Below are 60,015 nucleotides of genomic sequence, written 5' to 3' on the forward strand. Positions count from 1 at the left end.
AGCAAGATTTTGTGAGTGTGGGGTATGTGGCTGCAGCATTTGCTGTTGTTGGATGCATTTCCAGCCTCTCTTCTTCCATTCATTCTTCGCTTGCCCTCACTACCACACTATTTGAGGACTAGCCTTATAATTTATAGGCTCCAACTTCGTTATTCAAATGTATTTTACTTGATGAATTTCATGTCACTATCGGATGTCAACCAAAGCAACATCATACTCTTCGTCCCATAATAGATGTCACACTTTCATTTTTAGTTTGTCCCACAAAAGATGTCACATTTCCTTTTTTAGAAAAAGTTCTTTCCCATATTAATATAAATATACTATTTTCCCTCTCTACCTAATCCACAAAACAACATCTCCTAAAATCTCGTGCTATTCTCCAACTATGTCATCTATTATGGGATGAAGGGAGTACTATTTAAGGCCGCGAAATATTATCGTATTATACTATTTCATATAATGATTAACATTAACACATAAATTTTGATTGATTGTAAAATCAGAATAAATCAACGGTTTGATGAATCATAGGCATCAAAGATGGTATGCAAAATCTGAATTTATAGGAAATACACCACTTAATTTATCTACTCAACTCTCAAATGGCCTTCGGTGGTTCTTAACTTCCTAAGTTTATTCTTTGAATCCTGCTGTGTCTGTGTCTCAGTGTCTGCAGAGTCTCAGTCAACCAAGTCCAGTCATCTTATGATAGTATGGTTTGTTGTTAGTACTACTAATTTATAACGAGTTATTACCCACATATATCGTAGTGATAAAATACAAACTCTAAATATTGTACAAACTTCAAATTATGATTTGGATCGTTAGGATGTCAACAGATAACAAAATAACAGCAACAGAAAATGTCAACACAGCATCAATTGTTGACATTTTGTTGACATTTTATGTTAATATAATTATCATCTTATTTAGCATAATTATCGCGCCTTAATTCATATACTATGCCAAAATATTGTGCCAATTCTTTAAGAAACTGTTGTATACTTATTATTTCATTGAATCAATATTCGATCATATAATAAACTGAATGTCATTTTTGAATGATTTGTAAAATTGTAAACAACTACAGAACCTTTCATTTTCTATAGTAATTAACATTCAAATTCTTGTAGTTAATTTGAGCCATTGATAAAAATACAATCAAAATTGAGATTCGATGAAGTTTAAATCATAAAATTTATTAATATAGGAGTAATAATTTGTTAGAAATTGTTCTTGTATATAAACTCATATAAATGCCATGCAGTACATATTCTGTAATTAGATTTGTGCAGACCGAGTCAACTTGATTCAGACCGAGTCAGCTTGAACCGTGTTCAATAATTATTGGACATGTAAAATATATGCATAATTAATGTGATGATATTGCCATTTAATAGCTAGATATATGTACTATTTTTTCCATGAAAATTTGTTATGTTTTTTTTTCTATTTACTTAATGTATTTTATGAGATTAATCACTTTTTTCACTAACAAGATTTCAACTGATTATTTCCCTAATTTTATTTTATTTTATCAATTTTATATTGAAACTAGTATTATCCACTATTTAGACTAACTGCTTTATGAACAGATATAGTATAATTTAATGAGCATTTTATGAAAATTTTATTTTATTCAGTATTATTATTATTATTATTATTATTATTATTATTATTATTATTATTATTATTATTATTATATAGCGTTTCTTTTCTTGCTTCAAAATTTTCTTTCAATTATATCAAGGGGTTATTTTGCGCTTTCCTTTATCTAACTACAGCTACTAAATTTAATTAATCTATAGTTAACTCCGTTGACCACCATTACATTAAATTTGATGTCAAGGAAAATGTTGTTGCAACGGAACAGAATGTTCGAAACGATAAAATCGATACACTTTTTCTGTTTGGAAATTGGAAATATGTGTTGTCACGTTACAATATATCGAGGTATGCAATATATTATTGCATACGGTATATACGATACGAGTGATTGGTTTAAATTGTAGTGGAATAGTAACCATTTTGTCACATGCAATGAGGTGTACAATTAATTGTATGGCTCCTTGTGAAAATCAGTCTCTTGTCCTATATGATGTATTCGACCAAAAAGTTGCTTAATTCCGCAAAATAAAAACCATTGGACTGATCTATTTAAACAATTTCTTCATCATTTTTTATTTTATTCGAACTAATTGAATGATTCATTCAGTACGTTGATTAGAGAGGTTGAGACGTTGGAAAATGATAAGCAATTTTTTTTTTATTTTTAAATTTACCCACTAAAACAACATACCATTGAGCTACCTAGTCATTCGCACCGTTAAAATTTAGACATGACATGAATATATTATGTCATTCATTTAAGACATGTAGGCTATATAATCTTTTTTTCATGAGATAATTGCAGAAATATAAGTCATTATTAGAAGAAAATTTTGAAACTTGTAGGACCGGCTAAAAGTTCATGGTTTTTTTAGTGATTTATTTTAATATACAAATCAATATTGTTTAAGTGGCCGAATGTTCTGTCGAAGTTATTTTTTGGCTACGACATCAGACATGATTTTCTCCAAATTCGAGTTCAAAATTATGAAATTAACTAAAATTTAAGCATATCTCATTATTTTTCTGACAATTTGCTCAATATTCCCCTCTAACTTTAAACACGTGAATAAACAAGTGTAGTATATATAAATCAAAACATTTATATCTTTGTATAGTATACGATTAAACCGTCTAAACAAATCAAAATACAGCTCCATGAGGGGCTCGTATTGGATTTCATTTGTGTTTATTGTGCGTAATGATATTCATAAGAAATGAATCACAATTTATAAATTAACTTTTACATCGTTTGAGATTTTACTGAAGAAAATGGTATGACTAACTTAATTCACTAATTTATTGTTTTTTCTACAGATGCGTCTAGCGTTTGCCAGATGGTGATGCATTTACATCGCACTAATCGTCAACGGCAAACAGGCCGTCTCATCAAATTCCTTTTCTTTCAAATATTTTTCTCAATTTCATACGATATATGTACAATTGATAAAATTTATGGCCACACCCCCAAATCGAGTCAAAAATATTTAAACATATCTCATGCATGTGGACTCGATCCACTACCAATAATCGTGATTTTTTTTTATTATTTTGGCCCATTTTATTTATAAAAAAAATTCTTCTATTTTTTGATAAATTTATTTATTTATTTAATGAGATTGATCTTAGTATTTATTTATAATAGTCGAATCACTTTTTTTTAATACATTTAATAAAATTTTACAATGTTACTATCAAGATTATTGGCAGTTGGTGGAGAGTATATATTAATAACAAAAGAAATGGTGTTTATTCCTTTTCCCTCCAATCATCTTGCCAAAAATGACAATTTGTCATATCGATGGATGTCTAAGTGAATTATTTTTTGTGAAATGTGTGGGGCACCGCTACTTATTAACGCGTCTAGTAGTCTAGCTTAGAGAATTCGTATCCACTGTGGAGTGTGGAGCATTGTATATTTTCAACTATTTAATTATAGAAGAAGATGATGATGATGATACAAAACCCTAGCTAGTTGCAATAATATTTTGTCGTGTAGTGAATCAGTCACACATATAAAGAGTGTTTCCATAATCCTTTCTATATATAATCCGCGCACATAGCTGTTGAAGTGAATCAGCAAAGAAAATTGTAGTTGAGATATAATTAATGTCTTACCCTCAACCTCAAGACTATAATAATGGTGAGTCTGAAGAAAAGGGTTCAAGGTTTGCAATTACGACGTTGAGTGCAAGAATTGGTGCCATGATTTCTTTCATAGTAGCAATTGCAGTTTTTCAGACCAATGATGCCAAGATTGACACTGGCTATGTCTACACATACAAGGATTTTCGCTCTTATAAGTCTCTCTCTCTCTCTCTCACACACACACATCATTTTTTTTATATTTTGCGTAGAGTAAATCTTCATTATTTGTTAGAACGGCTTTGATTTAAATTTAAAAAATGGATTGAAATATTATTCAGGTACGGTTTCTGGGTAGCGTTGATTGGATTTGGGTACACGGTGCTTCAAGTTCCATTCTCAATTCACTATATGATGAGGAAGAAGCATCTCATAAATAGCTACGCCTTCCTTAAGTTTGATTTGTATGCGGACAAGGTACAACATTAATTACTAGTAGTAGTAGTAGTTTTTTTAGAGGGATAACTATGTTGAATGAGTAATTTTGATTGGCGCGCGCGCGCGTGAATATAGGTTGTGGCGTTGGTGGTGACAACGGCGGCCGGGGCGGTGTTCGGAGCGACGATGGATATGAAGAAATATGCGTGGAGGGATGAAGTGGAGAGTTTCTTGTCGGTGTCATATATTGCGGCGGCATTTCTCCTAGCTGGAAGCATTGCATGCTGGATTTCATCTCTTCATTCATCCCTCGCTCTATCTAACAAACTAAGATCACACTTTTAACCATCACTCTATATTGTGTATCACACACTACTACTCCTATTATTCAAGCATATCTATATATTCATCATTTCTCGAATGCAAAACGTATACTTGCAAACACTTTTTTAATTTGTTATCAGAACCACTGGGGTTCAATATCTGACTAAGACCTGTTTTACAAGTAGAGGTGATCAGTCTCACGGTCGATAGATCAATTACAAACACCAAGTCAGGGTAATGATAAAATGCAAACTCTAAATATTGTATAAACTCCAAACTATGATCTGGACCGTTAGAAAATGTCAAGACAGTGTCTACACAAAATCAACCGTTGATACTGTGTTGACATTTTTTGTTGCTATTATTTGGTCATATGTTGACATTTTCTAACTGTCCAAATCATAGTTTGGAGTTTGTACAATATTTAGAGTTTGCATTTGATTACATCCTCACCAAGCAATATACAATAATAGGAAAGATCGTCAACAAAAAGGTCAAATTTGATGCAACTCAAGGATCGTAAATTACAATGCATGTTGGACCGCTGATCACTAGAAGTCAAGCCAAGAAGTTCAAGGATAAATTGAATGGATTAGATCAAGAGATGTTGACTTAAGAAGAATGCAAGAGGCTCACTTAAGACGGAGATTAAGCAATCCAAGAAACATTAATTTAATTACATGCAAGTGGACCAAAGACTGATCTATGATAAAAAGAGCCTAAGGGAATTAAGGTTATTTGATTTGGAGGCTAAGCAAGTTAGTTTTGAATTTTGATAGTTACTACTTGTCTTCTCTATATTATTCTTTGTCTTACTTTACATTCTCTTCATTTTAACTATTTTATATGTATCATATTTCCAAAACAAGTGCAAAAAGGAAGCGCATCGCTTATGATGGGAAGAAGGGTGTATTTGTAACTACTGTAAATTTGGGCAAAAAAATCACCATGTCAAAAGTTATGCTATTTTTAATCTGCTAACTAGGGTTAACTATTTCTTAATCGATACATAATTTGTTTAGGCTTTATTTCACTTTAGTTTTATTTTAGTTAACATTTTTTAATTAGGATTTATATTTTACATTAGTAGAAGTTATTATCATTTTTATTTTTCAACTAAAAAGTAACTCTGGTGATAAATGAATAAAATGATATAGTATTAAATTTCCATTTAATGACACTTTTATTATTTATTGCAACAATAAAAATTTCTGAGATGGTAGAATACAAATAAATTTACAAAAATAATTAATGATACTTGCATGTAATTTAAATAGTTTCTCACCTATCAATATGGAGTAATTATCATCATAAATGCTTCCTTCAAGGGAAAAAAAATCCGCACTTGGTCTCCACTTTCCAACTATTACAAAGTTGTTAGTTAATAAAACAATTGTGCGTTAGTTGTAATATAAGCCACGATTATAAGTCCAAATTTGTCGTTTATCTTGGTAGTTACTGGTTCGGAAACTTGTACTCGTAGTTAATGATGCATACAGAATGTGTTGTTTTCATCCATGAATAATAAATTACCGAGTAACTTAATCTGGACGAATACTTCAACGTAATACCTTTTCAAATAGCAGGTTTGATTATACTCGCACGTTATTGGGAAATACCTTTTCAAATACCTTCAAATTGCTTAAACATTAGATGTATCCAAAGGAAATGAAGAATTTCATGCATGCTAGCTAGGAAATTAGCTGTATCAAAAGGTCAATGTACATCACAAAACAATCGATGTGTCATCATCATTTTCTGAACATCTCTTTCAATAATGATAACATCATAAAACAAATTATCAAATACCACACTAAAATTATCATTTAAAAGGTCATATTTTTAACCTATCATATCAAATACCACACTAAAATTATCTTGTTTTTCAGTAAATCCAAGGACTAGAAATATTTCCAGCTAAGTGATGAATTCGTAGTAAATTTTCTTGATTTCAAAATTATCAATATAGTAGTATTTTCCATCCATTCCAAAGAGTAGGCCACTTTTGCTATATTGATTCGTTCCCAAAAATAAGTCTGTTCTTTTTATTTGTAAAGTTTTCTTGTATGGAAGTAAGTTCAATTTTCATTAATAAGACAAACACTTTTTTTTTTCTTTTTACCTCTTTTATATTTAACTAATTTAAGTTTTTACCTCTTTTATATTTAACTAATTTTGCGTTAAAACTCATGTTTCGTTTCCAAATTTTCAATTTTAATACACATGTCATTTCCAAATTCTCTATTTTATGGAATAGGGTATAATTTAAAATCACTTACATGTTACATATAAAAGGTGTGATTGACACCATATACATATTAATATGTTAAGATAAACTAGCAATTGGCAAGTATGGCTCGTACAAGTCTGTCAACAGAAGCCAATGAGGCCCCTCAAACACCGCCACCACAGACGCCCGCTCCTCCTCCTCCTCCACCTCCACCGCCACTGCTATCAATGGCGCGAATAGCCATAATTATGAGGATGATCACCTTAGTATTTCTGGTATTGTCAGTGAGCCTCTTAGCTTCAAATTCCACCACAATCAGAGTTGGCGACTCCACCACCACCGTTCACTTCAACGATTTTTACGCCTACCGGTCAGTTCTTTCTTTATTAGTACTACATACTTATAGATTTGTAAAGCTAGAATCAAATACTAATATGGTTGTTAATTTGCAGGTATGCACTTGCTACTGGTGTGATAGGATTGTCCTACACCTTCATGCACCTGATTTCTTCCTTGCAGCAAGTGAGATCAGGAATGCTCCTTAATGATCCCAAAATTCTTGTCTATGAGTTTATTGGAGATAAGGTTATATACACATAAATAAATTATGAACAATTTTGTTGTGTTTATCAATTAAATATCAAATAATATGTAGGTGATATTAGCACTAGTGGCAACAGGGGTGGGTGCTGCATTTGGTGCAACAGTAGAGCTGAAGGCAAAGATGGATGATTTAGAGAATGCATATGAATTGTATCTTGGAATCACAGTGTTTGCCCCAATCGTCTCCAAATTCGACGACTTCTTCAATAGGGCTTATATCCCCACAATATTCCTTCTCTTGGCATTTCTTTCCACTGGACTTTCCTCCATTCTCTCATCTTTGGCTCTTACCAACAAGACCACATAGCTGTCCACCTATCTACTTCATCATATCATAATTCATGTATGTTTATTTTCGTCGTATCCTTAAATAATTGAACAAAATTTTATCTGCTGCACATGTCCTCACAACTGCAAACCCTAATTGTGTTTAAGTTTTTGCTCAGCAATAACTCTCTATGTTCAATTTGACTTTGTGGAAGACGTACCACTCCATCTATTTAATCAATACATATAAGCAACATTAAGATATTTTTATCTGGCCAAAAAAAATTACGTATCTTTGCAAGTGCAACCAATATATGAATATATGTTACGAAAAACCTGAACAAATCGAAATTTAAACAATTTTTTTTTTCATTGCAAATTTGAAAAAAAAAAGAAACAGGCATAAATTAATACTATCAAAATACTAGTATTAAACAAAATTTAAATTGCACTTTTTTACTGTATACTTGACTTTTTGAATATATAGTCTTCAAACTATTTTCTTGTAATTCTTTTTTTTACTTGCATATCAACCGACTGTAAGTCTCTAATTTATTTATCAATTTTGATTTGAACTCCACCTGAATATTTACATCTTAACTATCGATCCAGCGCAAAATTTTGAATAGGTCTAAATACTAGTATGTACAAATTACAATTAACATTTGGTTTTATTGTTAAAGTTTTAAAAGTTGGGCCTAACTCGTAAATAAAGATAAGGTTAACTTCAAATCGATAAAGACGCGTAACGCGTACCTGTCCATTTTGTCGTTTTATCTTGGTAACTACTGATATGGAAACTTTTATTCGTAATTAATGATGCGTTCAAAAACTGTTGTTTTCAATTAATTAATTCCTAGTGTAAATAACTTAATTTGGACATATCTATAAGTGGCGCGGCAGAAAATAACACCTATGCTCTCTTTTTTTTATTGGTTTGATTACATGTGTATCCGACATGTCTTTAACGAAATCCGACTAATCTTGCTCGACCAAGTTTGCGAGTTACAGGTGGCGGGATTTGAATCCATGACTTCAAGGTCACCACAACTCCGTGCTGCCAATTGCGCTACGACCCGTTGGTTAGACTCTTTTTTTTTATTTATGAACAAATGAATTGACTCGAATATAATTTTTACATAATATGTATTTTTTTTAAAGGAAGTGCATATTTAGAATCAGTGGTATAATTTTTTTTTTGCTACGCCTATTTAATTCGTTACGGTATTTGCGAATATTAAATCGAATATATGAATTTTTTTAAAACATGTAATCTAACAGATACAATTGAATATTTGATTGGAAATTGCCTATTTATTTGTTTGTAAGGGTAAATGGGTGGTAATTAAGCTTTACAGGGCCCATATATGCAATTATTCTCATATTAAAATCTTCAAAATAAATGTTGACAATTCCTTTTCTTTTCCCTGCGTTCTTTTACCATCAATTTAATGTATGTTTTCTTACAAATATATTTTTATATTTTTAAACAAGAATAAAGATAAATATACGTATATTGTATACGTACGTAAAACTCCTAAATTTTAAATTTAATTGAATTATATTTCAAATTAGTTTTACTATTAGTTATATTACTCCCCCGTCTTATAAAAATAAGGACACTTTTCTTTTTTATCCGTCCCACAAAATTATCTCATTTCCATTTATGGAATGCTCCCCCTAATTTATTATTCATACACATCAATTTATTTACAACTTACACGACTAGTACCCACCATTAAACACTAACAACAATATGGGTCCCACTATTCACTAACACAATTTTAACTATTCTTCTCCTCGTCTTTCTTACTTTACCAATTATGCATTAATTCTCGTATCATCCCAAATGTTTTATTTTTTTTTTGGGTCGAAGGGAGTATTAGTATAACAATACAAAATGTGATATAAAAAATTCCAAGAGTGAACTAAAAAAAATGATAGGTAGAAAATGTCACTCTCATGTTGATGAGGTTACAATGTTATGAAAAATTTAGAGGTTATATTTTAATTTTATAAGTGTAATGATTTTTTTAAACAAAATTAAACAATTACTAGTATTTATCTTATTTTAATTTCTATATGCAAAATACTCCTTCTAAGGATGTCATGTGAGTACCTCATGTTAATGAGCTTAATATGTTAGTAAGATATTTGTTATTGAACTTTAATTGATGGTATTTTATATTGAACTTTTGTCGTGTACTTTGACATTTATACCCTTTCAGGCCTTAAGGACATGATGGTAAAAAGCGTGTTTGAATTTGTGATTTTTGGGCCTTATTGACCAAAAATGTGATTTTTGAAATGTTGAGTAAACAACCAATGCCTGATTCATCGAAATTCGACAAATAACTGCTTTATGTCATGATTTATAAGGCTATTCGACGGATAATCACTTTACATCATGATTTATAAGCTATTTACTTTTCTTTTTTTTACTGTTATGTGAATATTTGTAAATTTATAAAAAGAAAATAAGTTGAAGCCATTTTGGTATCATCATATCATATGGCTACTAGTAGATCATTATCTGTACCTCGAATGATCACATTTGATTTTTGAATGTCACACTTCTGGCATCATCTCACCAGGAGGTTGGAATATCACAATATAATTTGTGATCATTAATTATCTCATCAAGGGCTTGTAAGGTCGGATTTAATTTTTGAGCATTATTTTACCTGAAGTTTGAAAAACCACATCATATTGTTTATAGTTTTAATTTTTTAAATGCATTTTAAACAAAAAAAATTAAAAAAATTTATAGAGTTCATGGGCTAAATTAGTTTGACAGTCCATCTCAAATAATATTGTCTGGATCTCTAAAGGTGGATACAATATCATCAAATACGGTTGGCCTAAGAATCCTCAAAAGAAAGTATTCTTCTAACTGTTACAAGAAGATTGATATTTCCAAACTCCCAAAATCCAATAATCATAGATTCACATGTCCAAATCAACTCTATATTATATGAGGTGTAACTAGCAATCACATATATATGATCAGTGATCAGTGTAATTTAACAATGATTAACAATGCTTATTTTCCGAATATATTCCTCCTCATTGCTCTCTTTACCATTGGAATTTCATCACTTCTCTCATCCTTGGCTCTTATGAACAAGACCACTTAGCTTTTAAGTTTTAACAATGTACTTCCTAATTATTGACGACCATTTTCTGTCAATTTGCACGTTCAAGTACATGTATTCGGTCATTACAGACTAAATAGAGATTTATTATTGATGACTTTTTACAAGAAAAAAAAAGAAGTCATATAAAAAAATAAACAATTACTTCTAATTTATAAATTAAAAAAAAAACAATCTAGAAATTGATTGTTGTAGTACGTGATCAAATCATTCAAGATTTGGTCATTCGAATATAAGTGACATTAATAGGTATATCAATTGTCATCTTCATCTCCTTTTTCTTTTTCTTTTTTCGATTTCTCATTTTGAGATTATCTTCTTTGTTTTTCCAGTAACAACAAGGTATGCATACACTCGACATAATTATAAATTTATTAGTACAGGGGTCTAAGTGTGTGAGCAAATACTAACTAAGTTACAGTAATAACTAATATCAATTTTGTATGTTAAAAATATCAACACAAAGACATAAATTTATCAATTTTCCAGTGTTGATAAACTTATGTCTTTGTGTTGATATTTAAATTTACATGTTTTATTGATATAATTATGTTTTTGTGTTGATAATTTTAATACACAGAATTGAAAGTTATTAGTTATTACTGTAAATTAGTTAACACACTAACGCAACCTATAGAGTCTGTTAGTAATTTAGTATATATCTTTTTCACTCTATATTTAACTGATGTATTCTCAATAGGGTCCATTCTCTTAACTTGTACTCGACTTATTTTAACACAAGTGATACCCGCAAGTGTACGAGGCTAGTATAGCAATTAGCAAGCAAGAGTATCGTATCCCACAGAGACAAATTTGTATCAACTTAACTACCACGAACAAACATTAACTACTATCTAGACAATCGGAAAAAGTTTGGTTTGTTCTAACACTACTGAAAGTATATAAAAAGCAAGTAACAAGTGAAAACAAGTAAGCACGAAGTGGGAAGATAATATGGAGAAAATTGTAGAACTCAAGTATTCGATGCACAATTCCAAGCTCTTATCCAATCAAATTGCATTACCTTTTGGTATCCCTAGAGTTATTAAGTCGACCACAATTATAGATTAAACCCCCTCCCGATGTGAGAAACCTGTAGATTAGGTGCTAGGATTGAAGTCTCCTTCTAATCCTAAACCCCTAACTCCCAAAAGCTCGAAAAGGCCAAAGACCTCACTCAAAACCTCAACTCTCCCGAGTTCAATTGTATTAAGGTGTGAATTATTCTTATTTCCAGATTAATTATTTCATCCCTCGATTAATCTAATTAATCCTACACAATCAAGTGGTGATCAAGCAATTGAAAGAAATAAACCCAAGGATAATCAAATAACTACAAGAGCAAGGTAAGAACAAAATCAATTGGATACAAACTATGAAATTAGTGCATCATCACCAAGAATTCTACAATAAATGTTTAGCTACTCATGTTCTTCATAAAAACCATGTTTGAAACAAAAGATTCTATGAAATCCATAAAGAAAAGATTAAGATACTTCTATGAGAATGAATCTATGGAATGACAACTTCAATCTTCCGATTGGAAGTGTTCAATCTTCAATTCCCTCTCCCAAAGGTGTTCTTGGGAGTGTGTGTTAGTGTTGGAGGCGGTAGGTGTAGAATAATCCTTAACCCTAGCCTTTTCTTCCTTTTCTTTTCTCAAAAATCGTGTTTTCTGCAAAGTAATTCACCAAAACAGTGCACTCGGCCGCGTGAATTAATACACTGTAAATTCACCCGGCCGCGTGAAGATTTTCAACCCCTTTCTGACTCTTTCAGCGCAGAATTACCGTACCCGGCCGGGTGAATTTACAGGGTAATAATTCACCCGGCCGCGTGAAAGTTTTTGGACAGCGCAACGTTCTTATAACGACGATAACTTCTTCTACCGAACTCCGATTGAGGCGTACGAGATACCCACGCGAAGCTCTTTCAAAGACAAAGAGATTGATATGCATTAGGGGCTGATTGGACTTCAAAATCTCCAGTAAAAATTGTCTTAAACCAAGATTGTTGCACGTCCACATATTTTGTACTTTTTTCTACTCATTCTTAACAAAATGGTCAACATACCAACATAATGGAGAAGTAGATATGACCACGCCCAATAATAGATAAAATATGATCAAATTCATACAAAACCACTATCTAAAACTATGTAAAATCCAAGTATGTCACCAGCCCAAAGGCCCCATAAACTTTGTGAAGAGAGCCCATTTAAAAACATTGATAGACTACAACGGAATAAGGAATTCCATCTTTTTTTACGGAATCGCCTTTTTTGCTGCAATGAAATACTCAATCCGTTTTTAAAAATAGAAACTATTTTCATTTTGGGTCGTTCTTTAAAATAGAAACTTTAGAATCTTTCTATTTTAGGACATGGACCACATCCACTAACTCTACTTTCACTACTTTTTCTCTTCCTCTGTCTTAGTACTTTACTTATTTTTCCTTTCCCCTCTCATACTTTACCAATTCTTCTCATTTACTTTACCAATTGTGCATTAAAACACGTACCGTTTCAAATGTTTCTATTTTTTTTAATATGTATGGAGTAGAAATAGTTCAAAATTTATAATTTATTTTATTTTATTTGTGTGGTAAATTTTAAATCCGAATTTACAATTATTATAGACATAACATATATTTATATATGGATATTGGTCCCCAAAACCATGAACTTTGCTCAGAATTTGGTATTTCCCACGAACTTTAAAATTAGTCTAGAATATCAAAAACATTGCACTTTGTTTGTTATTTCCCACGGCATGTCTATTACCATATTTGACTAACTTACGAGGCTTTTTTTTATCATATTTGATTCAATTAAATCAATGTGTTTTTTACGTGACATTTTATCATATTGTTATGAACTTAAAAAGTGATTTAAAATATCATAAAACGTATCACAGTTGCCCACGTAAAATAGGATTTTGATGAAAATATCTTATTTGGGTCAGTTTGGGAAATATCAAACAAATTGCAAAGTTTGTGATATTCTACACCAATTTTAAAGTTCGTGGAAAATACCAAATTTTAACCAAAGTTTGTGGTTTTAGGGACCAATATCTCATTTATATAGTATGTTTTCCATAAGGGTTGAAGTTAAAATTTATGGCCAACAAAAGTTGACATGTTTTATTGGAAGTTCATTTGTTAACATTGTCTTTTTTTACTACAGCACCGCATTCACATTCAATAAAGAGTGAACTATAAAAATGGTCTCTGGATTATGAGTTTATCTCGCTTATAGTCCCTGGACTTTAAAAATATCGCCAGACATCTCTAGACTAAGGATTTATCTCAAATTTAGTCCTTTTGCCATTTTTTGATACGAAAAGGGATAGTCCCTGGACTTTAAAATATCGTCAGACATCTCTAGACTAAGGATTTATCTCAAATTTGGTCCTTTTGCCATTTTTTATACGAAAATACCCTTTTGAGCATTTGAGCAATTTGGTCTTTTTACACTTTTAACATTTTAAATATGATATTATTTCAGTAATGTACTAAATCTGATATTATTTTAAAATTATCATTTTTCTTCCCTTTTGCCATCCTTCACTTTGTTTCTTTATTTCAATATTAGATTTGACTTTATAAAATCAAATTTTAAATTTAAATTTTTAAATATCAATAAATATTTTTAATTAAAACTATTAATTCATAGAAACTATAAATATTGATTAAAACTATTAACTTTTGTTATTTAATATATTATTCAACTGAATTGAAGAAGTACTGAAAAATAATATTAATCATGATGGAAAAATAAGAGCTATTCTATCTAGCCTTCGTTCGGTTGTTATAATTGCTTGTGATTATATATTATGAAGTTGACTAAAAATTTGATACTACTAAAAATTTTATATAGTAGTATTTTTGTTGAAATTTTCTAGTTAGTTTGGATTGTTTTCAAATAAATAAACGAAAATTGTATTAGTCTTACATTATATGCATATTTATTTCAGAATAAATCGTGTTATATGATCTATTTATGATTAAAACTGTTAAATATTAATTAAAACTAAGTTGGAGTCGGCATACCTTATTGATTAAATATTAGACACAATCAAATATTGATTAAATGTAACGACCCGCTAAGCCGATATTATTATAATCAATATTAATAGCTCAATTATCTAAATAAGTAACTTTTGTGCGATTAAATCCGAGCCACGATAGATTGTCGTCGTTGTTTGTTTTGACGATAGGCAAGTAAATAGAACATGTAAATATATTACACCTATATGATTATAATAAATTTAAATAAATAAATAAGATCCAAAAATTTAAAATCTTGTTGTCCGATACATCCAACAAAAGTCCAACAAAATTTAATTTATACATCGTATGGAAGTGGGTACTTCAACACGAATAGCCACGAACAGGAACCGAGTATACCTACACCAAATTAAATAAACCAGTAAATAATTAAATAATCAAATATTTACAAAAAAATAAATAAATAAAAATAAATAATAAAAAAATAAAATAATTTTCTCAAAAGGGGAGGGCAGATTCAGAGGTTTTAACACAGCATTTAATGCTGCATTAAAAGATTTGCAGTAAAAATCATCATATTGAATAATGTAAGGAAAGCCACTTGCAACTTATTCTTGCAAGATAAGTTACTTGCCATCTTTTATGTATAAGAACATTTACGCAAATCACTTTCTTTCACCATACACACACACACCAGATATCCTAATTTCCCTTCACAAACCCCACATAAACTTTTACTCCACATCAATCTCACAACAAAGCTGAGCAAGAGGAGGAAGCAAATCTAGCTGCTTTTTTTTTCACAATCACACGGAAGCGCAAATTCAACATTTCTCTTTCACAATCAAACAAAAGTAAGTACCACAACTCACTTATCCACATATTAAAACCGTTCCTGTAGGCAAACTTAGTCTTGAAGAACTAGCTAATCAAGAACATAGCCACAGTTTTTTTTTCAATGTTGCAAGTAGACCAATCAAGAACATAGTTGCTATGACACATATAAGCATAAAATGGCATATTCTCAAATAATTATAGGAGCTTATCTTGAAGAAATATGTAAATCTGCCGGAGAATTTCCGGCAGCAAGCTCGGCCCTCCGTCGCTGACGCGCTCCAAAAATTCGTCACTATTTTCGTTCTTTAGAATCTGAAATTTTGAATTTACAAAGTTACACCATCAAAAATATAATCTTTATAAACCACAAATGAAAAGAAAGAAGTGGATGAACAAAAAAACAACCACCCTACCTCTCGGAAATCGGCGTCGGCGGCTGGAGGGGGGGGAGATCCTCGGCGATGGCGGCTGGGGCGGACCCGCGACGGCGGCTGGGGCGGATCCGCAGCGGTGACGGCGGCGAATCCAGAGAGAGAAGACGGCAGCAGCGTGAGGCTGAGGGAAGAGGGAGAAGAGGGAGAGAAAGGAGAGAAGGGAGAGAAGAGAGAGAGGCATGAGGGGGAGGCGTGGGGTTGCTCTTCCCAAATTGGGGATCTCGAATTAAATTAATGAAGGAGAAAGGAAGAAGAAATTTGGGGAAACATTCTGGAGAAGTACCGATGGGAGTGGAAGTGGTATTTGACTCATTGACTTTAGGATTGGGCCACTTTGGATTAAAAGAAAAAGAGAGTCCAATGGAAGAATAAAGAAATTGGGCTTGTCCCTTTTAAATGAAGGAATTTGGATTTAAGGATTTTGGGCCTAATAATTAATTTACTTTGGGCCGAGAGATTTTGGTGGATTTGGGGCTACCTAATTAAACTAGTAGACTTGGAAATTTAATATTTTTGGAGTAAAATTAAATAAGGAATTGAGTTGGAGCTCATTTAAATAATTCCCGAAAAAAAGTATTAAATTTTCAAAGATGGAAGATGTTAAAGTTGGAATTGCTAAGGGCCGACCGGCATCGCCCCGCGACGCCTCGGGCGGCCGCTAAGGAAATGGAAAGAAAGAGGGAGACGACGTTCTCAAATCACATAAATAATTAAGTTTAATAAAGAAGTGCTATTAATTAAATTTCCCAATTTAATTAATATGCAAGTTTCTAAAATTCTTCTGACGGTGAACAAATGATAAAAGAAATAAAGTAGGAGCATGCATTCCTATAAGTATGTGAATTTCTCGAGTCTTATTAGTACGTTATTTGTTTTCAAAAGGTTATCTCCGTGAGTTAAGGGTGGAGTCAGGAAAATTCAAGTTAAGGGGTTTTAAGCAGTCGAGGTGAGCTTTCTTATACTAAAAATACAAATTGTATTTTATGAAAACTTGAACACATGTTCGTGATTTTTAAAGATGTTGTCTTGCCATAAATGTTTTTGTGTATGATGCCTATCTGTTGGCTACGGCCAAGTGAATTATGAATGATGATATAAGTCGAATTCGGGTCCCAGTGAGGGTGGTGTCCCCACTCGGACTAGTGTACACAAGCTCCCTCTGCATGTTGGGCAGAGCAGGTGACCGAGGAAGGTGGCCACCTTCCCGGCACAAGGATACCTCTGACATGTTGGGCAGAGAAGGTGACCGAGGAAGGTGGCCACCTTCCCGGCACATGTATGTAAGGTGACCGTGTGAGAACACCATCTCAACGGCACAATGTGATCAGATATGGCTAAGTACAGGAAAAAGGGACTGCAGTCCAATGTGATATTTTTAGTAAGCTCGGGTCTTTTCAACAACACCCCGAGTGTTACTGTGATGATGGCTTGACAATATTTTCAAATGTATATGTGAAATTTTCGGCAATGTGTTCACTGAGTACTTTTTTGTACTCAGCCCTGCATATATTTCTAAATGTGCAGGTTGAGCAGCGAAGTGGTGGAGGAAGTGCTATTGAGACAAGACATTTAATTCAGTCAGATTTTGACTCTCGGAGGTTCATGTCTTCATACATGGAACCGCGTTCATTTGCTTCCGTTGTGCATTTTAAAAGACTCAAGTCTATTTTGTTCAAAACTCTGATATTTTGAAATTTTTACAAACAATTACTCGAGTCTTCATGATCGAGTATCTTTCTTCTATGTATCAACATTTAATTAGTCATGTCTCGCAACCAATGCTTGATTTTATTTTTCCCCTTATTTCTTTCCCCGCTTCTTTAATCCTCCCCTAGTCGCGATCAACCGTGTTTTCTATAGCTATGGTCGATTTGTGTTTTCCCCTTTCTTCCCCGCTTCTTTAATCCTCCCCTAGTCGCGATCAATCGTGTTTTCTATCCTTAGAAAATGCGGTCGTGACAGAGTGGTATCAGAGCATTCTTTCTCGCTCTGAACCCGAGAGTCTTCTTTGAAAATCTTTGGTCTAGCCTTGTTCCACTAAACTGTCTAATCGATGAAAATGCTCTTAGCACTCCCACCAATCGCACTCAACGAGGAAAAAGGTAACTTGCTCTTTTTGAAAAAGAAAGTCGAGATGTTTAAAAGTTTGAAATTGAGAAATAACTCATGCATTTAATTTGAGTGAATAGATGAAAATACCAAGTTTAAAGAAAGAGTTGATATTTCTTGATTTGGTAGCGTGCTTAAAGAAAGAGTTAGTATGTCTTTTCTTGGCTAAAGACTGTGAATGTATGAATAAATTAAGTAACTTTCCTAAATGAAAAAAAAAATAATAATACTGAAATATGAAAGTATAAAGTATACGAGTATGGTACCAATTGTTGAAATGATGTCTCTTTTTGAGTTTGTGAAATGATACCTCTTTTTGAGTAGTCATTGAATCATGTTGCTAGTATGGGGATATCGAAATTTCCAAGAACTTAGAATACTTAGTTATGCGTTCCTTCTAGAAAACAATATGAATTCGAACTTAGAAGTACAGTATGAACATTTCTCGCTTTCCCGAGCGACGAAAAGAAAAGGGCGCGATAAGAATTAAACTTCGAGAAAAGCAATCCAACATAGAACAAAAACGATGTTTCTAGAAAGATGGTAGGGGTTAGATGCCATTCTCTACGTCCCAATGACATGAATAATCTGGGTTAACCATTGTCTTTCCTGACAATCCAATCACTCCAAAGGATCATGCTTTTGATCCAACTAAGCAATGCACACATACATAGCAAGAGAATATGATTACGATGTGAACAAAGAACATAGCTCTACAATATAAGTAAACAGAAACGGCGTGTTACGAGGATGACAGTTCTGACGAACCGAGAGTACCAAGGAGTCATAATCTCCACATATGGTCATCTGACGTGATCGTAAGGTGAAAGTAGCTTGTGACGAAAGTTTCCCATAACTCATTTACCATCCTCTATAAGGAATTAAACAAGGGAGTATCACCATTGTAGTTAACCAAGAAGATTCATCAGCAACGCTTACTTGGATTCCCATGAATTTCATTTTCTCGCACCCCCTTGATCAGAATACTTTTTGTTGAATTAAGATATTAAATGTCTTCTTTTGCAAGGTAATGTGCCATTATTTTCCCTCTTCTATGTCAAGGTTGTGAATCACTTTCAGTTTTGAGCTTGCTCCCTCATGTTTTCTGATAACCACCAGTGACTACGGTCCTTCTTTACTCGTTCTGTATAAAAGCAATACGTTGACTCTCTGAATTCTTGCCACCAAACTCTTATACTAGGAGCTGCTTTATTTATAGCCTTCAGAATGAACATGTTTCTCTAAACTATTGTCTCTTCAATGAGAATATATTCTTCAAAGATCATTAGTAGACCTTTAGTGTTTTCAAATGTGCTTGCTGACACTCATTAATTTATACAGAATAGTCACCTCTTCTTAATCCCACTATAATTATTCCATCATGCTTTGAGCTCTTTAGCAACTCCAAGTCTAAAGTAATTTGCTCTCTTCCCAAACTAGTTTGCTCTGGTTGTCTTCTTTACTAGTTAATTTCCGTGATTTGGTTATAAACTTTGTGAATTCATTAACGTGATATAGTATCACGATGTTGTTGACTCAAAAGGGTAGTTCCTTGTTATTCTTCTTTCTCAAATCCGCTTGAGACCAATCATTTTCAGTCTTACTATATAGGAACAACCATCTGTTGAGACCTTAAACCTTTTAATTTGACCCTTTGTGTTTTCAGACATACTTATTGACAAGCTCTTTGTTTTACATGAGTACTCTCATCTTCTGAATTCAAATATGACTGTTGTCTCTTGATTTGAGCTTTTCTGCAAGCTCCATGTTAAAGCCAGCATATTGCTTCTCCCTTGGCTAATTTCCTCTTGTTGCCCTCTTTATTAGTTAGTTTCCCTGAATTGCTTACAAACTCTAAAATTTCCTTGATATGATCTTCTATCACAGTGTTGTCGAGCAAATTACGATTGTTTGTTTTTCCTATTATTTTCAAATCCATTTGTAACCCACCATCTCAGGTCTTCATGTTATCATCTGGAGATACTGGAAACTTTTCTACTTCACTGTTCATTTTGATTAATTTATTGGCAACTTATTATTGACATCTGCATTCTATTCATCATACCCCACTTTTGCAATTTATTCCATCTAGCAAGCTCTTCCAACAATAAAATTCCCAAGCTCTATGGGTATAGCTCAAGCCCTTTGAAATTGTATCTTTTCCTTTCTGGAAGTGAGCATAATGAGCCAAATTGAGCCTAGTCTTTGCACTTCATGAAAACCTTTGTTGCAAGCTACTGGAGAAAGTTTGTGGTGACCCAAACACTCATGTAATTGAAATAATTATAATCGTGTTATTTTCATGGTTACCTTGGAGCCTACACAAAGCAAGAACGATTCGAATATTTCTCTTGGAATCCCAAATTCAGTTCCTATCAAAGTTAAAACGGTTAGATCAACTCTATATTTCCTCGCGTGAGACCCTCAAGAAAGCGCGAGACCGGCAAAAATCCTATGCAGATGAACGTCGAACCGAATTGAAATCTAACATCGGAGAGAAGGTCTTTTTGAAAGTATCCCCTTTCAAAGGAATAACTAGATTTCGACTCAAGGGAAAGCTGAAACCACGATTTATTGGACCCTATGAAATTCTGGAAGAAGTGGGCCCAATAGCATATCGCTTGGCATTACCACTCAACTTTGGGAACGTACACAACGTATCCCACGTCTCCCAACTTTGAAGGTACGTGTTCGACCCAAAATATGTGATTCGCCACGAGGAAATCGCCCTAGAGCCTAACCTGAGTTACGAAGAAAAGCCGGTAGAAATACTAGACCGAAAGGTGCAGCACTTCAGAACAAGTCGATTACTACACTGAAGGTTTTGTGGAAAAACCACGGACAAGAAGAAGCAACATGGGAGCTAGAAGAGAAAATGAACGAGAAATATCCCAAGCTTTTTGTCTAAATACATCCTAAATTTCGGGACGAAATTTCTTTTAAGAGGGGTAGAATGTAACGACCCGCTAAGCCGATATTATTATAATCAATATTAATAGCTCAATTATCTAAATAAGTAACTTTTGTGCGATTAAATCCGAGCCACGATAGATTGTCGTCGTTGTTTGTTTTGACGATAGGCAAGTAAATAGAACATGTAAATATATTACACCTATATGATTATAATAAATTTAAATAAATAAATAAGATCCAAAAATTTAAAATCTTGTTGTCCGATACAACCAACAAAAGTCCAACAAAATTTAATTTATACATCGTATGGAAGTGGGTACTTCAACACGAATAGCCACGAACAGGAACCGAGTATACCTACACCAAATTAAATAAACCAGTAAATAATTAAATAATCAAATATTTACAAAAAAATAAATAAATAAAAATAAATAATAAAAAAATAAAATAATTTTCTCAAAAGGGGAGGGCAGATTCAGAGGTTTTAACACAGCATTTAATGCTGCATTAAAAGATTTGCAGTAAAAATCATCATATTGAATAATGTAAGGAAAGCCACTTGCAACTTATTCTTGCAAGATAAGTTACTTGCCATCTTTTATGTATAAGAACATTTACGCAAATCACTTTCTTTCACCATACACACACACACCAGATATCCTAATTTCCCTTCACAAACCCCACATAAACTTTTACTCCACATCAATCTCACAACAAAGCTGAGCAAGAGGAGGAAGCAAATCTAGCTGCTTTTTTTTTCACAATCACACGGAAGCGCAAATTCAACATTTCTCTTTCACAATCAAACAAAAGTAAGTACCACAACTCACTTATCCACATATTAAAACCGTTCCTGTAGGCAAACTTAGTCTTGAAGAACTAGCTAATCAAGAACATAGCCACAGTTTTTTTTTCAATGTTGCAAGTAGACCAATCAAGAACATAGTTGCTATGACACATATAAGCATAAAATGGCATATTCTCAAATAATTATAGGAGCTTATCTTGAAGAAATATGTAAATCTGCCGGAGAATTTCCGGCAGCAAGCTCGGCCCTCCGTCGCTGACGCGCTCCAAAAATTCGTCACTATTTTCGTTCTTTAGAATCTGAAATTTTGAATTTACAAAGTTACACCATCAAAAATATAATCTTTATAAACCACAAATGAAAAGAAAGAAGTGGATGAACAAAAAAACAACCACCCTACCTCTCGGAAATCGGCGTCGGCGGCTGGAGGGGGGGGAGATCCTCGGCGATGGCGGCTGGGGCGGACCCGCGACGGCGGCTGGGGCGGATCCGCAGCGGTGACGGCGGCGAATCCAGAGAGAGAAGACGGCAGCAGCGTGAGGCTGAGGGAAGAGGGAGAAGAGGGAGAGAAAGGAGAGAAGGGAGAGAAGAGAGAGAGGCATGAGGGGGAGGCGTGGGGTTGCTCTTCCCAAATTGGGGATCTCGAATTAAATTAATGAAGGAGAAAGGAAGAAGAAATTTGGGGAAACATTCTGGAGAAGTACCGATGGGAGTGGAAGTGGTATTTGACTCATTGACTTTAGGATTGGGCCACTTTGGATTAAAAGAAAAAGAGAGTCCAATGGAAGAATAAAGAAATTGGGCTTGTCCCTTTTAAATGAAGGAATTTGGATTTAAGGATTTTGGGCCTAATAATTAATTTACTTTGGGCCGAGAGATTTTGGTGGATTTGGGGCTACCTAATTAAACTAGTAGACTTGGAAATTTAATATTTTTGGAGTAAAATTAAATAAGGAATTGAGTTGGAGCTCATTTAAATAATTCCCGAAAAAAAGTATTAAATTTTCAAAGATGGAAGATGTTAAAGTTGGAATTGCTAAGGGCCGACCGGCATCGCCCCGCGACGCCTCGGGCGGCCGCTAAGGAAATGGAAAGAAAGAGGGAGACGACGTTCTCAAATCACATAAATAATTAAGTTTAATAAAGAAGTGCTATTAATTAAATTTCCCAATTTAATTAATATGCAAGTTTCTAAAATTCTTCTGACGGTGAACAAATGATAAAAGAAATAAAGTAGGAGCATGCATTCCTATAAGTATGTGAATTTCTCGAGTCTTATTAGTACGTTATTTGTTTTCAAAAGGTTATCTCCGTGAGTTAAGGGTGGAGTCAGGAAAATTCAAGTTAAGGGGTTTTAAGCAGTCGAGGTGAGCTTTCTTATACTAAAAATACAAATTGTATTTTATGAAAACTTGAACACATGTTCGTGATTTTTAAAGATGTTGTCTTGCCATAAATGTTTTTGTGTATGATGCCTATCTGTTGGCTACGGCCAAGTGAATTATGAATGATGATATAAGTCGAATTCGGGTCCCAGTGAGGGTGGTGTCCCCACTCGGACTAGTGTACACAAGCTCCCTCTGCATGTTGGGCAGAGCAGGTGACCGAGGAAGGTGGCCACCTTCCCGGCACAAGGATACCTCTGACATGTTGGGCAGAGAAGGTGACCGAGGAAGGTGGCCACCTTCCCGGCACATGTATGTAAGGTGACCGTGTGAGAACACCATCTCAACGGCACAATGTGATCAGATATGGCTAAGTACAGGAAAAAGGGACTGCAGTCCAATGTGATATTTTTAGTAAGCTCGGGTCTTTTCAACAACACCCCGAGTGTTACTGTGATGATGGCTTGACAATATTTTCAAATGTATATGTGAAATTTTCGGCAATGTGTTCACTGAGTACTTTTTTGTACTCAGCCCTGCATATATTTCTAAATGTGCAGGTTGAGCAGCGAAGTGGTGGAGGAAGTGCTATTGAGACAAGACATTTAATTCAGTCAGATTTTGACTCTCGGAGGTTCATGTCTTCATACATGGAACCGCGTTCATTTGCTTCCGTTGTGCATTTTAAAAGACTCAAGTCTATTTTGTTCAAAACTCTGATATTTTGAAATTTTTACAAACAATTACTCGAGTCTTCATGATCGAGTATCTTTCTTCTATGTATCAACATTTAATTAGTCATGTCTCGCAACCAATGCTTGATTTTATTTTTCCCCTTATTTCTTTCCCCGCTTCTTTAATCCTCCCCTAGTCGCGATCAACCGTGTTTTCTATAGCTATGGTCGATTTGTGTTTTCCCCTTTCTTCCCCGCTTCTTTAATCCTCCCCTAGTCGCGATCAATCGTGTTTTCTATCCTTAGAAAATGCGGTCGTGACATTAAAACTATTAGTTTTTGTTATTTAATAATTTTAATAATTAATAAAAATTTATTAATATTTAAAAATCAAAATTTAAAATTTAATTTTATAAAATTAAATCTAATATTGAAATAAAGAAACAAGGTGGAGGATGACAAAAAGAAAGAAGATTGATAATTTTAAAATAATATCAGATTTAGTACATCAATGAAATAATATTATTTTTAAAATGTTAAAAGTGTAAAAAGATCAAATTGCCCAAATGCTCAAAATGGTATTTTTGTATCAAAAAATGGCAAAAAGACCACATTTGAGATAAACCCTTAGTCCAGGGATATTTGACGATATTTTTAAAATCTAGAGACTATGGACGAGATAAACTCATAGTCCAGGACCATTTTTGTAGTTCACTCCTCACTAAATTAGTATTTGGCGTCATTCATCGGCTTTAGTTAGCTGAAAATTTTCAAATCAAATTATATAGTCCAGGACCATTTTTGTAATTCACTCCTCACTAAATTAGTATTTGGCGTCATTCATCGGCTTTAGTTAGCTGAAAATTTTCAAATCAAATTATAAAGTGAACATTGAATACAAGTAGAAGTTATATTTATAATAGGAATATTCATTAAAACAACCTTGACTTAAGTATACCCACTGGTAAATTTTTTTGTCTGAATTTATAATATGACAAAAATAAATTGGAGTACTTATCTTCATTATTCATTTTATAGCTCGAGTTAAAATTCCGTCCCACTCACACAAAATACTTTTGCCTTTATAATTTTTAATTATCAATATCGATTTGTGATGTATTAAGTATTATTGTAACTTACTGTCAATTCAGCTTTTCTATGGGAATATAGTAGTGTCCGTTGATCGCATTTTAGTTAAAGCTATAAAACGAAGAACATAGATAAATATAGATTGTATTTGTAATTAAGTGTACATTCAAGATAACTATAGATCGTATTTTTTTATAAGTAAACATTCAAACTAAATAATATATAACCATGGATCAAAGTTAGAGATAACACAAAAAAGTATTATTGAGAAATATTTATCTTCTTTCATCTAAATGAGGTATTTAGATTGACAAAAAAAATTATTATTAAAAGATAATAAAATTAAAATTAAAAGGAAATCTTAATTGCTAAGAGGAAAGAATATCATAATCAATTATAGATTTTTTTTATCTATTTATTCTTCTAATTAGGAAAACAAATTATTACCAACACAACTTGAAAGCTTTCAACAAGTCTTTTTTATTTTTATTTTTTTGTGATGCCCTAATTTCTTTGGGTTTTGATTTTCACCAAACATCATTAAATTGCGATCCACTTGCATATAATTAAATTATTACTACAACTTTGGGCTACTCAAATCATCATATCCAATGATCCTCTTAAAGAATGCTTGAGCCCAACCTCGTGAACAAATGATGTTATACATCTTTGAACTTTTTGGCTCCATCTCTTGTGATCGATCTAACATGCATTTCATTAAGTCTTGAATTGTTGATCTTTGTTATCTTCTTGTATTAGCGTAGGTTATTCACAAACGTATTTTTTAAATCATTCATGGATCTCATAATATTTTTGTACCATATTCTTTATTTGAAAACAACACTTACAATTCGTCATTCATTTTCTTAACTATTAATGCAGTGGTCTATTTATTATTTCTGTATATTGGATATAATTACTTCTTTCTCATATAATATGGACTGAAGAATAATGGGTTTTCATTAAATGTGACAAAATTATTCTCCCATATCTCTATATAAGATTATACTCCATTATATCCTTACGTGGAATATTCAATTTTGAAAACGGATAAAAAATTATTTATAGCACAGCTGTACTAATCGAGATTAATTAGCATATTTTTAATTCATAGTAATGTTTTTTTAATATTAAATGCCCGAAACCTATTTGATGAAAACTCAATTTTGAGGGCCTCTCTGTCTCTCTCTGGTTTCTATCTTCTCTCTCATCTCACCGAATTCTCTCTCCTCTCTCCGGAAGGGAAAAAAGTTGTTTACCCACAAGTAAGTTCTCTCTCTCTCTCTCCCTCTCCCTCTCCCTCTCCCTCTCCCCCGTCTCTCTCCCTCCCTCTCTCTCTCTATATCTTTCAAAATATATTATCTGGGCCTTTTCTCTCTCCGCCTTCCTCTATATCTATTGGAATATTAATGTGCTTTTAAACTTTTAATTTGGAAAATCTATATGCGATCCTTGTCTGATCTGCGTTGATACATTAATTGTTATTGTAGATCTGTTATTGTGCGACTTTGTGTTCAGATCTGTGCAAAATGTCAAAGATTGAATCTTTTTTATTAGGGCTCCCGATTTTTCACGGGCTGTGTTTTCTTTATGGTTTCTTTTATGGTAATTGTTGATTTGGCGGATCTATTTGAATTCACATTTTTAGAATTTTAAATTAATGTTGTTCAATTAGACGAAGAATAGTTGTTTTGCCCTTTGCTTGTATGTTCAAATGCTTCTGCCTTTCTTGTTCGATCGCCCAAAAAAAATGGTATAGTTTTAGGTGGAAAACAGTTGAAAGGTTCACAATTTGAGTTTTGGATTGATTAGTTCAATTCTGCATTTGGATGTTGTTTTGCTCTTGTTGTATGACATGTTCAGGCATTTTAAAGTTTGCTGCTTTTATATTGATCACATTTGCTCAGCCGATTTCTTGATCTTTTTGGTTGCCATATTAGAAAATGCATCTATGGTGATGAAATGGAATATTTGGGACTTAAATTAATGTGTATTGTTACTTGCGTAGATCTGTAGATTATATGGACGACGACAGTCTAAGGAATTGGGGTTATTATGAACCTCCCCTTAAAGGGCTCGGTCTCCAGCTCATGTCGTCTTTGACAGAGCGAGACACGAAGCCTTTCCTAACAGGGCGCGACAATCCTGTAATGGTTTCAGCGAGTGGCTCCTTTCATCCCCGGGATTGTGTTGTTGCTGAACCACCGGTCACACACATGGACTATGTTAGGGATAGCTGGATAAACCACAGGGAGAAGTTCTTGCATATGTTCCCGGGGAACCCTTACAGTTCGGTTCTTCCCGAGTCTTCCGTTAACCACCATCAGATGCAGATGGTGCAGCAGCCACCTCCCCAGCAGCAAACAGAAACAGCCAAAGAGACGAGGACAAGCATTGAAGAGCCAGTTGCGAAGGAGGGCAGCTCAGCTAAAAAGAGGGCGGCTGCTGCAACCACCAAAACCCCAAAAGCAAAGAAGACTAGGAAAAACCCTGCCCCCAAGGAAAATGGTAATGGTAATGGTAATCCTTCTGCTCAACGTGCCAAAACAGCTAAGAAGAATGTTGAAGTTGTTATCAATGGAATGGATATGGATATTACTGGGATACCGATTCCTGTTTGCTCTTGCACCGGTAGTCCACAGCAGTGTTATAGATGGGGATGTGGGGGCTGGCAGTCGGCATGCTGCACCACAACTATATCAATGTATCCATTGCCAATGAGCCAGAAAAGGCGCGGAGCCAGGATTGCTGGACGCAAGATGAGTCAGGGCGCGTTCAAGAAGGTTTTGGAAAAACTTGCTACCGATGGCTATAACTTTGCTAACCCCATTGACCTGAGGACTTACTGGGCAAAACATGGCACCAACAAGTTTGTGATAATCAGATAGAGCAAATTATCGGCATGGCCTCAACCGCATCTGGTCCGCTTTTCATGTATATATTCTGTGGCCTCTTGCTGTTATTTCGTTGGTATTTTGTAGGCCTTGAAATTTCATATTCATGATACATGTTTGAAATCCTTGACTGTGCAAACATGTTTCCTCACAAGTTAATTAATTCCTCCTTTGTTTACTTGAAAGGCTAGCGACATTTTATGGCCTTCCCAGGATAGGATAATGGATTATTTCTTTTGTTCCTACTGAATGATTTTCAGATTAATATCTCTACTTTCCCTCTACTATTATTGGCTTTCTCATTTGTCTTATTTGCTACCTATGTTTACTCAATTTTACATTATAGACCATCGAACATTCTTGTAGAATGTCTGTTTGATTCTTTATGATTTTTGACAGTAAAACTTGGCCTTCTCTATTTCTCAAAATGATGGCTTTTCCTTTTCCATAGAAAAAGTGATACTCCTATATAAGTAAAAAAATGTAATGAAACTTATTGATAATGGATTTTGTAGATTTTCGAAAATTAGAAATGAAAAAAGAGAAATGCATTCTCTATCCTATGCCTATTAGTCTAGTAGTGAGGTTTCATGCTGTGATGTACGATTATGACTTATCGCTGTGGCCTAGAATAAGAGGAGCCCACCATTATTATTTCCTGGGTTTATGATAAAGTGTGACTGACCTGAATTTCATTCCAATAAGTTAGATGTCGCTTTCAATATCAATAGTCTCTTTTTTGTAAGAAATACTCCCTATTTCCCTATTTCGCATTAAAAATGAAACTTATTCCTTTTATGATTATCTCGTTAAAAATTAAACATTTTCTAAAATAGAAACAACTCCTCTCTTACCTTACTCTCTCTTCACTATCTCACAAAACAACACTACCTAAAATCTCGTGCCGATTCACAAATGTTTCATTATAAGTGGGACGGAGGGAATATATAAATGGTTTGAGTCGCATGCACAAACCGAAACGAACCTGCGGTTCATAACCCGGGACCGGAAGTGGCGGTTCAAACCGGGGGACGGTTCGGTTCAGGTTCAAAAATTTGAGAAACCGGAACCGGCGGTTTGCCGGTTCAAACCGGCAGTTCAACGGTTCAAGTTGGTTTTTGGCTAGGTCCTAGGCTTTTCAGACTTTTCAGGTGTAGTGTTGCAGAAAAGTGGTCAGAAATCGCCGGTTTTGGTCAGAAACCGTGGACTGAACCGCCGGTTCTGGAGGATAAACCGACTGAAATTTTTTTAAAAATTAATTTTTAAAATCTATTTTTTTTCCAATTTTTCTCCTATAAATACTCCATTCCCCATCATTTCTACTCACCCCATTCTTGTGTTGACAATGATTTCTCTTCTCAATCTCTATTTTCTACTCTCATTCTCATACTTCAATTTCAATGTCTTCTTCTTGAAATTTACAAGTATATTTAAATTTATTGTTTAAGACTTCAAGTCTTTTGTAGATTGTAATTGTTGTAACTTGTAGTCTCATTTAAATTTCTATCAATAAAATTGCAATTTTCATCGTTATTGTTTGAATTTTATTTACACACAAATATATATATATATATTTAAACCGCCGAACTGGCCCTGAACTGCTGGTTTTGGCCAAAAACCGGCCGTTCTGAACCGTCGCCGGAACCGGTGATTTTTTGAACCGGAACCTTCAAAACCCTTGGCGGGCCGATTCAGGTTCATAAATTTTTTGAACCGTGAACCGGCGGTTTTTGAACCGTCTGCATCATAGTTCGAGATAAGTAGGAAAATTATTTTCGGAAATTGTTCTCAATTCACTTAAAGCCAGAGTACGTTTTATTTTCTTTTTTATTCAAACTACAAATTAGGAGTACATAATTTATAAATTTTAATATATAAATTTCATTATTAAAATTTATTGATGTGTTTAAACTTCTACAATCTTGTTAAAGGTGTATGACCAATTTTCCACAAAATCAAATTTCTCCCAAATTGAATCCAAGGTGCATATCAGAATGTCCAAATCGATGTTGTCGTAGTCTGGAGTAGCATGTCAGAATATCTAACTAGGTCAAAACGATATTGTTTTAGTCACAAAATTTATAAAAACGATACCAATTTGATGCGTTAACTTCTCATTTCACACTAATCTTGTTCAAGTCATCTCCACATCACTTACAATAGACACTAGACATGCCAGTAGTAGTCTCTACTAAGTTGTGTCGTATTTCTTTTTGGAATTTTTCAACTAAATTGAGTCATTTCCTTTTTTGACTAAAAACAAAACATCCAATCACTCTTATTTTATTCAATCACCTATTTTATTCTCTCTTTTTCTTTCCTAATTTATTCATTTCTTCTACTTTTCAATACAATTTCGTAATCTTTGTGCTCAAAAGTTTTGACTCAACTTAGTTGGAATTGAGGGAGTGAGGTTTAATTTTGTTAGCATACTTGATTGTGTGAATTGACTCCATAGTAAAAATTAATAGTAGCGGTATATATTTTCACCACATTCAAAGTTGGTGGTAAAGATATGGAGATGTATTGAACCCTCTTTTTTCAATGTCGATAAATTGGTGATTCTCACTCCTCTATAAATGTTTGGATAGCCTCCCTACTCCACGACAAAAGTCTTTTAAAAAGTGAGTGACTCATTTATAACATGGTATAAATTGGGCCCAAGTTGGTACGAGTTTCTTTGTTGCAAGTGTAAAAGTCTAATGATGATCGTAGCCTATACATTGTGGGGGCGCATTGAACTCCTTTCTTCCCCATATCGACAAATTGGTGGTCCTGACTCCTTTATAAATGATTGGATAATATTTCCCCTTACAAGACCTTTTAAGGGGGAGTGGTCCATTCTAACAGAATGCACCTCCTCTCCCTTTATGGTAACGGGCATAGCCGAACCAGACCTTCGAAAACACACTGTGGTCCCATAAGGGCGTCTGAGGTTCGCTTCCATAGCCTCATTTTCCACTGCAGTGATGATGGCTCGGCTTGCCTGATTTTTTGTTTTAATCTTATCTCCAGGTCGGGAGTTAGTGTCATTTTGCATCTTTGATTGTTCGTGTTTGGTTAATTTGTCTTTTTTGTTAGATTGTAGCTGTAAACGGAGATGGAGAGGTGGACGACTTCTGCAGTTGGGGAGCATGCACATACGCTCTACCAATTGTACCATATATTTGGTTTGTCCATAAAAATGGTTTTATTTTTCTGTTTTGATCAATGCATTAAAATTAGTTAGTTTCTAAGTACTTTTTTAGTTATTTTCTCTAATGATGTGAGAGTTATTTTTCACTAAATTTACTTCAACTATTTTTATTCTCTATCTATGCTATTTTACCAATTTTACACTAAAACTTTTATCATTCACTGCCAAGATTATTTTTTATAGATGGAGATAGTATTTTTTTTTTATCTTAATTAGAAAATTATGGTAGAAAATTACCGTTCAATTTCAAAGCAATTAAGCGGTAAGGCCCAAGTATTTATTTGGTCATAAGTCCTTAAAGTGTGATCCACCTTTAAATTATTTATATGTAACAAAAATATTATACCCCAACAGTCCACACATTTGAAACAAAACATATTAATGGACAAGACTTTCCGTGAGGTGATGATGTTGCTTGTTGGAAAGAAGCTGAGACTTTTTAATGATATTTGAAACATTATCATGTACACGAGGTGCATGCCATGTTTGTTGAAAAAACTATCGACACAATTAAATTAAATTAATTGGCAAGTCTAAATATACAAGAGTAATATAGTATTCCTCGTTGCATGCATTCCTTTGTCCCATCTCATTTAGAATCCACAATAAATAGGACTAAAATCAATATCATTTCGATTAAGGTAAACAACATAAATCGAGCGCAACATTTATTCCAGATGTGTATTCTTGTATACAAGTTGTGATAATTGAAGGAATAATTCATATTTTTTGACATTGTACATTCCTCAAGAAGAAAACACTATAATCTCTATCATTCTACAAGTGATATACAAAGGGCTATAGCCATCCCCATTAGCAACGACACTAATTGTATCGCTGTGTTCCTCAAAGCTGACGTGCCGTTGTTCATCTCAGCCAAAACACCAGCGAGGGCAATATATATAAAACCACCAGCAGTAAAACCCTGCAAATTTCACAGCACAACATTCACAATCACACGAGATTTGAGCATCGAATATGCAGTGTGTAGTTGTTGGCCTAGAAACTATTACCTCAATCAAAGATGACTGCCCAGGATCTTTTCCCCAGATCAAAGCCTGTAAAACAGCCACCCTCAAATTAGTAGAATACCTTCTTAGGTTTTGTTATGAAGAGAGGTATACGAGACTACAAACCAGAGCGGTTCCTGCCAGTGCCACCAGTGCAGACAGAAAGTTAAAGAAGAGGGCTTTGGAGACGGTAAAACCAGATCTCACCAAAATTCCAAAATCACCTATCTGCAAAACCCAGAAACACAAAGTATACATAGATATGAGATCACCACAGAGATGCCCACTTGTCTTCCTCGGGCTATGATATTGCACCAAAACCCAAATACAAGACATGTCACCTATAAAATGGTGCTATACTCATTGAACTTATGAAAAAGAAAGGAAACTGTAACACAGCAATTCAGAAAATCAAACCTCTTGAGGAAGCTCATGGGCAAGCAGAAACAGAGTTCTCGACCAGCCACCAACTGATCCATAGAGGAGGAAAGCACTTCCCAAAGCCATCCCATCGGTAAAATTATGCTGAGAAAGTTAAAGTGTCATGTGAAAATACATACACATTTTTGTCCTAGTCAGATACGTCTAGAAATAAACTATAAATAAAATGCCATGAATTCAGTTGCTGCACAGTAACAGGCAACCAAGAAGACCTAGTTTTGAAATGACTTACCACTCCATCTGAAAAGAGGTTCAGGTAGCCAAACACCAAACTTGATTGTGACTTGATGGGTGCTTTTTTCTCAGCGGAGTCAAGATTACCGTTGGGGACTTTTTCAGCAAGTGTGTCTTCGGTAGCATTAGTACCAGTAGTTCTCTAGAAGGGACAGAATAATGTAGAAAATTTCAGCACAAAGAAGCATCTCTCAGTTATTCTTTACTTCACATACTTGACAGACTATCCACAATTCTCTGAAAAGCCCATCTCTATTCACTAATCTATTTTATTGGAGATATTGAGATTTAATATATTGTTTTAAGTTGCGATAAGGAAATTAGCATATTGCATCAAGTAAAAAGGGAACCAGCAAGTTGTATTTTCTTTTCAAGATATAAGGAAATGGGCAAATATACTTTCTGCAAATCATTGTCTCAAGGCGGCATTAAGGAGGACCCTAACTGATTATCCGAGTTAATTATCATGGATAAACTTCTTACCGTACCTTTCGCAGAGAATCTTTTTCACTAGTTTTACCACTGCGAGCTTTTTTAGCAGGCTTATCCAGTTCTTTTCCTTCAGATGATTTCTCATCATGTGACTGTGCCTGATGATTTTCATCTACATGATCATCATCTTTCAATTTGTCAGAGTGTTTATGGTGGTGGTGGTGGTGGTGATGACCAGTATTCCAATCATTTTCTCCGCCGGAATATTCTTCAACGTACCTCACAACTTTCTCAACAATAAGAAACACCACAATTCCAGCTGTACCAAAAGAGTATGATTATAATGTACTGAATCAGATGAGCATCATATGTGATTCGTAGTGACGAAATTATATTTAACTTCTTGACACACATAACAAGCATTGAGAAAAAACCAGTTCTCAATAGAGCAAGGCTGTTAAGTGACAAAACTATCTTCAGTAAATGGATACATAAAATCACCTAATAGAACCATCCATGCAATAGTCTGTCTATTCTCTTTAAAGAAACTTGCATTTTATACTATTAGGAGATACAACTATATTAAAGCTCGAGGAACATGTTAGTTTACCATTGCAACAGAAGTATCAGATTAGTACGTAGTTTCACATTTATAACCGTCAAGTTAAATCCACATATAATTAGACAAGCTGGGACAAATTTATTAATAGCGACACGAATTTGATGATTCATCGGACAATGACTAATTTAACAGAAACCCCACAATTTAGTCAAATAAGAATTTCTAGAACCAACATAATTGATTGGTGAAAACTAAGAAAAATAATGGAATTGTTAAAAGTCATCATGACATACATATTTATTGAAAAAATATTAGCCCTCCCCTAAATTTAACATTACAGGTTAGATGTAAATAAGTTCCCTTTCACAAGGAAATCAATGTAAAATTACATTACAAATACACTACAAAATATTAAAAAGAGAAATGAAGAGAAAAACTTAACAATCCCTGTGATTATCAGAATTTCAAAATTTAAGCATGCTTGCGCAGCAAAGCAAAAAACTTGCAGTAAATGTAAAAGCATGTTACCCACCCAAAATTGACAAACCAACAGAAAGATCCTTCAATGAATGAGAATGAGAATGAGAATGTGACTGTCCAGAATGCTCATGATGATGGTTATCGTGGTGATCATGCGAATGGGCCTGCTCGCCTCCTGAAAACATAAAATTAAATGCAAAAAAGTGAGAACAAAAGGTAGTACTTAACAACAGCATCACAAATAATGAGTACTGGTCTCAAGTTGGCTAAGGTTAATTGTTAAATAAGCAAAGGCAGCAAAAAAAAGGAAAAAGAAAGGACATTCGCATAACTAATACCCCCTCCATCCACGAAAAATGGTCACAATTTCCTATTGCTCCGTCAAAAAAATTGCCTCTTTCCATCTATAGTGGCAGGATCCACACAACTCACAACACCCACCGCACATTTACGGTGGGACCTTTACTCCACTCACACACCAGAAACTATTTGATTAAAATTCGTGCCATCTACAATATGACAATTTTTTTGTGGCCGGAGGAAGTAGTTTGCTACTTTACCTAGTACATTTAAAACTTTGCACTAGATAATTAAAACATGGAGATGAAATCTAATCATAACATCACAAATGGACCCAGACAAGCAAAACTTTAAACTAATTTTTGAAAAAACAGCAGGTGATGAATGTGAGGATACCAACTTTTCTCCAAAGGTTATCTCTCTTGTAATGCCCACATGGAAGAACAAGTTTGGTTTCTTACTAAGACATGGACAAGAATCTTTGACCAGTGTTTCCAAGAGCTATGATTAATGGAAATACGGCAACTGAAGCTGACAGATGCACAAATTTTGGTGACGGAACACATGTTGGCAATGCCCCAAAACATAATGTCCATTCGGTACAAATAGACAAAGGAAATCTTCCAAGCAATTTCTTCTAGATAACTGATCTATGATAGGCATGCAAAGGTCTTGCCAGCCAAAGAAATATGACCATCATAGAAAAAATATACTTTAGCTTACAATTTCAAAACCTAGTCCAGCCTCAATTTCCAGGAAAAAATTATTCTAAAAGACAGCTGAAAATGCTAAAAAGAAACAACAAAGAAAAAGGGAATAGGGGGGAGAGAGAGAGAGAGAGAGAGAGATGCATCATGAGCAATAGACAAAGTCCCAAAATAACCACAAAAGCTATCTTTGATTCCTTTCAAAGGGTATACATACCGAAAGCATGTGGCAACTGATGAAGAAAAGCATCACCTACCATAGCTCCCGCCTGCATAAGAGATGTTCATATAAATAAAGATAGGACAACTACTGATAATTTTGTATACTAGCTTCTAGCAGCCAAACAAACAAGGCCACTATTTTTCTTAGATAGATTGGTATGCTGCAAAACCAAATAGCATGAAAGCACTCAACAAATGAGCTTATTCTTATTTACGAGGTAGGAATACAGTTAATCTGCAGAACACCCAAAGTGACAACATATGACCTTAAAGTAGCAATTCTCAGGATAATATATCAATATTAACCCCTCCCCTAACAGTAAACACACTATATGGTAGTATTTTAGAAATCATAATTAATCTGATTTCCCAGCAACCTGATGAAAAAATTATAGTACTATAACATACTCCCTCCATCCATTAAAAATAGAGACACTTTCCTTTTTGGTCCGTTCCATAAAAATAGTTCACTTCTATTATGCTGAAGTCTACCAAATTTTTAATCTTCTCTTAGACTAGCTTTAATAAAGTATTCTTTCTTTCAACATAAAATATATTAGTACTATAAGATAAGCTACTAAAATTAAAGGAGTAGCTTTTCAAGCCACAGACAACAATGTAATCTACTATAATCTACAGAGAGAATGAGTAACAAACTTTTGTCCATGAATGTGTTAGCAAAGAGTGGACAGAGAAACAAGAAACTGACCCCAAACAATGCTAAAGAATCAACAAAAGCCTTTGATGGCTTCCCCTGTACTGCACGAAATAAAATCCGACCTTTGTTAGCTAGCCATAAGCATAAACTGATATCTTTCCGAAAGCTATAAAAAGAGCATCCAAAGGCATTTAGAGTACTTACTAAATATGAAAGGTAACATAATGAGGCAAATAAGGGAAGCCAAGCTAACCAACAGAGAGCAACCCATGGCATTGATCCAGAGACCTGCCATCGAATAACCCAATTAGTACTGCACTAACCATGACTCTAAAATCTTCTTGCGTGTCATTTTTCTGAAATGCTTCTACAACATTAAGACCAAGAGCTCTTGTAATCATTCAATCAACAATTCTACGTTCAAAACAGTGAAAATGTAAATCTATCCGCAAGAGAAAACTGCTTGCATACTAGGTTAACAATGCAGCAATTTCTAATTGATTTGAGTTAAACCAACAGAACATTCAAAGATTTTTGCTATTCAAAAATAAAGGAAATTAAAATTTCATACAATAAATTAAATGAACAATAAATTATTTACCAAGCCCAACAAGCTCCACATCGCTATCATGCTCATGATGCCCGTGCCCACAATAATGATGATCATCATCATGCCCCCACATCATCTTCAGATCTTCCTCTTCCGCAATTTCCTCGGGAAGAAGCGACTGCCGCCCCTGATTCTTCTCTATCAACCCCACATGGTCGTCATCGGGTACATGATGGTGGTGGTGGCTGCACTGGTGAGCCGCCGCCGCAGACAATCGAAACCCCGCCACCGCCAAAACGCCCAACATACAGCAGTAGATCTGCCGCCGGCTAACTGAAACGGGCCCCATTTCCCCAATAACGGCGCTTTTGGATTGGAGTAAGATGAGAAACAGAGTAAGGGTTTAAGAGTGAGGGCTTCTTCGCTTGCAAGTGCCTTCGATTGTGATGAAACAAACGGCGCATAAAAAGAGGATTATAATCCCGAACGTTATTTCATCCATTTTACGGTTTCTACATTTAATTTTTTTTTAATATTTTTGGATTTTCTTATTGTGAAATGGAGAAATGAAACTGGGTTGGGGAATTGTATAGGAGTACAAATTAAGGAAAGGAATTCCAGGATTATTTTATTTTTATCTGCATACTTGAATTTAATAAACTAAAATTATGAATTTGTACCCCTAAAACGACATTCATAATTGAATGTTGATTATGATGTTTTTTCTTACTCTACTTAGTTTGACGCTTGTGGTGTAGGGTTTGCTCACCTACACTGATTTTAATATGTTCTCTCAAAAAAAAACATCGACTCCATTTGAAATTATAAATCGTAATTCTACCTCTAGTTTTTGTGTTTTCCTATCTATCCTCTACTAATATTATTTGTATGCATCAAAACTAACAAGTATAGCATAAGTTATTGATGGGTACGTACTAAACAAGCCCAATAGCAGTGACGGCCCATCAGCCCAAAGAAGAGTATCAGTTCGGCATTACCAAAGAGTTCGGCCCTAGCCTACAGCTCGGTAAAAGCCGACCAATCAGATTCGGCATTACCAAAGAGTTCGGCCCCAGCCTACAGCTCGGTAAAAGCCGACCAATCAAGCTCTACTCTCAGATCGGCAAAAGCTGCTCGGCAATAGTTCAGCAGTTCGGTCTCAGTATTCAACCGAACTGGGAGATAGTGGACTCATGCAGAACCTCCACGACCTCCACTACACGATCTATTTAGTGGTGGACCCATGCAGGATCTCATGACCTCCACGACATCCACGATCTAATTAGTGATGATGTAAGCCACGACCTAATTAGTGATGATGTAAGCCACGACCTAGTTAGTGGTGATGCAAGCCACGATCTTAGTTCAATGTATAAATAGAACTTAGATCAGATAGACAGGGGGGCTCTCTAGACATCAAAGATCATATAGCAAGCCTGTATTTGTAAGCTGTAGAAACCAGATCAAGCAATACAACTCTGCCCTCTTTTCTTCCCGTGGACGTAGATTTACCTCAGTAAATCGAACCACGTAAATCTCTGTGTCGTGATCTATATTTTTTACCCGCATTCACTACCATCAAAAATTCGCCCAACCATCACTGGCGCCGTCTGTGGGAAACAGAGAACCAAATTTGTGATAAAGCGAGTTTTTGATCCTCTTCCACCAAAAAAAATGCATACCAGATCACATAACACCCATAATACCGTTCGTGATAACCCTGAGGAAGCTAGTCCAGCCCGCAGGTCTGGAAAACAGCCTCGGGAGAAATCTACTTCCAGTTCTCACGGAGAAGGAACAAGCCGCTCAAAGACTCATCGCACCGAGTCTTCCCAGCAGCCCGATTTGAACGAGGCTGTCAAGTTGTTTTTGGCCGAGAAGCAGGAAGAGTTCTTAATTTTCTTGCAAAAGGGCCAAAAGCCGGAGACGAAAACGGTGGATTCTCCCTCCTCATCCAGACATGAAAGTCACTACCGCAGTAGTGCCGTGTCTTCCAGGAAGAAGAATCCTCAACCCCGACATGTTCCTGTTCCTCCTCGGTACCGGAATCACAGGAGAACTCCATCTCCTCCATACCGAAGAGATGTCGGGTTCGCCATGTACGGAGCATTGAAGACTCCGTTCTCGGACGATATCACCCGAACTCCCTTGCCACAGAACTACCGAACTCCGTCGATGACTTATGATGGGTTAGTGGATCCTCATGATTTCTTGGGACGCTATCAGTATAATATGGCGAACCAAGGTCTCAATGAGGTTCACATGTGTAAGCTGTTTCCCGAGCTGCTTATCGGGAACGCAAGAAGGTGGTTCGATAGCCTCCCCCAAGGCAGCATTAGATCTTACCGAGATCTAATGGATGCTTTCCACAGGAGGTTCTTTCAGAAAGCGGAAGCCCGAATCACTTCGGCTCAGCTGCTTTCTATACGACAAGGTCGCGACGAAAAGATCAGCGACTTTATGACGAGATTCCATAAGGAATGCCTACAAGTAGATGATCTCAATGATCTACTTGTCATTTCGGCGTTCCAAAATGGAATCCTGCCCGGAGCTCTCTACAGAAAGCTCGTGGAATGCAGTCCGCAAACAGCTCAAGAGATGTGGGACATTGCGGACCAGTTCTCCCGTGCCGATGAGGCAGACCGTCGCAAACGGTCTTTAGACAGCTCATCCCGAGGAGACAGGAGGAAGCCCGATCATAGCGATCAGGGACATCCTCGCCGAACTCCTTTTGGCGATCAGGGACATCCTCGCCGAACTCCTTTTGAAAGGATTCAAAGGACTCCGGTGCAAGACCGATTGGGGCCACGTCTCAATCCCGAGAAGCCGCCCGCCCAGTTCGTACCATTGAACAAGTCGAGAGCGGAAATTTTTGAACTGCATTCCGATATGTTCGAAAAACCAAAGCGGATGACGAAATCGGCCGCGCGTCGACCTCAGGATCAATATTGCTCCTTCCATCAAGACCACGGTCACGATACCGAGGAGTGCCGACATTTGGCTGCAGGTATTGACGCTCTTGTGAAAGCAGGGACGTTAAAAAAATACCAAAGCAAGCAGCCGAAAAAGAACAAAAAGCAGAGAGGTGCAAACTGCGCTCCCCAGGATCTGAAAAAGCAACAGGACCCCGAAGACGATGACGAGCTGCAATATGATGGAGTAATCCTGACTATTGATGCTCTCCCTGCCGGGAAGACTAAATCGTCCCTGAAGTCAGAGCGCAGAGACTTCAATCGAGAGGAGCCAACGCATAAAAGGCTGAAGCAGGACGAAGTGATTACATTTTCAGATGCAGATCCCGTCCCGGCCATCTCTCCTCATCAAGACGCTATTGTCATCCAAGCTGGAGTGGCAAACAAACTGATCCACAGAGTGTTTGTGGATACCGGAGCGTCAGTCAGCATTCTTTTTAAAGAATGTTTCGATAAACTAGAAGTGGATCCAGCTCGGCTCAGTCCGGCTCCGCTTCCTCTGAAAAGTTTCGCCCAGGAGGACACCCGCCCTGAAGGTATTATCAGCCTTCCGATCACGGTGGGAAAAGCGCCTACAAGCTCCAGTACGATGATCGAGTTCTTTGTGGTAAAAGCTCGGTCCCCGTACAACATCATCTTGGGAAGAGACTGGCTCAACGCAGTTCGGGCCGTTTGCTCTACTTATCACCTCACCATCAAGATTCCCACTAAAGGTGGGATAGCGGTCATCCGAGGTGATCAAAAGAGAGCAAAAGAGTGTCTGCAGATTGCGCTTAAAAGTGCCGAGCAATCAGATCGGCATCATCAAGCATAGCAATCACAGCAGCCGGAGTCAGAGGCAAGCGAAATGACCGAAGTCACACCAGAGTCGAACTCAATGACCGTTCAGTTATACGAAGATGATCCATCCAGAACGGTCAAGATCAGTTTCGCGGGAACGCCTCTACTCCGGGAAAAGACCATCCAGCTCCTCAAGGAGTACAAAGATGTCTTTGCATGGTCTCCGTTGGACATGACCGGAGTGCCCCCTGAGGTAATCACTCATCGGTTAAATATTGATCCTTCAGTCCGGCCTATAAAACAGAAGCAAAGACTCTTTGCGGCAGAAAGAAATCAAGTCATCCATGACGAAGTCCGCCAATTACTGAAAGCGGATGTATTATTCGAGGTGAAATATCCTTCTTGGGTGGCCAATCCTGTGATGATCAAGAAAAAAGGAGGATGGCGGATGTGCATAGATTTTACCGATCTAAACAAGCACTGTCCTAAAGATTGCTATCCCCTTCCGAACATAGATAAAAAAGTAGAAGCTTTGATCGGCTTCGAAATTTTCTGTTTTCTTGATTTATACAAAGGCTACCACCAAGTTTTAATGGATGAGAATGATGCTTCAAAAACGGCTTTCATTACTGACTTCGGCATCTTTGCTTATAAAAAGATGCCATTCGGTTTAAAGAATGCCGGAGCCACATATCAAAGGATGGTAGATAAGCTTTTTCGGCATTTGATCGGAAAAGAGGTTGAAGTGTATGTTGACGACATAGTCGTCAAAAGCAGAAGCACTTCGGAGTACGAAGACAACCTCAAATCCACCCTCGACGTGCTCAAAAAAGCCAACCTCAAACTCAATCCCAAAAAATGTACCTTTTTGGTAGATTCGGAAAAATTTCTGGGTTGTTGGGTTTCAAAGGACGGACTCAAGGCAAATCCCTCAAAAGTTCAAGTTGTTCAGAACATGGCGATGCCGAAGTCCATACATGATGTGCAAAGACTAACTGGATGTCTAGCCGCACTGAATAGATTCCTTTCCCAAGCAGCCGAAAAGCAACTGCCGTTCTTCAAAGTGTTGAAAAAGGCACCAAAGTTTGAGTGGGGAGCCGAGCAGAAAAAGGCTTTTGACGAGCTCAAAAGTTATTTAGCCAAGCTTCCAATTCTCTCTGCTCCAACAGATGCCGAAGTGATATTCTTATACTTAGCGGCATCAGATCAAACCATTAGCGCGGTGCTTGTACGAGAAGAAGGCCTAAAGCAGCTTCCCATCTACTTTACAAGCCGAGCATTAAGAGGTCCAGAAACAAGGTATCAACCTCTGGAAAATATTGCTCTGGCGTTAGTAAATGCAGCAAGGAGACTGCGGCCATACTTCTATGCTCACAAGGTATGCGTCTTAACCGATCTGCCACTTCGGCAAGTTTTGACCAAGCCAGAAGCATCAGGCAGAATCGCCAAATGGGCCATAGAGTTGGGAGAACACTCAATAGAATATCTACCTCGGAAAGCCATCAAGGGACAAGCCTTGGCAGATTTTCTTGCAGAGGCAAAGTTCGATCAAGCAATCCCTGTTATTGCCGAACAGGAAAATCCTGCCAATGACGAACTAACACAGCCCCAGGAATCCGAAGTAGAACCGCCGGACTGCTGGAGTGGATTCGTAGATGGAGCTTCGAATAAGACGGGAAGTGGAGCTGGTATTCTACTTATCGCTCCCGACGGACACGAGGTAACTTATTCACTTCGGTTCTTATTCCCAACTACTAATAACGAAGCCGAATACGAAGCCCTCCTTGCCGGACTTCAATTAGCGCAAAGTCTATTTGTCAAATCTCTCAAAATCCATTGTGATTCACAAGTCATAGTGAATCACATGCTGGGTACAAGTGAAGCCCGAGATGAGAGGATGAAAAAATACTTGGACAAAGCGCAAAGCATTAGCCGAAGTTTCTCTTATTTTCGGATAATCCGCATTCCCAGAGCGGAAAACAGCCGAGCAGATACTTTAAGTAAGTTGGCCTCATATTCGAACTCAAAGGTGGAGGAATTACTACACCGAAGCATTGATGAAGCTGAGGTACATTCAGTAACCAGCTCGCCGAACTGGATGACGCCGATCTTACAGTATCTAGATCAAGGACAACTGCCCGAGGATAAGAGAGAAGCTCGGAAAATCACATGCCGAGCACTTCGGTATGAACTTCATGAAGGAGTCCTATACAGAAAGTCCTACCTTCAACCGCTATTGCGATGTGTAGGACCAGAAGAGACGGACTACATCCTTAGAGAAGTTCATGAAGGATCTTGCGGTAGCCACATCGGAGCTAGAGCTTTAGCTAAAAAAGTTCTGAGATGGGGATATTATTGGCCAACCTTGGTACAAGAAGCAGTGCAGCTCGTCAAGACATGCCCGAAGTGCCAAATCCATGCAAATATCCCAAGAATGCCGCAGACCGATCTATGTGCTATGCAAAGCCCTTGGCCTTTTATGCAATGGGGCATAGACATAGTGGGACCACTTCCACAAGCTCCTCGGCAAATGAAATTCCTTATCGTTGCCGTGGATTACTTCACGAAGTGGGTGGAGGCTGAACCATTAGCTACGATAACGAGCTCGAAGGCATTGGATTTCGTCTGGAAGAACATAGTGTGCCGATTTGGCATACCCCACATCCTCATTTCGGATAATGGGACTCAGTTCACCGACAAGACATTCAAGAATTGGTGCCAAGAGCTGAATATTCAACAGCGGTTCACTTCGGTCTCCCACCCACAAGCAAACGGACAAACGGAGGTAACAAACCGTATCTTGGTGAAAGGGTTAAAAGCTCGGTTAGAACAAGCCAAAGGACAATGGGTAGAAAATCTCCCTCAAGTCCTATGGTCCTACCGAACTACACCCAAAACCTCCAACGGTGAAACTCCGTACAGTCTGGTGTACGGCACTGAAGCCGTGATTCCGGTTGAGATCGGCGTACCCAGTCCCCGAACTCTAAATTTCTCCTCAGAAATGAATGATGACGGACTGAGAGCCGAACTAGATCTGGCCGAAGAAAGAAGAGAATTGGCCTGCATAAAAGCAGCCAAGTACAAGGAGCAAGTAGCCCGGTATTATAACCAAAGGGTGAAAAAGCTGCAATTTCAAGTGGGAGATCTCGTCTTGAGAAACAACGAAGTAAGCCGAGCAGAAAAGCTGGGCAAACTCGAACCCACATGGGAAGGTCCATATCGGGTGTCAGAAGTCCTCGGCAAAGGGTCTTACAAATTGACTCACGTGTCAGGAGAACAAGTACCCCGAACATGGCACATTTCCAACCTTAAGAAGTTCCATTTGTAAGAGACAGTCCGGTCAGTCAGTCTTGTGTCTAGTTCGGTCCTAGAGGTATGTGCTTTCTTTGTTTTTTACTTGTTCTTTGTGCTTGTTTTTTAAAAGTTTAAAATCTTGTTCGTCCTTTTTTATTTTGTCTATGTGCGTTTTGTCTGTCTATGTGCGTGTCGTCTCTTACAAATGTTACTGAGGTATCTTGTTCTTCAAAGGCTGATCCCCTTTTTAGAACATATATAAGCCAACGATTGTGAGTCCAAGCTTCTAAGGAGGATACAAGACCACAATTCAGCTTAAGAAACAAGCAGTTCGTCTGAAACGAACTGCAACAAAGGGAAAGTCCGATCCACGCGATAAAACTCGCCGAATTAGGACAAGGGAAAGTCCGATCCCCAAATTAGGACAAGGGAAAGTCCGATCCGAGCGATAAAACTCGCCAAATTAGGACACAAGCTTAGTCCGGTCAAAGAAATTTACTTCATAAGACCAAAGACGAGTCCGGTCAAAGAAGTTTACTTCATAAGACCAAAGACGAGTCCGGTCAAAAAAAGTTTATTTCATAAGACCGAGGACCGAGTCCGGTCAAAGAAGTTTATTTCATAAAACCGAGGACCAAGTCCGGTCAAAGAAGTTTACTTCATAAAACCAAAGACGAGTCCGGTCAAAGAAGTTTATTTCATAAGACCGAGGACCAAGTCCGGTCAAAGAAGTTTACTTCATAAGACCAAAGACGAGTCCGGTCAAAGAAGCTTACTTCATAAGACCGAGGACGAGTCCGGTCAAAGAAGTTTACTTCATAAGACCGAGGACGAGCACGATGAAATTTTTTCGCTGAGCTGTAAATACGCAGTGATAGAAGCGAAATGAAAATTTCATTTATTAAATCTTGTTCGGCATATAATTCTGCAGCCCTACGAGAAGGCGTTACGCCATTACAAAGGACTATTCTACTGTCCATGGTTGCTAAAGTTGAGCCATCTATTCACAAAATCCTCGTGAAGCCGAGTTCGGGCGTTCCGGGCAGCTGAAGAATAAGCAGGTCGACGAGATGCTCTGATCGACCTACCGCCTCTTCCTTGAGTCCGGGAAGTTCTGGCACCTCGGCGGCGAAGAGTCTCTTCACGAAGCATTTGTTGATCTTGCTCACTCATAATCACAGCTCCTCTACGAACTTCAGTCCGTCCTTGTCTTGACGTTTCCGGTTGCTCCTGAATCCGTTCTCGTCTTGACGTTTCCGGTTGTTCCTGAGTTCGTTGCTGACTTGGAGTAGGGTTTTGAGCAAGTGAATCAGAGGTTTGAGGTGGAGTGCGACCATCTGTTGGCGGGAAATGCCTAAGGAATCTCTCGATTGAGGGACGCCGGGAAAGAATGATGTCGTACCGAGAAGCCCAGCGCCGCAATGATTTCACGACTTGTTGGCAAGCCGAGCTCTCCAGCGCATTGTTCCTCCGGAGTACATGATATTCCTCCCACAGTTCGTCAACTCGTTCCTGAACTTCAGAGATGGTCATTCCCCCGCGCCTGCAGATAAAATCCTCATACGCAGTCCTCTCAGCGACGGCAGTATTCAGCTCGGCCTCCAGATCTTTCTTTTCGGACTCTAAGTCCTTATTGTCGGCCTCCAGCTTCACTAAACAAGCCAAGAGTTCGTCATTCTTCATCTGGTCAGCTATGGCTTTTTTCTCAGCTTCGTCTAAAGCGGAAGAGTACAGCCGCTTCCAGTGAAGTACCTCCAGCTCCTTAAGAGTTAAGAATACAAAGCAGCTATGTCAGTTCGGCATTTCAGTTTACTGAGCAGGTAGTAACCACAACAGGAGTAAAAGAGAGTACGAAAAGCTATACGAAGACACAAGTGCAGAAAGAAGAATTTTTTCATTCATAAGAAAAAATTTTTTTACACAAGGAGGGCTTCAAGGCCATTTTACAACAAGGAAGAAACTAAACTAAGAGAAGGGAGACGAAATCATACTCCGCCAGCTTCGTCTCCGGCTCCTCGGTGAGGTTCAGCTTCCTTCTCCTTGTCTGCCTCAGCTTCAGCCTCGGCCTCCCTGCTCCTCCCAGCCTGCTCGGTGCCCCCATCACCGATCAACAACACCTCTTGCTCGGCCTGCCTGTCTCCGGTCTGCTGATCAAGCTGCTCGGTCTCACCCTCTCCGTGGAAAATTGGAGCGGGTGAAACTGGCCCTAAGGAGGCAAAGATAGCCTCCATATTCTCGTCCCGGTCAGCTCGGCAACTACGAACTCGGTCAGCAGAAAGCAGGACCGAGGACGAAGCAAGCTCCTCAAGGAGCGGCAGACTCTGGAGACGAGCTGCTATCTCTCGGCCGTACAGCGGCAGGACGACTTCGGGCCCTTGCTCGGCATTATCGGTCATCAGTTTCAGAAGATCACCGACAAAGGCCGAAAATTGATTGCTCAGAAAGAGTTTCTCCGCGAAAGCACGGAGAACCTCCCCTTGGGCAACCACGGCGGCAGCATCCCTCCGTTTCGTCTGCTCTCGCTGGATGACGAGCTGGTTTTTGGCAAACTGGGCTTCATCCTGGGCCGAGATCCTAGCAGCTCTGGCCTTCTCAAAGTCTGCCTTAGCCTGTTCGGCCTGGTGACGAGCAGCCGCCAACTTCCTCTGCATCTCAGCATAATCGTTGGACGCTTTGGAGAGTTCAACGGCGACGAGCTTGGAGAGCATATCGTTCCTCTGAAAATGGAAAAAGGAAAAAGTCAACCGAGGGGCCACAAAAAATACAGGAAAAAAGCAAGGCCAGAAAATCAAGAAGAGAATTCACCTCGGCGAAGTCCGTGGGCCATAAAAAGGGCTCACAGATATGTTCCGAAGGAGGCGCCAAGACCACGTCTTTCTCTGGCGCTCTGTCTTTCTCTGGCGCTCTTGGGGGCTTCTGGGTCTTCCCCTTCCCCTTTGCCGAAGTGGACTCCGGCTTTTTTGGATCCGAAGAAGAGGTCTTTTGCCTCTTCGGATTCTTCTCGGCATCAGGCGCCGAGCTGGTAGCCTTCTCTTTCTCCGGCTCCTTAAGCTCGGAGGATTTGCGGCTAATCTTATTTAGCAAGTTCACTGCCAAAAAGCAAGAAAGCAAGGTTAGTTTTCGCCACAAAAGCAGTAAGGCACAAAAAAGAAGTCCTCACCCTCAGTCTCTTCGTCCGAAGACGAGGAGTCGAACACGAAGTCGCCCTTGACGAGCTCAGACTCCAGGTACTGCTTCCTAATCATAGGAATCTTATTGAGCTCGCCCTCGAGCTCGTTCAACGGTTCTAACTGAGGATGAGGAATCACGGACTTCGGCCCTCTCCAGGGAAAGCCCGGAGCCGCTGTCCTATTATAAAAAAAGAAGCGATGTTGCCACTTTGGCCACTTGGTTTTGCAGAAGGCCCTAAAAGGCTGTAAAGGGATCAAGTAAAACCAAGATCCTTTTCTCTTAAACTGGAAAAAATTAAGGATTGCCCTCAGAGACAGATCCTTATCTAGCCTACGCAGTTCGGCAGCAAAGGCCGATAAGTGCCTCCAAGAGTTCGGAGTCACCTGACCTAAAGGGAGTTGAAAAAAATCTAGCAGCTCTACAAAGGCAGGTGATGGGGTACGTACTAAACAAGCCCAATAGCAGTGACGGCCCATCAGCCCAAAGAAGAGTATCAGTTCGGCATTACCAAAGAGTTCGGCCCTAGCCTACAGCTCGGTAAAAGCCGACCAATCAGATTCGGCATTACCAAAGAGTTCGGCCCCAGCCTACAGCTCGGTAAAAGCCGACCAATCAAGCTCTACTCTCAGATCGGCAAAAGCTGCTCGGCAATAGTTCAGCAGTTCGGTCTCAGTATTCAACCGAACTGGGAGATAGTGGACTCATGCAGAACCTCCACGACCTCCACTACACGATCTATTTAGTGGTGGACCCATGCAGGATCTCATGACCTCCACGACATCCATGATCTAATTAGTGATGATGTAAGCCACGACCTAATTAGTGATGATGTAAGCCACGACCTAGTTAGTGGTGATGCAAGCCACGATCTTAGTTCAATGTATAAATAGAACTTAGATCAGATAGGAGAGGGGGGCTCTCTAGACATCAAAGATCATATAGCAAGCCTGTATTTGTAAGCTGTAAACCAGATCAAGCAATACAATCTTGCCCTCCTTTCTTCCCGTGGACGTAGATTTACCTCAGTAAATCGAACCACGTAATTCCCTGTGTCGTGATCTATATTTTTTACCCGCATTCACTACCATCAAAAATTCGCCAACCATCACTGGCGCCGTCTGTGGGAAACAGAGAACCAAATTTGTGATAAAGCGAGTTTTTGATCCTCTTCCACCAAAAAAAATGCATACCAGATCACATAACACCCATAATACCGTTCGTGATAACCCTGAGGAAGCTAGTCCAGCCCGCAGGTCTGGAAAACAGCCTCGGGAGAAATCTACTTCCAGTTCTCACGGAGAAGGAACAAGCCGCTCAAAGACTCATCGCACCGAGTCTTCCCAGCAGCCCGATTTGAACGAGGCTGTCAAGTTGTTTTTGGCCGAGAAGCAGGAAGAGTTCTTAATTTTCCTGCAAAAGGGCCAAAAGCCGGAGACGAAAACGGTGGATTCTCCCTCCTCATCCAGACATGAAAGTCACTACCGCAGTAGTGCCGTGTCTTCCAGGAAGAAGAATCCTCAACCCCGACATGTTCCTGTTCCTCCTCGGTACCGGAATCACAGGAGAACTCCATCTCCTCCATACCGAAGAGATGTCGGGTTCGCCATGTACGGAGCATTGAAGACTCCGTTCTCGGACGATATCACCCGAACTCCCTTGCCACAGAACTACCGAACTCCGTCGATGACTTATGACGGGTTAGTGAATCCTCATGATTTCTTGGGACGCTATCAGTATAATATGGCGAACCAAGGTCTCAATGAGGTTCACATGTGTAAGCTGTTTCCCGAGCTGCTTATCGGGAACGCAAGAAGGTGGTTCGATAGCCTCCCCCAAGGCAGCATTAGATCTTACCGAGATCTAATGGATGCTTTCCACAGGAGGTTCTTTCAGAAAGCGGAAGCCCGAATCACTTCGGCTCAGCTGCTTTCTATACGACAAGGTCGCGACGAAAAGATCAGCGACTTTATGACGAGATTCCATAAGGAATGCCTACAAGTAGATGATCTCAATGATCTACTTGTCATTTCGGCGTTCCAAAATGGAATCCTGCCCGGAGCTCTCTACAGAAAGCTCGTGGAATGCAGTCCGCAAACAGCTCAAGAGATGTGGGACATTGCGGACCAGTTCTCCCGTGCCGATGAGGCAGACCGTCGCAAACGGTCTTTAGACAGCTCATCCCGAGGAGACAGGAGGAAGCCCGATCATAGCGATCAGGGACATCCTCGCCGAACTCCTTTTGGCGATCAGGGACATCCTCGCCGAACTCCTTTTGAAAGGATTCAAAGGACTCCGGTGCAAGACCGATTGGGGCCACGTCTCAATCCCGAGAAGCCGCCCGCCCAGTTCGTACCATTGAACAAGTCGAGAGCGGAAATTTTTGAACTGCATTCCGATATGTTCGAAAAACCAAAGCGGATGACGAAATCGGCCGCGCGTCGACCTCAGGATCAATATTGCTCCTTCCATCAAGACCACGGTCACGATACCGAGGAGTGCCGACATTTGGCTGCAGGTATTGACGCTCTTGTGAAAGCAGGGACGTTAAAAAAAATACCAAAGCAAGCAGCCGAAAAAGAACAAAAAGCAGAGAGGTGCAAACTGCGCTCCCCAGGATCTGAAAAGGCAACAGGACCCCGAAGACGATGACGAGCAGCAATATGATGGAGTAATCCTGACTATTGATGCTCTCCCTGCCGGGAAGACTAAATCGTCCCTGAAGTCAGAGCGCAGAGGCTTCAATCGAGAGGAGCCAACGCATAAAAGGCTGAAGCAGGACGAAGTGATTACATTTTCAGATGCAGATCCCGTCCCGGCCATCTCTCCTCATCAAGACGCTATTGTCATCCAAGCTGGAGTGGCAAACAAACTGATCCACAGAGTGTTTGTGGATACCGGAGCGTCAGTCAGCATTCTTTTTAAAGAATGTTTCGATAAACTAGAAGTGGATCCAGCTCGGCTCAGTCCGGCTCCGCTTCCTCTGAAAAGTTTCGCCCAGGAGGACACCCGCCCTGAAGGTATTATCAGCCTTCCGATCACGGTGGGAAAAGCGCCTACAAGCTCCAGTACGATGATCGAGTTCTTTGTGGTAAAAGCTCGGTCCCCGTACAACATCATCTTGGGAAGAGACTGGCTCAACGCAGTTCGGGCCGTTTGCTCTACTTATCACCTCACCATCAAGATTCCCACTAAAGGTGGGATAGCGGTCATCCGAGGTGATCAAAAGAGAGCAAAAGAGTGTCTGCAGATTGCGCTTAAAAGTGCCGAGCAATCAGATCGGCATCATCAAGCATAGCAATCACAGCAGCCGGAGTCAGAGGCAAGCGAAATGACCGAAGTCACACCAGAGTCGAACTCAATGACCGTTCAGTTATACGAAGATGATCCATCCAGAACGGTCAAGATCGGTTTCGCGGGAACGCCTCTACTCCGGGAAAAGACCATCCAGCTCCTCAAGGAGTACAAAGATGTCTTTGCATGGTCTCCGTTGGACATGACCGGAGTGCCCCCTGAGGTAATCACTCATCGGTTAAATATTGATCCTTCAGTCCGGCCTATAAAACAGAAGCAAAGACTCTTTGCGGCAGAAAGAAATCAAGTCATCCATGACGAAGTCCGCCAATTACTGAAAGCGGATGTATTATTCGAGGTGAAATATCCTTCTTGGGTGGCCAATCCTGTGATGATCAAGAAAAAAGGAGGATGGCGGATGTGCATAGATTTTACCGATCTAAACAAGCACTGTCCTAAAGATTGCTATCCCCTTCCGAACATAGATAAAAAAGTAGAAGCTTTGATCGGCTTCGAAATTTTCTGTTTTCTTGATTTATACAAAGGCTACCACCAAGTTTTAATGGATGAGAATGATGCTTCAAAAACGGCTTTCATTACTGACTTCGGCATCTTTGCTTATAAAAAGATGCCATTCGGTTTAAAGAATGCCGGAGCCACATATCAAAGGATGGTAGATAAGCTTTTTCGGCATTTGATCGGAAAAGAGGTTGAAGTGTATGTTGACGACATAGTCGTCAAAAGCAGAAGCACTTCGGAGTACGAAGACAACCTCAAATCCACCCTCGACGTGCTCAAAAAAGCCAACCTCAAACTCAATCCCCAAAAATGTACCTTTTTGGTAGATTCGGGAAAATTTCTGGGTTGTTGGGTTTCAAAGGACGGACTCAAGGCAAATCCCTCAAAAGTTCAAGTTGTTCAGAACATGGCGATGCCGAAGTCCATACATGATGTGCAAAGACTAACTGGATGTCTAGCCGCACTGAATAGATTCCTTTCCCAAGCAGCCGAAAAGCAACTGCCGTTCTTCAAAGTGTTGAAAAAGGCACCAAAGTTTGAGTGGGGAGCCGAGCAGAAAAAGGCTTTTGACGAGCTCAAAAGTTATTTAGCCAAGCTTCCAATTCTCTCTGCTCCAACAGATGCCGAAGTGATATTCTTATACTTAGCGGCATCAGATCAAACCATTAGCGCGGTGCTTGTACGAGAAGAAGGCCTAAAGCAGCTTCCCATCTACTTTACAAGCCGAGCATTAAGAGGTCCAGAAACAAGGTATCAACCTCTGGAAAATATTGCTCTGGCGTTAGTAAATGCAGCAAGGAGACTGCGGCCATACTTCTATGCTCACAAGGTATGCGTCTTAACCGATCTGCCACTTCGGCAAGTTTTGACCAAGCCAGAAGCATCAGGCAGAATCGCCAAATGGGCCATAGAGTTGGGAGAACACTCAATAGAATATCTACCTCGGAAAGCCATCAAGGGACAAGCCTTGGCAGATTTTCTTGCAGAGGCAAAGTTCGATCAAGCAATCCCTGTTATTGCCGAACAGGAAAATCCTGCCAATGACGAACTAACACAGCCCCAGGAATCCGAAGTAGAACCGCCGGACTGCTGGAGTGGATTCGTAGATGGAGCTTCGAATAAGACGGGAAGTGGAGCTGGTATTCTACTTATCGCTCCCGACGGACACGAGGTAACTTATTCACTTCGGTTCTTATTCCCAACTACTAATAACGAAGCCGAATACGAAGCCCTCCTTGCCGGACTTCAATTAGCGCAAAGTCTATTTGTCAAATCTCTCAAAATCCATTGTGATTCACAAGTCATAGTGAATCACATGCTGGGTACAAGTGAAGCCCGAGATGAGAGGATGAAAAAATACTTGGACAAAGCGCAAAGCATTAGCCGAAGTTTCTCTTATTTTCGGATAATCCGCATTCCCAGAGCGGAAAACAGCCGAGCAGATACTTTAAGTAAGTTGGCCTCATATTCGAACTCAAAGGTGGAGGAATTACTACACCGAAGCATTGATGAAGCTGAGGTACATTCAGTAACCAGCTCGCCGAACTGGATGACGCCGATCTTACAGTATCTAGATCAAGGACAACTGCCCGAGGATAAGAGAGAAGCTCGGAAAATCACATGCCGAGCACTTCGGTATGAACTTCATGAAGGAGTCCTATACAGAAAGTCCTACCTTCAACCGCTATTGCGATGTGTAGGACCAGAAGAGACGGACTACATCCTTAGAGAAGTTCATGAAGGATCTTGCGGTAGCCACATCGGAGCTAGAGCTTTAGCTAAAAAAGTTCTGAGATGGGGATATTATTGGCCAACTTTGGTACAAGAAGCAGTGCAGCTCGTCAAGACATGTACGAAGTGCCAAATTCATGCAAATATCCCAAGAATGCCGCAGACCGATCTATGTGCTATGCAAAGCCCTTGGCCTTTTATGCAATGGGGCATAGACATAGTAGGACCACTACCACAAGCTCCTCGGCAAATGAAATTCCTTATCGTTGCCGTGGATTACTTCACGAAGTGGGTGGAGGCTGAACCATTAGCTACGATAACGAGCTCGAAGGCATTGGATTTCGTCTGGAAGAACATAGTGTGCCGATTTGGCATACCCCACATCCTCATTTCGGATAATGGGACTCAGTTCACCGACAAGACATTCAAGAATTGGTGCCAAGAGCTGAATATTCAACAGCGGTTCACTTCGGTCTCCCACCCACAAGCAAACGGACAAACGGAGGTAACAAACCGTATCTTGGTGAAAGGGTTAAAAGCTCGGTTAGAACAAGCCAAAGGACAATGGGTAGAAAATCTCCCTCAAGTCCTATGGTCCTACCGAACTACACCCAAAACCTCCAACGGTGAAACTCCGTACAGTCTGGTGTACGGCACTGAAGCCGTGATTCCGGTTGAGATCGGCGTACCCAGTCCCCGAACTCTAAATTTCTCCTCAGAAATGAATGATGACGGACTGAGAGCCGAACTAGATCTGGCCGAAGAAAGAAGAGAATTGGCCTGCATAAAAGCAGCCAAGTACAAGGAGCAAGTAGCCCGGTATTATAACCAAAGGGTGAAAAAGCTGCAATTTCAAGTGGGAGATCTCGTCTTGAGAAACAACGAAGTAAGCCGAGCAGAAAAGCTGGGCAAACTCGAACCCACATGGGAAGGTCCATATCGGGTGTCAGAAGTCCTCGGCAAAGGGTCTTACAAATTGACTCACGTGTCAGGAGAACAAGTACCCCGAACATGGCACATTTCCAACCTTAAGAAGTTCCATTTGTAAGAGACAGTCCGGTCAGTCAGTCTTGTGTCTAGTTCGGTCCTAGAGGTATGTGCTTTCTTTGTTTTTTACTTGTTCTTTGTGCTTGTTTTTTAAAAGTTTAAAATCTTGTTCGTCCTTTTTTATTTTGTCTATGTGCGTTTTGTCTGTCTATGTGCGTGTCGTCTCTTACAAATGTTACTGAGGTATCTTGTTCTTCAAAGGCTGATCCCCTTTTTAGAACATATATAAGCCAACGATTGTGAGTCCAAGCTTCTAAGGAGGATACAAGACCACAATTCAGCTTAAGAAACAAGCAGTTCGTCTGAAACGAACTGCAACAAAGGGAAAGTCCGATCCACGCGATAAAACTCGCCGAATTAGGACAAGGGAAAGTCCGATCCCCAAATTAGGACAAGGGAAAGTCCGATCCGAGCGATAAAACTCGCCAAATTAGGACACAAGCTTAGTCCGGTCAAAGAAATTTACTTCATAAGACCAAAGACGAGTCCGGTCAAAGAAGTTTACTTCATAAGACCAAAGACGAGTCCGGTCAAAAAAAGTTTATTTCATAAGACCGAGGACCGAGTCCGGTCAAAGAAGTTTATTTCATAAAACCGAGGACCAAGTCCGGTCAAAGAAGTTTACTTCATAAAACCAAAGACGAGTCCGGTCAAAGAAGTTTATTTCATAAGACCGAGGACCAAGTCCGGTCAAAGAAGTTTACTTCATAAGACCAAAGACGAGTCCGGTCAAAGAAGCTTACTTCATAAGACCGAGGACGAGTCCGGTCAAAGAAGTTTACTTCATAAGACCGAGGACGAGCACGATGAAATTTTTTCGCTGAGCTGTAAATACGCAGTGATAGAAGCGAAATGAAAATTTCATTTATTAAATCTTGTTCGGCATATAATTCTGCAGCCCTACGAGAAGGCGTTACGCCATTACAAAGGACTATTCTACTGTCCATGGTTGCTAAAGTTGAGCCATCTATTCACAAAATCCTCGTGAAGCCGAGTTCGGGCGTTCCGGGCAGCTGAAGAATAAGCAGGTCGACGAGATGCTCTGATCGACCTACCGCCTCTTCCTTGAGTCCGGGAAGTTCTGGCACCTCGGCGGCGAAGAGTCTCTTCACGAAGCATTTGTTGATCTTGCTCACTCATAATCACAGCTCCTCTACGAACTTCAGTCCGTCCTTGTCTTGACGTTTCCGGTTGCTCCTGAATCCGTTCTCGTCTTGACGTTTCCGGTTGTTCCTGAGTTCGTTGCTGACTTGGAGTAGGGTTTTGAGCAAGTGAATCAGAGGTTTGAGGTGGAGTGCGACCATCTGTTGGCGGGAAATGCCTAAGGAATCTCTCGATTGAGGGACGCCGGGAAAGAATGATGTCGTACCGAGAAGCCCAGCGCCGCAATGATTTCACGACTTGTTGGCAAGCCGAGCTCTCCAGCGCATTGTTCCTCCGGAGTACATGATATTCCTCCCACAGTTCGTCAACTCGTTCCTGAACTTCAGAGATGGTCATTCCCCCGCGCCTGCAGATGAAATCCTCATACGCAGTCCTCTCAGCGACGGCAGTATTCAGCTCGGCCTCCAGATCTTTCTTTTCGGACTCTAAGTCCTTATTGTCGGCCTCCAGCTTCACTAAACAAGCCAAGAGTTCGTCATTCTTCATCTGGTCAGCTATGGCTTTTTTCTCAGCTTCGTCTAAAGCGGAAGAGTACAGCCGCTTCCAGTGAAGTACCTCCAGCTCCTTAAGAGTTAAGAATACAAAGCAGCTATGTCAGTTCGGCATTTCAGTTTACTGAGCAGGTAGTAACCACAACAGGAGTAAAAGAGAGTACGAAAAGCTATACGAAGACACAAGTGCAGAAAGAAGAATTTTTTCATTCATAAGAAAAAAAATTTTTACACAAGGAGGGCTTCAAGGCCATTTTACAACAAGGAAGAAACTAAACTAAGAGAAGGGAGACGAAATCATACTCCGCCAGCTTCGTCTCCGGCTCCTCGGTGAGGTTCAGCTTCCTTCTCCTTGTCTGCCTCAGCTTCAGCCTCGGCCTCCCTGCTCCTCCCAGCCTGCTCGGTGCCCCCATCACCGATCAACAACACCTCTTGCTCGGCCTGCCTGTCTCCGGTCTGCTGATCAAGCTGCTCGGTCTCACCCTCTCCGTGGAAAATTGGAGCGGGTGAAACTGGCCCTAAGGAGGCAAAGATAGCCTCCATATTCTCGTCCCGGTCAGCTCGGCAACTACGAACTCGGTCAGCAGAAAGCAGGACCGAGGACGAAGCAAGCTCCTCAAGGAGCGGCAGACTCTGGAGACGAGCTGCTATCTCTCGGCCGTACAGCGGCAGGACGACTTCGGGCCCTTGCTCGGCATTATCGGTCATCAGTTTCAGAAGATCACCGACAAAGGCCGAAAATTGATTGCTCAGAAAGAGTTTCTCCGCGAAAGCACGGAGAACCTCCCCTTGGGCAACCACGGCGGCAGCATCCCTCCGTTTCGTCTGCTCTCGCTGGATGACGAGCTGGTTTTTGGCAAACTGGGCTTCATCCTGGGCCGAGATCCTAGCAGCTCTGGCCTTCTCAAAGTCTGCCTTAGCCTGTTCGGCCTGGTGACGAGCAGCCGCCAACTTCCTCTGCATCTCAGCATAATCGTTGGACGCTTTGGAGAGTTCAACGGCGACGAGCTTGGAGAGCATATCGTTCCTCTGAAAATGGAAAAAGGAAAAAGTCAACCGAGGGGCCACAAAAAATACAGGAAAAAAGCAAGGCCAGAAAATCAAGAAGAGAATTCACCTCGGCGAAGTCCGTGGGCCATAAAAAGGGCTCACAGATATGTTCCGAAGGAGGCGCCAAGACCACGTCTTTCTCTGGCGCTCTTGGGGGCTTCTGGGTCTTCCCCTTCCCCTTTGCCGAAGTGGACTCCGGCTTTTTTGGATCCGAAGAAGAGGTCTTTTGCCTCTTCGGATTCTTCTCGGCATCAGGCGCCGAGCTGGTAGCCTTCTCTTTCTCCGGCTCCTTAAGCTCGGAGGATTTGCGGCTAATCTTATTTAGCAAGTTCACTGCCAAAAAGCAAGAAAGCAAGGTTAGTTTTCGCCACAAAAGCAGTAAGGCACAAAAAAGAAGTCCTCACCCTCAGTCTCTTCGTCCGAAGACGAGGAGTCGAACACGAAGTCGCCCTTGACGAGCTCAGACTCCAGGTATTGCTTCCTAATCATAGGAATCTTATTGAGCTCGCCCTCGAGCTCGTTCAACGGTTCTAACCGAGGATGAGGAATCACGGACTTCGGCCCTCTCCAGGGAAAGCCCGGAGCCGCTGTCCTATTATAAAAAAAGAAGCGATGTTGCCACTTTGGCCACTTGGTTTTGCAGAAGGCCCTAAAAGGCTGTAAAGGGATCAAGTAAAACCAAGATCCTTTTCTCTTAAACTGGAAAAAATTAAGGATTGCCCTCAGAGACAGATCCTTATCTAGCCTACGCAGTTCGGCAGCAAAGGCCGATAAGTGCCTCCAAGAGTTCGGAGTCACCTGACCTAAAGGGAGTTGAAAAAAATCTAGCAGCTCTACAAAGGCAGGGGGAAGAGGGAAACGAAGCCCGCATTCCAAGCCGGCTTCATAAACGGTGGCGTAACCCTCCGGCGGCGAGTCAGCCCTATGAAGGTCGTCGGGAATCGCAACCTTCCCCCCAGGAAAAAAATATTTTTCGTGTAAGGATATCACAGTATCCTTACTCAAGATACTGTGAAAATACTCTACGGTCTTCTCCCCGGATTCTTTCCGGCTAGAAGACCCCTTACCCCCTTTCCTACCGCTACCTGACTCAGAAGAAGAAGAAGAAGACATGGTTCTTACTCTTTGAAAGTCTGAAGAAATTCTTGAAAGCGGAAGGAAATTTTTACGCAAAAGAGAGAGAATGCAGAAGAAGCAATAGCAAAAGTGTTCAAATAATGAAGAAAGGACGTATTTATCAGATTCGGAGAAGATTTCAAAATCATCGCACCGTTTCGAATCCCACCTTTTCAGGATTCAACGGCCGGATTTTACTGTCGCATTTAATGCAGTCACGCGCAAGGCACGTCCCCTAACGTCAGCCTTCCCCGTCCCTTTATCCAGAATGCCGAAGTGACTCGCTTCGCCGAAGTGATTCACTTCGCTTTTCGGGGGGGGGTAGTGATGGGGTACGTACTAAACAAGCCCAATAGCAGTGACGGCCCATCAGCCCAAAGAAGAGTATCAGTTCGGCATTACCAAAGAGTTCGGCCCTAGCCTACAGCTCGGTAAAAGCCGACCAATCAGATTCGGCATTACCAAAGAGTTCGGCCCCAGCCTACAGCTCGGTAAAAGCCGACCAATCAAGCTCTACTCTCAGATCGGCAAAAGCTGCTCGGCAATAGTTCAGCAGTTCGGTCTCAGTATTCAACCGAACTGGGAGATAGTGGACTCATGCAGAACCTCCACGACCTCCACTACACGATCTATTTAGTGGTGGACCCATGCAGGATCTCATGACCTCCACGACATCCACGATCTAATTAGTGATGATGTAAGCCACGACCTAATTAGTGATGATGTAAGCCACGACCTAGTTAGTGGTGATGCAAGCCACGATCTTAGTTCAATGTATAAATAGAACTTAGATCAGATAGGAGAGGGGGGCTCTCTAGACATCAAAGATCATATAGCAAGCCTGTATTTGTAAGCTGTAAACCAGATCAAGCAATACAATCTTGCCCTCCTTTCTTCCCGTGGACGTAGATTTACCTCAGTAAATCGAACCACGTAATTCCCTGTGTCGTGATCTATATTTTTTACCCGCATTCACTACCATCAAAAATTCGCCAACCATCAGCAGGGGGAAGAGGGAAACGAAGCCCGCATTCCAAGCCGGCTTCATAAACGGTGGCGTAACCCTCCGGCGGCGAGTCAGCCCTATGAAGGTCGTCGGGAATCGCAACCTTCCCCCCAGGAAAAAAATATTTTTCGTGTAAGGATATCACAGTATCCTTACTCAAGATGCTGTGAAAATACTCTACGGTCTTCTCCCCGGATTCTTTCCGGCTAGAAGACCCCTTACCCCCTTTCCTACCGCTACCTGACTCAGAAGAAGAAGAAGAAGACATGGTTCTTACTCTTTGAAAGTCTGAAGAAATTCTTGAAAGCGGAAGGAAATTTTTACGCAAAAGAGAGAGAATGCAGAAGAAGCAATAGCAAAAGTGTTCAAATAATGAAGAAAGGACGTATTTATCAGATTCGGAGAAGATTTCAAAATCATCGCACCGTTTCGAATCCCACCTTTTCAGGATTCAACGGCCGGATTTTACTGTCGCATTTAATGCAGTCACGCGCAAGGCACGTCCCCTAACGTCAGCCTTCCCCGTACCTTTATCCAGAATGCCGAAGTGACTCGCTTCGCCGAAGTGATTCACTTCGCTTTTCGGGGGGGGGTAGTGATGGGGTACGTACTAAACAAGCCCAATAGCAGTGACGGCCCATCAGCCCAAAGAAGAGTATCAGTTCGGCATTACCAAAGAGTTCGGCCCTAGCCTTCAGCTCGGTAAAAGCCGACCAATCAGATTCGGCATTACCAAAGAGTTCGGCCCCAGCCTACAGCTCGGTAAAAGCCGACCAATCAAGCTCTACTCTCAGATCGGCAAAAGCTGCTCGGCAATAGTTCAGCAGTTCGGTCTCAGTATTCAACCGAACTGGGAGATAGTGGACTCATGCAGAACCTCCACGACCTCCACTACACGATCTATTTAGTGGTGGACCCATGCAGGATCTCATGACCTCCACGACATCCACGATCTAATTAGTGATGATGTAAGCCACGACCTAATTAGTGATGATGTAAGCCACGACCTAGTTAGTGGTGATGCAAGCCACGATCTTAGTTCAATGTATAAATAGAACTTAGATCAGATAGGAGAGGGGGGCTCTCTAGACATCAAAGATCATATAGCAAGCCTGTATTTGTAAGCTGTAAACCAGATCAAGCAATACAATCTTGCCCTCCTTTCTTCCCGTGGACGTAGATTTACCTCAGTAAATCGAACCACGTAATTCCCTGTGTCGTGATCTATATTTTTTACCCGCATTCACTACCATCAAAAATTCGCCAACCATCAGTTATCTTATCTATTTCACCTCCAAAAAGAAAAATTATCATCTTCACTTTCTTCTAGATTGTTTTGTTCTGTTATTTGCTTTTCCCACTTGGGATTGGACTTTGCATCTTCTTGCCAATCTTTTTTGACATGTAGTTATCAAAAGTGAAATAATACAAAGTGCATAGCCTAGTGAAGAATATGTTAGTAGTAAAATATAAGTATACCACTGAATAGCAATGGATTTAGTTTTTTGCAGTCGCTTTTTTTTATGTGCTTGATAGAACTAGGCAGATAGCCTTTTGAGTTGAAAAATAGTCTTAATTATAAGAATTACATATGTTGCTAGTTTTTAATCTCTCTTTTAAGTAAGACCTTGGTAATTGAAAAACAAGGGTTTAGGTCTCTGATTTTCGGACTTCATCCTTAGGCGCTATGTTTGCTTTGGTAACCCCAAATAAATCTCCTTGAAATG

General features: G+C 39.1%; 3 protein-coding genes and 1 long non-coding RNA gene across 5 annotated transcripts; 2 read left to right on the forward strand and 2 right to left on the reverse strand.

Moving 5' to 3' along the window:
• Positions 1-3,650: 3,650 nt before the first annotated feature.
• On the forward strand, positions 3,651-4,562 carry LOC121768154 (CASP-like protein PIMP1). Of its 2 annotated transcripts, XM_042164533.1 has the most exons (4): positions 3,651-3,754; positions 3,836-3,914; positions 4,038-4,173; positions 4,270-4,562. In XM_042164533.1, the coding sequence occupies exons 1-4, from the start codon at positions 3,721-3,723 to the stop codon at positions 4,477-4,479; spliced, it is 459 nt and encodes a 152-aa protein (XP_042020467.1). In that variant the 5' UTR covers positions 3,651-3,720; the 3' UTR covers positions 4,480-4,562. The 2 variants fall into 2 exon arrangements, with proteins under 2 accessions (XP_042020467.1, XP_042020466.1); XM_042164532.1 differs by having other exon boundaries at positions 3,693-3,914.
• A 10,392-nt stretch (positions 4,563-14,954) lies between these two features.
• LOC121767560 lies at positions 14,955-16,580 on the reverse strand. The gene is made up of 2 exons (XR_006043136.1): positions 15,972-16,580; positions 14,955-15,870 (listed from the first exon to the last, which is right to left on the reverse strand). It is a non-coding gene; the product is annotated as an uncharacterized LOC121767560 (long non-coding RNA).
• A 9,528-nt stretch (positions 16,581-26,108) lies between these two features.
• On the forward strand, positions 26,109-28,148 carry LOC121768735 (protein BASIC PENTACYSTEINE2-like). Its single transcript, XM_042165273.1, has 2 exons — positions 26,109-26,235; positions 26,979-28,148. The coding sequence occupies exon 2, from the start codon at positions 26,992-26,994 to the stop codon at positions 27,856-27,858; it is 867 nt and encodes a 288-aa protein (XP_042021207.1). The 5' UTR covers positions 26,109-26,235; positions 26,979-26,991; the 3' UTR covers positions 27,859-28,148.
• A 3,548-nt stretch (positions 28,149-31,696) lies between these two features.
• LOC121767329 (IAA-alanine resistance protein 1-like) lies at positions 31,697-37,277 on the reverse strand. Its single transcript, XM_042163575.1, has 11 exons — positions 36,708-37,277; positions 36,311-36,394; positions 36,158-36,207; positions 35,444-35,495; positions 34,272-34,394; positions 33,234-33,496; positions 32,744-32,887; positions 32,488-32,595; positions 32,197-32,298; positions 32,074-32,118; positions 31,697-31,985 (listed from the first exon to the last, which is right to left on the reverse strand). Exons 1-11 carry the CDS (start codon positions 37,003-37,005, stop codon positions 31,833-31,835), a joined length of 1,422 nt encoding a protein of 473 aa, XP_042019509.1. The 5' UTR covers positions 37,006-37,277; the 3' UTR covers positions 31,697-31,832.
• Positions 37,278-60,015: the final 22,738 nt, after the last annotated feature.

The sequence above is a fragment of the Salvia splendens genome, chromosome 15, assembly GCF_004379255.2.
Source record: "Salvia splendens isolate huo1 chromosome 15, SspV2, whole genome shotgun sequence".
In the NCBI taxonomy this organism is placed as follows: domain Eukaryota; kingdom Viridiplantae; phylum Streptophyta; class Magnoliopsida; order Lamiales; family Lamiaceae; genus Salvia; species Salvia splendens.

Bases quoted from the DNA above. Each gene is read 5' to 3' on its own strand.
- LOC121768735 (XM_042165273.1), top strand. From the start codon at position 26,992: ATGGACGACGACAGTCTAAGGAATTGGGGTTATTATGAACCTCCCCTT.
- LOC121767329 (XM_042163575.1), bottom strand. From the start codon at position 37,005: ATGGGGCCCGTTTCAGTTAGCCGGCGGCAGATCTACTGCTGTATGTTG. The intron at 34,395-35,443 runs GTATGTATACCC...TTATGTTTTCAG, and splicing joins TCAGTTGCCACATGCTTTCG to GAGGCGAGCAGGCCCATTCG. The intron at 32,596-32,743 runs GTAAGTCATTTC...TAACTTTCTCAG, and splicing joins ACCTCTTTTCAGATGGAGTG to CATAATTTTACCGATGGGAT.
- LOC121768154 (XM_042164532.1), top strand. From the start codon at position 3,721: ATGTCTTACCCTCAACCTCAAGACTATAATAATGGTGAGTCTGAAGAA. The intron at 3,915-4,037 runs GTCTCTCTCTCT...AATATTATTCAG, and splicing joins AAGGATTTTCGCTCTTATAA to GTACGGTTTCTGGGTAGCGT. The intron at 4,174-4,269 runs GTACAACATTAA...GCGTGAATATAG, and splicing joins TTGATTTGTATGCGGACAAG to GTTGTGGCGTTGGTGGTGAC.